Source organism: Cornus florida, unplaced genomic scaffold (genome assembly GCF_030987335.1).
Source record: "Cornus florida cultivar Cherokee Brave unplaced genomic scaffold, ASM3098733v1 CherokeeBrave_3.0.0_Hap2_Chr07, whole genome shotgun sequence".
Lineage (NCBI taxonomy): Eukaryota > Viridiplantae > Streptophyta > Magnoliopsida > Cornales > Cornaceae > Cornus > Cornus florida.
The window spans coordinates 7,115,360-7,186,074 of NW_026775577.1; the positions used below are offsets into that span (position 1 = coordinate 7,115,360).

General features: G+C 34.1%; 8 protein-coding genes and 1 non-coding gene across 14 annotated transcripts in view; 6 read left to right on the forward strand and 3 right to left on the reverse strand.

Annotated features, from left to right (window-relative positions):
- Positions 1–5,665: 5,665 nt before the first annotated feature.
- LOC132315934 (transmembrane emp24 domain-containing protein p24delta9-like) lies at positions 5,666–10,596 on the forward strand. The gene is made up of 4 exons (XM_059814382.1): positions 5,666–5,982; positions 7,449–7,658; positions 9,943–10,019; positions 10,150–10,596. The coding sequence occupies exons 1-4, from the start codon at positions 5,779–5,781 to the stop codon at positions 10,292–10,294; spliced, it is 636 nt and encodes a 211-aa protein (XP_059670365.1). The 5' UTR covers positions 5,666–5,778; the 3' UTR covers positions 10,295–10,596.
- A 3,389-nt stretch (positions 10,597–13,985) lies between these two features.
- LOC132315932 (uncharacterized protein At5g39570) lies at positions 13,986–18,096 on the reverse strand. The gene is made up of 2 exons (XM_059814381.1): positions 16,653–18,096; positions 13,986–14,263 (listed from the first exon to the last, which is right to left on the reverse strand). Exons 1-2 carry the CDS (start codon positions 18,030–18,032, stop codon positions 14,180–14,182), a joined length of 1,464 nt encoding a protein of 487 aa, XP_059670364.1. The 5' UTR covers positions 18,033–18,096; the 3' UTR covers positions 13,986–14,179.
- Positions 18,097–22,710: 4,614 nt separating this feature from the next.
- On the forward strand, positions 22,711–28,881 carry LOC132315936 (pectinesterase 31). The gene is made up of 6 exons (XM_059814384.1): positions 22,711–23,125; positions 23,218–23,322; positions 24,324–24,401; positions 24,973–25,160; positions 27,679–27,852; positions 28,353–28,881. The coding sequence occupies exons 1-6, from the start codon at positions 22,883–22,885 to the stop codon at positions 28,513–28,515; spliced, it is 951 nt and encodes a 316-aa protein (XP_059670367.1). The 5' UTR covers positions 22,711–22,882; the 3' UTR covers positions 28,516–28,881.
- Positions 28,882–29,318: 437 nt separating this feature from the next.
- Positions 29,319–32,365, forward strand: LOC132315937 (uncharacterized). The gene is made up of 5 exons (XM_059814385.1): positions 29,319–29,619; positions 29,913–29,999; positions 31,370–31,519; positions 31,608–31,805; positions 31,950–32,365. The coding sequence occupies exons 1-5, from the start codon at positions 29,383–29,385 to the stop codon at positions 32,049–32,051; spliced, it is 774 nt and encodes a 257-aa protein (XP_059670368.1). The 5' UTR covers positions 29,319–29,382; the 3' UTR covers positions 32,052–32,365.
- Positions 32,366–32,409: 44 nt separating this feature from the next.
- TRNAA-UGC (transfer RNA alanine (anticodon UGC)) lies at positions 32,410–32,482 on the reverse strand. Its single transcript has one exon. It is a non-coding gene; the product is annotated as a tRNA-Ala (tRNA).
- On the forward strand, positions 32,476–34,636 carry LOC132315935 (pentatricopeptide repeat-containing protein At5g15340, mitochondrial). The gene has a single exon (XM_059814383.1). The coding sequence runs from the start codon at positions 32,635–32,637 to the stop codon at positions 34,531–34,533; it is 1,899 nt and encodes a 632-aa protein (XP_059670366.1). The 5' UTR covers positions 32,476–32,634; the 3' UTR covers positions 34,534–34,636.
- A 9,923-nt stretch (positions 34,637–44,559) lies between these two features.
- Positions 44,560–49,911, forward strand: LOC132315938 (uncharacterized). Its single transcript, XM_059814386.1, has 6 exons — positions 44,560–44,715; positions 47,817–47,966; positions 48,747–48,912; positions 49,317–49,380; positions 49,463–49,539; positions 49,631–49,911. The coding sequence occupies exons 2-6, from the start codon at positions 47,821–47,823 to the stop codon at positions 49,781–49,783; spliced, it is 606 nt and encodes a 201-aa protein (XP_059670369.1). The 5' UTR covers positions 44,560–44,715; positions 47,817–47,820; the 3' UTR covers positions 49,784–49,911.
- A 5,934-nt stretch (positions 49,912–55,845) lies between these two features.
- Positions 55,846–59,846, reverse strand: LOC132315939 (vesicle transport v-SNARE 13). Of its 2 annotated transcripts, XM_059814387.1 has the most exons (6): positions 59,661–59,846; positions 59,303–59,419; positions 57,143–57,201; positions 56,850–57,038; positions 56,276–56,446; positions 55,846–56,143 (listed from the first exon to the last, which is right to left on the reverse strand). In XM_059814387.1, exons 2-6 carry the CDS (start codon positions 59,394–59,396, stop codon positions 55,994–55,996), a joined length of 663 nt encoding a protein of 220 aa, XP_059670370.1. In that variant the 5' UTR covers positions 59,397–59,419; positions 59,661–59,846; the 3' UTR covers positions 55,846–55,993. The 2 variants fall into 2 exon arrangements, with proteins under 2 accessions (XP_059670370.1, XP_059670371.1); XM_059814388.1 differs by lacking the exons at positions 59,303–59,419; positions 59,661–59,846 and adding an exon at positions 57,467–57,613.
- A 3,823-nt stretch (positions 59,847–63,669) lies between these two features.
- LOC132315940 (CSC1-like protein HYP1) overlaps positions 63,670–70,715 on the forward strand; it is a 44,045-nt gene continuing 36,999 nt past the window's right edge. For 2 of the 5 annotated variants that reach the window (XM_059814390.1, XM_059814394.1), the window contains exons 1-5: positions 63,670–63,771; positions 65,020–65,420; positions 66,938–67,090; positions 69,185–69,248; positions 69,402–69,611. In XM_059814390.1, coding sequence (XP_059670373.1) covers positions 65,140–65,420; positions 66,938–67,090; positions 69,185–69,248; positions 69,402–69,611 — 708 coding nt within the window. In that variant the 5' untranslated portion in view covers positions 63,670–63,771; positions 65,020–65,139. Of the gene's footprint in view, positions 63,895–65,019; positions 65,421–66,937; positions 67,091–69,184; positions 69,249–69,401; positions 69,612–70,715 lie in introns of all 5 variants that reach the window. The other 3 variants (XM_059814391.1, XM_059814392.1, XM_059814393.1) reach the window with 3 other exon arrangements.

Sequence of the window (70,715 nt, forward strand, 5' to 3'; positions counted from 1 at the left end):
ATTTGGAGATTGTCAAAACATTATGCTTAAAAGAATGCTTTTGTAATTCTCTTGATGGTTCATACTTATCTCTTAATGGATTGTGCCTCTCCCTTAGTTTATTTTCATGCTAGCAGTGTAGTTGTAGTGTAGTGTTAAATGGGAGGACAATCTATGCTTGTTGTTTGATGATCCAAGCTTTTGAATGCAAGTAGCATATGTCTCTATCCTTGTGTTGTATTTGGATGGTGAGCTTAATAAAAGGATTAATGACTTGTTTTGATTTATTGTGCCTTTCACATGTTGTTTAGATAATATATGCTTCATTGCTTAGATATATTGTGCCTTTCACATGATGTTTAAACAATACATGCTTAACTAGTCATCATTGCTTGTTGAATCAACCAAATACACACACACCAATATTGCAACACACCATTTGCCCTCATTAATCACTTGTCAATGATATAGATATGCATTGCTTGGTAGTGATCTCTAAACCCCAAGATCTCTCTCTCTCTCTTATTTACTCTTAATTGCACTCTTTTGCTATTATTTAGTTTAATTTAGTTGCTCTTTAATCAACCAACCAACCAATTGTATGATCACTCGACCTACTAGCCCTAATTGTGATTCCACAACATTGCTCGATGCTCATAATCCCTTGGGACGATCCCTACTCACTCTTGCTACGTTAGTAGTAGTGGTTTTTATAAATTTAAACTTGACCAAAAAGGCTTTTCTTGAACCGCACATTCACTACATCAATTTGGCGTGCAAAGAGCGGCCGTCGTCAGGCGGTAAAATGGATCCTTATATAATTGACGAGTACTACAGAAACATCACTATGTTTTACTGGGAAAGGGTTACATTGCACGGTTATGTTGATTTAGACTTGGCTGGTGATATGGATAATAGGAAGAGTACTACGGGGTATGTGTATACTTTTGGTGGTACAACAATGAGTTGGGTCTTTCAGTTGCAGAAGATTGTGGCTTTATCGACCACAGAAGCTGAATATGTTGCAATTACAGAAACTAGCAAGGAGATGATTTGGTTACAGGGTTTTTTGGAAGAATTGGGTAAAAAGCAAGAGAATAGTATTATTTACAGTGATAGTCAGAGTGTTATTCATCTTGCTAAAAATCCAGTGTTCCATTCTAAAACAAAGCATATACATTTGAGGTACCATTTCATACGCTTACACTTAAAGGATAAAGTTTTATCACTTAAGAAGATCCATGGGAGTAAAATCCAACAGATATGTTAACCAAGGCAGTTATAATTGAGAAACTAAAGCTTTGTTTAGCTTCAGTTGGTGTTCAAGCTTAAGGACAAAGGAATGAGTTGATGTGGTGTGTTGCTATGTATAAAGGCATATGGGAGTTGATAGTTTGATGTTTATCAGTCTCCAAGTGGGAGATTGATGGGTAATGTGGAGCCTGATAGATCCCGAATTTTTTTTTGGAGGGTATTTTGGTTATTTTCGCACTCCCTAGTGCGAGGGTATTTATTCATTTTGAACTCTCTGTATCCGCTGCTATTTTTTATCACCATTGTGAAATCCCTGCAACCCTTGGACATAACCCTAGATTTTGGGTGAACCAAGTAAAATCTGTGTGTTCTTGTTGTATGTGTGTTTGATCTATTTCTCGTGTTTTCTGTTTGATTTCGCAACAGTTTTATCACAATCGTTCTTTGAGGCGTTGCGTTCCATGGTCACCCACGGACGCATCACACATTCAGTATACCCCCAAAATTTGTTGTCGCATATCACCAAACCAATTCAATTGCAATTGCCCAAAAATATATGCTATGTTTTCAATCAATTCCCTTCTAAACATCAAAATCTGCAACAAAATCATATCTATGTTGAATGATTTTCCACCTCTGTGTTGGTTTTGTCGTCGTTGTAGTTAGAGGTCAAAGAGGGAAAAAAACAAAAAGTGAGGGAGGTGGATTACAGAGGTGGCGATTGTGGACGGTGGAGGTAGTTGTGAGGGAAGAAACAACTTTGTGGGGGACGGAGAGCGGTGGTGATGCCTCCATGGACAGATGGTGGAGGTGGTGGCCATAGACGGTGAGTGTGGTTTAGTTGGAAAAAGAGGGCGGCAGGCGTAGGGATATATATATATATATACATACATACATATAATAAAGGGATGTATACAAACGTGTACGTATATAGACGTGTAAAATTATATATAATATTCATTTAATGGGTCACAAGGTTAGTTTTGTCTTTTTAAATTTTGCCTACTCACTCTGTGTGACGTGTCTTTTTTGGACGTTAAATTTCAGACAGCAAAGTAACGTTGTGCAACTGAGCAAATAGTTCAGGGGGTTAAGTGGTTTTTTTATAGTTCAGAGGGGTTTCTTAAGAAAGAGAAGAAAATTGAGGGGGGTTCAATGCACTTAACCCAAAACTTTATTATTTATAATAAAATGTATTATAACCAATCTAACGATTTTTATTGTAAAAAAAAAAAAAAAAAAAATCTTTTTCATACAATATATTGACGAAAAATTAATAAAATACTTTTGAAAAAAATACCTTCTTTTCATGTAATATATTCATTAAAAATTAAAGATAAATTTATGTAAATTTAATGAAAAATAAATTAGTACGAATTTTTTCATAATTTATTTAGATAAGAAAAATATATTAAATATAATTCAATAAGAAGGGGTATTAAGGTCATTTAATGAAATATAGTATAGTCATTGGGGTATGTTGCAACAAAATGATATAATTTAGGGAGTTTTATACATAAAATTTAATTCAAAAAAGTTATTTGTAAATTCAAATATAGGTCAAGGAGGTTTTTTTTTTTTTTTTTTGTTTTTTTTTAACGTTACTCTTATTCTTATTAGTATTAGTATTATTATTATTATTATTATTACTAACTAAATTTAAAGGGGCTTTCTTTGATTGTGATGTGACAGTCATCTTTGGCATCTACCTCCCAACGTAATTATAAAAAGTTTATATGGAGTAGGAAAAGGTTTATATGGAATAGGAAATGTAGATTTTTACGGGCTTAATATATCTATCATCATAAGTTTATATTAATTGGAATCCCTTATATACCATTAATTATTGCAAATGATCATTACACTTTTTTGGCTTTTTGCTCATGTAATCTCCTTTTCAAGTGGACACATTTTATTTTTTTATTTATTTTGGGATAAATATTTTATATATATATATATATATATATATATATATATATATATATATTAATAGTTAAATACTATATAGAGTATGTTTTATGGTCAAAGACAATGGAGGATTGCACATGTTATGCTTTATGAGCATTCCTTATATTTTGTTTTCACACTCATCTCATAAATATTACTCCTATACCATACAACCCCAAGGAAATTGTCCGTGACAAAAAAAAAGTTTGATATTAAGATTGGGTGTTCGAATTTCAATGAAACTTTTTTAGTAATTATTTGCTTAAGGTGAAATTGCATGTGCCAAATGATGGTTGCATGTGATTTGGTGGGACTACAAGTGCCAAGTGGTGGACTTCTGAAGCAGACACCACCATCAACCAGAAAATAATAATTATAAAGTAAATTAAATTACCCCACAACTAATCAGGTACAAACATAAAACTCTAGCCTATACATGTTTAGTCCCCTTTTTTCACAAGGATATTACCATATACCCCAAAAAAAAAAAAAAAAAAAAAAACTCTTAACTTATATATGTTCAGTTCAAGGCCACTAAATAATTGTCACAAGCCTCTGCTTTCACATCACATATAGATAGGAAATATCTTACACTTTAAAGAGCATGTAGAAACTTAAATTTTGGATTAGATAGCAAGCGTTTTACTTCTTGTAGTTAATATCAAATCCATTATGTGATGTTACCTTAAACCTCCATCGTAGGCGTAAGGTGTTTGGGTTTAAGTTTGGATCATATCTGAGTCCTCCAATTGTGCTCCACAAGGTGTTTGGGTTTAAGTTCGGATCATATCTGAGTCCTCCAATTGTGCTCCACATATGTGGTTGTGAATCCGGTTATTATTAGGTCCTCTCTCGCCAATAAAATGAACTATATGTGAGATATATCTTATAATTGACTAATTTCGTTGTCAAATAAGTCCATTCGAGTTGTAATTTTTTTGTTCAAAATTTCAAAGATTGAAGATCGGATGCGGATTTGAAGAAGTTCAAGTGTTCATGGGTTGCTACACTCCGAACAGTGCTTTAGGAAAATATGTGAGTGAGTAAGAACACTTAGGGAGTTTAGAAGGTTGAAGGAAACGGACAATACCTTTCTGTCCATTGGGAACCGGTAGGATGATCTTTGAACCGGTAGGAAATCTTGATCCACAATAGGTTTGTTCACTGCCAATCTTGAACCGGTACCTCAGTTAGGAACCGGTAGCCAAAGTGTGTCGAAAAGGCTTCTGACCTTCTTGAACCGATACCAAGTTTGGGAACCGTTACCAAGAATCCTGACAGCATTAGAACTTTCAGTTTCTTCTTCTGATTGTTTCCTTTTGATCCCAACTTCTTTCCAAGTCCTATGCACGAAATTTTTCATATTTTCAGAGGGACTAGGACATTCTAAACTCTATATAAACATTGGTAGTCATCTAAGTTTATTCGGGACTTTAGGGAAAATCAATTCTATATTTTAAGAAAGCCTTTAGAGAGAGAGAAATTCAGAAAATCAAATCAGATTATTCTGAATTTATTTTTGAGAGCACACACATATATTCATGAGTGATTTAGTTATGTTGTTCTCTATCTCATCGGAATTGGAACTATATTGAAGATTCAGAGATTCCGAATGAAGAGCATGATTTAATTCTCCTACATCAAATTCAAATCTAGAAGAATAGAAGTAAAAGCGATCACACTTTGAAAGGATTGGAGCATTCGAGGAGTGTTGTCTGATCTACCTGTTACTCTTCTACAAATATCAAGCATAAGTCTGAGGTCAAGTTAATGTTGGATAGAGAGTCGCAAAAGCAGAGGATTGTCAGCAATTGGTGTTTGGTAGAACGATAGGGTATGAGTTAGAGTCAAAGTTCGGTATACTTTGTTTCAAATATAGTGGATCAGTTTACTTTGGACTGAATAGTCCATGAGGTTTTTCCCATGCAAACAGTTGACGTATTTTATCTATTGGAGTTTTCTCACTAAAATCCTGGTGCAATCTCTCTAAACTTCTACTTGCTTTACTTTACGGTATTTATATTTGTGATTGTGGATATTTAAATTGATCATATAATTTAATCAATCCTAAATTAAGCAAATTGACCTAATAATCATATCTAAATCATTAAAGAAGTTAATCACAATTAAAATTAACTAACTATTTTCGTACCCTGCATAACTCTATTTTTTACACTATAACCCAATGAGTGCTTGATAGTAGTGTGGATATGATAACCATATTACAATTTATACCATATTTCATTTTTCTTTTTTTCTTTTTCTTTTTTTCACCATTTTTCTTTTTCCAATCTTCTTCTTTTCTTCGTCCTTTTTTTTTTTATTTTTGTATGAAAGAATCTTTCTAGGTTGGAGAAAACTATTGCTCCAAAACTTCCCTTAGAAACCTCTTATGTGGATTAAGACATGTGGCGACCAATTATAGGTGACAACTCAGCTACCAATAGCAACTGAACCCGCGTAATACTAGGTAGTGACTCGGTCGTTATTTCACTCGCTACCTCAGACGAACAGAAAATATGAATGAACCATATGATATACTGGATTTGCTAACAATCACAAACCCTAATTCACCAATCTTACATTTCTACACACACAATGTGGAGATTCAAAACCCTAATTCTAATCCTCTGGTCATTATTCACACCCATCGTTCAATCAATGCGATTTGAACTCCACTCGGGGAACACCAAATGTATAACAGAGGATATCAAGAACAATGCCATGACCGTTGGCAAGTACAGCGTCGTAAACCCTATTGAGGGCCATCCTATGCCCGACACGCACAAGATCACAGTCAGGGTGAGCCATTTGATCTAATTGTGAAACTGTGATTTGTTCACTATGATTGATATTCAATTTTGGGGTTTGTTGTTTTGATCATTATGTTGTTGTGGTATGTATTTTGAAATGTGAATGAAACCCTACCTTTTCTTTATAATTAGAGAATTGATTGACTTGGTCATATTGGCCCTGCTAGTTTACAATTTTTAATTTTAAAACCCTAACTGTTCTGTACGTTCTGGAATTCTCAATGTGTTGGTGGGATGTCGTTTTTCGAGGAATCAAGTCGGTATAAATGGGGGCCATTTCAATGAACCACTTTAACTGTAAATTTATATTTTGCTCCTTGTCATCTTCAAAGGGACTAATTTGGTAATAATGTGGTTGGTACAATTAAAAGATCCGAATTTTTTAAACCAAATTTTTTTAATATATAGTGTGATTGTTGTACTATTTAGGCACTTGTTTATGGGAAATTTATTTGATATTGTAGATCTCAGATTCTATGATGATGAGGTACCGAGAAATAGAGGCCTAGGTGGAGTGCCGAGCTGCCACACAGTGTCCTCGCGTGGAGGAGAGAGGAAGAGGTGGTGGGGTTAAGCTTTTTTGGTGGTAGAGTCAGTCCCTTTTGGTATTAAGTCTCTCTTGTTTTTCAACTGCCATTCTTCACATCATTCACTCCTTTTAAGCAAGCAATTCAGAGCTGCTCGAAAAATCAGATCGGGAGCTTTTCTCGTAATGACCAAGTGCTGCACAAATAAAAGGCCAGCGGGGACTCTTGGTTGATATCCATAAAAGGAGTGATACTGTATAAGCAACATCTTAATTAATGTATATCTCAAATTTTCTTAGCTTTCATAGTGGTAGTTCTAGCACCTTCATCTCGTAAATTACATGCGAACAATAACTAATGCAAAAACAACTGTACTCTGAAAGAGTAGTTGTGGTATTTGAGAAAAATCATTTACTTATGAAGTAGGGTTAGAAGTGTCATTTCCTTTTAAGATTGGAGTGTAATTGTAGAAAATGGGAGTACGAATTTGGCCTCCATATATGTTATATATAATATTTACACTTACTAAGTGTCGTTATTTTTTATTACCAAATATGAAAATCTATGTACGAACCAAAGGGGCATACTCCCCTAGACAAACAACTCCAAACAACCTACCAAAAGACATAAAACAGGCATGAATTATGAAAGAATTCTAATACTTACTGTTGATGATTTGAGGGGTATTTTTCTTTGATACTTGTTTTGGGAGGTTAACTTGGTATTATATGATTGTTACAGTGCCAAAGTTGTTTGTTCTCCTTATAATCTTCAACTTTGGTGATTTTAGGAATCTGCTACGGGTGATTTGTTTGGTAATGTAGTTGCAGTAGAATTTTTGAATTTAAAATTTGTGTTTTTTATCATCCATGTTTTTGGAAGAAAGTTAGGCTTTCAAAGTGATTTGGCATATTGTGAGTATGTACAGGTCACATCACCACACGGAAACAATTATCACTATGGGGATCATGTGGATTCTGGTACCTTTGCATTTACCGCGGCTGAGGCTGGTGATTATATGACTTGTTTTTGGACGCCTGATCACAAGCCGATGATTATTGTCTCGGTTGATTTTGAATGGAAATCAGGTGTTGCTGCGAAGGATTGGTCAAAGGTTGCTAAGAAAGGACAGATCGAAGTAAGGAATTTAGCCCCTTTTTTTCAAGCTTATTTGGCTATTTAGGCAGTTAAATACCTTTGTATGAAGTTATTTTTGTCTGACAACCATATTATAGAGCTTTGGTTGTTCTCAGATTCTAGAATTTCTCTGCTTATTTGATTTTCTTACAGTTCATATCAATAGATAAGTCTGAATATTCATCTATTAGAGACGTTGATGGTTCATCGAATTCAAAATGTGAAATTTAAGTAGACTAGCTCCTTGTGAATATCTTTTGTTTCATGAATAAGTCAGCCATTTTGATTTAATGCTGTGAGATTTCTGAAGTTATGACTTGTTTGGCTGTCTTATAGTGTCTTCTTGCTTCACTATCTAGACTTCAACTGGGATATATATACACACACATATATGGTAAGAAAGATAAACTTACAAATTCACAATTGTCCATTATGGGGACTTGAACCCTCAACCTTTCATTGGAAAATAGAGATGTCACTAAAGCTAAACTTTTGTTATCTGAAAGTTTATATATAGATACTTGAAATACTAGGCACAATTTTCATAAGGATTGTAAAATTGAAGATAAATTATGAAGAAACAAAAGTAATACTTATAGATAGAGAAGGTAAAAAATAAATAAATAAATAAATAAAAGGGAGAAGGATATTAATTAAACATATAAAGTTTGCTAGATGGTTAACTATGTACATATGATTACAATTTACCTTTTGTTTATTTACTAGGGCAATTCCCATCATTGTAGGAGGTAGCTAGGATAGATGGTTATTATGCTATTGTCATATGCAATCTATTTGTTGCCATTGTAGCTATCCATAAAACTAGCAGTAGCCATCAAGCTATGTACCTTTGGCATAGAGCATCGTGATATTTTTTGATAAGTGATCTTGTTATATGAAAAAATGAACATTATCTTCGTGATTGTTTCATTTTTTGTACACTGTGAGTACAAAAGTATGATTCATAATATTATAGATTATTCCATTCAATTTCTTATTTAATTGTTTGAATGATGCAAAAGTTTTCGAAAGTGCTTCATCTAGATTATGTAATTCGGGTGGTATGTGACTGGTTGGTCAATCCAAATTTCTGTCTTTGATGCAGAATTTATTCGTATTTGTTATGATTTGCTTTGACTATTTGTCTGTGAGCAATAGTTGTTTTGCAGTTTTGGGTCATAAAAATAAGTGGCGTATGGCATATGTCGTGGCTGTGAGCAATAGTTGTTGTGCAGTTTCGGATTATACCAATAAATGGTGCATGGGATATGTCATGTGAATGAAAAAAAGTAAGGCAACAATGATAAAATAGTATCTCAGGAACCGTAACAAGTCCTTTTTTTTTTTTTTTTGACAGTAAGCAAGGAACTGAAACAAGTCAATCCAAATCTTTGTCTTCGATGCAGAATTTATGTGTTGGTTTTGTGTTGCTGTGGCTATTTGGTTGTGGCAATAGTTGTTGTGCAGTTTCGGTTCACATAAATTAGTGGTGATGGCATAGGTAATGTGAATGAAAAAAGTAGGTCAACAATGATTAAATAGTACATTCAGGAACCAAAACAAGTTTCTTTTTTTTTTTTTCTTTTTTCAGTAAGCAAGGAACTGAAACGAGTCAATCCAATTTTTTTCTTCGATGCAGAATTTATTCGTTATGTTTTACTGTGACTATTTGGCTGTGGGCAATAGTTGTTGTGCAGTTTCGGATCATATAAATAAGTGGTGTATGGCCTATGTCATGTGAATGAAAAATGTAAGGCAACAATGATAAAATTGTATCCTCGGGAATTGGTCAATCCAAATCTGTCTTTAATGTAGAATTTATTTGTGTTGATTATGATTTGCTGTGACTATTTGGCTATGAGCAATAGTTTTTGTGCGGTTTCGGATTATATAAGTAAATGGTGTATAGCATATGTCATGTGAATGAAAAAAAAAGTAAGGTGACAATGAAGAAATAATATCCTTAGGAACCGAACAAGTCCCTTTTTATTCTTTTCTTCTGGTTTTTTTTTTTTTTTTTTTTTTTACCCTAGGCAAGGAACTGAAACGAGTCATGCGTATTGTTGTCTGCAAGTTACTTTGGTAGGAAGATGTAGCCGTTTACTGACTGCCAGTAGCATGCATCTTTTAACGAAATTGTTTCCCATTACTTTTTTATTTTATTTTATAGTATACTGATACATTTTGTTAATGGAACTAATTTATTGACGATCTGATATAATGCTATATAAGGACTGTAAATTCTGAACTTTAATGTTGCTTTTCTTGTTATGTTTCGCTTCTAGGTCATGGAACTTGAGTTACAGAAATTGTATTACACTGTGTCCTCCATTCATGATGAGATGTTCTTTCTTCGTGAAAGGTAAAGATGAAAAGACTTTCCAACTCCCAAATTAATTTTTTTGTAAATAGGTATTTATCTTTGTGCTGGATTTTTTTAATCGAACAGTCCCATTTAATGAGTTTTTTCCCCTTATGTCTGGATGTTGTAGGGAGGAAGAAATGCAACAACTGAATAGAGCAACCAATTCCAAGATGTTCACTTTTACTTTCTTTTCTATTCTGGTTGTCTTGTCAGTGGCCGGTCTGCAACTATGGTATTTGAAGACATTCTTCGAGAGGAAGAAGCTCCTCTAGCTTTGCTAAGTGTTTTTTACATTTCCTTTTCACACCTCGAGTTCTTTTGTTTTGTAGTAACATAATTATATTTTCATTTTCATTTAAAGACTATTTTTTACTGACCCTTGTATCGCTTGGTTTTCGATCAGTAATAGAAAAAGTAGATGCTGAAGATGGTTCTTGAAAATTCGTCCTCCTGTAGAGGTTGTTGCAACCACTGACAATATGAATTACGGCATGAATGAATGTTATATTGATTTCAGAGCTATTATCCTTATGTATGGTAATTGCCAAGTGCCTTGAGAACATCGTAAACGTTTCTCTACTAAGATTCTGTTCTTGGGTTGGCTTGTGTACTCCATGGATTTTGCCAGCAAGCACTCTTGACTCTTATGTTCTTGCTTTTTCTGCTGGCCTTTTCTCCTATACATGGTACTGCAAAGGGGTGTTCAAAAAATCCGGTAAACCGAAAAAACCGGACCGGATCGGACTAAAATGAGCAGTTTGGACTAGTTGCATAGCAATTTGGTCCAATCGTGGATCCAAAATTATGAAACCATAATTTTTTGGTTAGTTCGGTCCTAGTTTAGGGTCACCAGCCCGGACCGAACCATTATATATCTTTTATATATATATATATATATATTCTTTTCAACTTCATAGTGATTAGTGAACTAAGTCTATATGTTTTTAGCCATGGCAAGAAATAATTATGATAGCTGGAGACTTCAAACATTAGTCATTCTATACTTATCTCTCTTGTTTTTTGAAATTTTGAGTTAATTTTTTTTTTTCTTTTCCCAATAAAATGGTAAATAGGGAATGCTGTATTTTTTTCCTTATGGTCATCTGGACACTGTCTGTTTGTTTCTTTTACAGTGCCTCATATTATTAACAATGCATGTGTAATTGTCATCTGATCACTGTCGGTTCTCAAATATATTATATACAAGGAAAAATAAGAGATTTTGTTCAGTCTGATTTCAAAAATAGTGAAACTGTTATAAATGGTTTGGTTCCAAAAAAAACTCGCAATCCGATCAATCCGAACCGTGTGCACCCCTAGTACTGCATTTGTAACATAGATACAGAGAATTTGATTCCAACCCATCAATGCTCGGTTGTGTGGAATTGGTGCTTTGAAATTGAAATTGGAAAAAATTTAGTTCCAAAGTACCAATTTTTATACAACCGAACATAGCATTTGTTTTGTGCCAGAGTGAATCCAACCTATCTTCCGACTTCTGTAGCTTTCTCAAACACACCACATTTCTCGTTCGTATTTCCCGAGCTACGAAAGCAACAAGGAGCTCAGCCAGAATCAAGACTTGACAGCGTAACTATGTTCTTGAAGATATGTTGCTGCTTTCTGTTATGATACATCATCCACGGAAACCTCTAAGGCTCTTACACATGACTTTCAAAATTCAAACTTTTGATAACAAATCCCTGGAAACCTCTTACATGCCTCGTAAGCTTTCAAACTCATTGATAACAAAATCGGTTATGGATTCATTCAGAAAATATTTGTGGGATTATCCGATCAGATCGGATTGAGTAATTGCTTATCGAATTTGGATCGGGTGACCCGTTTACAGGTGTAGTTGTTATGCTTGTATAACTCTTTATGGTTAATGCTATCTTTCATAGTCTTTTCAAAACACTGGGAAACTTAAAATAGGAATGTAATGGTTCTGTCATTCGCAAAATTTAGTTTCAAGGAACTCATTTTCACTTTTGGTTATATACCATGGAAAAAAGAAAAAAAATATGAGTGGAGAAACTTTTTATTTTTAGTGTTGCTATTGCTTTATTATTATTATTATTATTATTATTATTATTCTAAAGTTTGACTCCTCTTGGGGCTATTGCTAATGGTAAACAAGTTCAAATACTATCATCACACTGAGTTCGCTCCCCTTACTACATTGTGTTCTCTTCCTCTTTCTACCAGTCCCTTCATTACCGCACAAACCAAGACCCCAAGCGACAAATCCATCACTTCGTATCCCTGAATTATTACCACAACTCCTTGTAGTCTACGAACAGACATGGCAAAACAAAAAATTTGTATATGTCCATGAATCAGTACGACGACTCCTTGCTGCTTCTGGTACATGATTTGGGAATAGGGCCGATTATATGTTGTATATTTACAGACCTCTTCAGACAAATTAACAAAACACATAGAATTATATTGAACCTCTGTGTAATTATTCTTGTGAATTTTGCGTTAAGCTTTTTCCCATGTAGGGAGACCAGGCGAGTTTCAGGTTTGTATAGTCAAAGTAAGGCTCAAAGTAAGGTTAAATGGTAATTTTGTTTTCCGTTAACGCCTCCTTAACTGTTTGTCACTAAATGCAACAAAATAATAGTTTAGGGAGTTTACTTACTTCAGGAATATCTTGCAATCCGGTCATAATTTGCAATCTGATCATAATTTAGGGAGGTTTAATGCAGTTAACCCTATGATTTAGAAACATGTGATGAAGTCTGTACGAGGTCATGCAGACTGTAGTGATTGAATCGCTTCAATCTCCAAACTGAATCATGATTCATTTTTTTCCTTTTGTAATAAACCTTTAAAAGAGTGTACATTAAGATTTATTATTCTAATTTTGGGGGGTTCAACCTCCAAAGAAACCCGAGTAAAGGACCACCTACAAATTTGTCGCAAAAACCTCCAAAATGTAAATATTTATATTGTCTTATTTATTCCCCCAAGTGTCATATTCGCAAAATAAATCTTATACGAAATTTACAATACTTTGATTTGTGAATAAAATTCAAGTGGAAGTAATTTTTTAAATAGTCAAAACTTGGGAAGGTTTGGTGGTTGCTTAATATTTAATTGCGATGATTTTTTGTTTTTCTCGTGTTACCAAATGGGCAGCTTAGATTTAAAATTGGAGAAAAGAAAAAAAAAAATAATTAAAATTAAAAAAAAATTAATTAATTAAAACTTGAAACTAAACTTCCTCAAGTATCAAATTCAAGTCAGCCTCAAATATCAAATTCAAGTCAGCCACCCAGTACTCCAAACCCACAATTTTTTATTTTTTATTTGTTTCTCGGGTGGAATATCTTATAAATGTCACCTACACATCAGATGATGAGTTATTCAAACGTTGGAAATACACACAACATACTTCTTCACCATTGCCACTTTCCGGACATCCTTTTTGGTAAAAACCATTGAAGCAGAACTTGACGGTCCATCCCACAGTGGCCCCTCTTCAATCTCTACTACCTTGAAGAGTACAATGAGAAACGGAAAACCCAGATTTGAGGAATCCGACTCCGCGCTCATCTCCACGGAGCACTGGTTTTCCCGTGAAAGCATGTACCACGAGAAGCTCCGCCTAGTAGGTTGCCGTCTCGTGGACATCACTGACCTTCCAATGTACTTGTAGATCAACAGCTTGAAAAACTACTAGGGGCACGACATTTCTCACAAACTTTTGCACCATCCCATTTGAAAATGGGAAATGGAATGAGGGTGGAAACTTTCCGAAGACAAGACCAGGAAATTTCTTCTCAAAAACACAAATGATGGAGAAAGAGCACTTCACAACACATCCATACAATTTATTTTGAGAGAAAGACAGAGAGAGAGAGTTCCCAACAATTCTGAACCATATCAAACCAATGTACATTGTGTGATAAATTACCAGCTAACACCAACCAAAAACAATATTTAGCATATGCATTAAAGACACAAAAAGCCAGATATTTTAGAATATTATTATAACAATCCAATAAAGTTTCAACACATACCACACATGCTATGGTTTTATGTGTTTTTAGCGCACACCATAAAAATCCAAGCCAAAGGAGAAAACATGCCTTTATTTAGTAGCTTAATATGGCACGAATCCATTCAGAAAGCATCCAGCAATCCACTTAATCATCATAGGTTTCACGGTGGTGGTGATGGTGCTTATGGCGGTGCTTCTTCTTCTCATCGTCATCAGAATCGTTATCTCCCTGCAAAATTTAATAAATAAGATGAGGCAATGTAAATATATATTATAAAAAGATAAATAACAAGTAAAACACGACGTTGCAGTCTATCTTTTTTTACCATAAACAGAGTGACAATGGTTCTATAGGTCCATTGGCCATGCTGAAATAATTAGTTCCATAAAATGAAGGCAATTACATATGTAATGTTTTAAATCAACACGGAAATTGACAGCTTACATTAAACACACAAGATTTGGAGGAAAAAGAATCATATCCGTAGCAAGTGAAATAATTATAGGTTTTCGCAAGACATCTCAAAAATATGTGGGCAATATATATGTATACATTATACATACATATATATATATATATATATATATATATATATATGTGTGTGTGTGTGTATATATAATGGAACCTTTTAAATCAACACGGAAATTGACAGCTTACATTAAACACTCAAGATTTGGAGGAAAAACAATCATATCCGTAGCAAGTGAAATGAATATAGGTTTTCGCAAGACATCTCAAATACGTGGGCAATATATATATATATATATATATATATATATATTTGCCTAATTGGTACTCAAACATATGCCTCATTGAGTCTTGAACCCCTGACCTCTCTTTTAGAAGTAAGGGCCTGATGATACCACTAGGCCACTAGCCCATTGGTTGATTTATATGTCGATACATACTGTGCTCCAACAAAGAAGCTCAAAGCCCATGCCATGAATTAAGAATTGCTTGGGGATGCAGAATTGAGGCAGAAAGGCTCTGAACTAGACATTATTATTGTGACGTCCCACATCGCCTGCATAAGTTCTTGGCACTTATAAGGGGATGCATCCTACCTATATAGCCGCATTTTCAAAAAATGCGAAGGTCAAGAGGGCGCAAAGAGAACAGACTCTACTTGGCGTGGGTCGGGTCCAGACAACTATGCTCTAAAGAGGCATGTTGTTGATACAATGCTATCTACTCTAGAGCTATAACAGAGTTAACAAGTCCCATCTCATATTGAAGGAATTATTAAGATGTGCATGGGTTGAGCTTTGCACCCAGAAAACTTATGTTCCCATCTCTCTCATTTAAACTCAAAGAAGTATGTATATCCCCATTAAATGTTAGTTGAAATGTGCAGCATAGGGATTCTAGAGTTCCATCCTAGATTTTTTTTTTTTGAAAAGTAAGATTGTATTAGAAAGCGTTCAAGAGGGGAACGCATCCTACAAAGCTACACAAAAGTCAAATAGGGCCTCTAAAGACTTCTATACGAGTTTTAATCATATAGATTCTCCATTCCTCAGCAAGATGACACACGTGCATGCTCCCCGTTATACCATTTTATATACATTTCCACACACAGGCAAAAGAAAATTGACCATAATTAATTCATCAATGCTTTAATTAAACTTCCTACTAAAATAAAAATGCTAAAGAATCAGCCAAGTTTGAGTTAACTCAGTCAAGTTGAATTCGAATCAAAGGGGAACCATCTGATTGCCAGGACACGGTATAAAAACTTGAGTCTCATCTTGATCCTGTTGATCATATTGACCACGCATTGCGATCATAAATTCAAATTGCACTATTTGTTTACCTAACAATAATTGTTCAGAAGTACCAATTGAGATATAACAGTAATCAGGGTTGTTGATTTTTTTTCCCGATTACCATTGAACCACTCAAAACTCAAGGACAAACATATTTTGATCCACTATGAATGTTTCTGGATCTGGCAGGTACATGGTTTATCAACAGTATATGGAAGATTTCAACAAGGTCTTCTTCAATTGTCTAGAACCCATCTAATCCATAGGACTGTTTTCTAAACTTCCAATTGGGCGCTAACATGAGGTTCATCTATAATATACTCTTGAATTCATTTTGTTTTAAGGCCACAGTCACACTAAAACTACTGTCGTGACTTTGGCGACCAGCTTCACTCCAGCCACATCAGTCTTAGGCAGCAAAAATGCTAGACTCAAGGCTATGGCTTCTTCCATCACATCAAAGATAATCAGTAGTTCTTTTCGCAATCCAATCCCATATGTAGGCTTCAACTTAAACAAGACATGTGCAGTCTCTCTTCGGAGTAGACGAATGAACTTTATATAATTCTATCAATGGTACTGCAATTTCTTATAATCTAGCTAATTTTTTTTCAAAATTATCAACCAACTAGAGGTGCAATGGTAACGAAGCTCGTTCAACTTATGGATTCAGTAATTCACAATATAAAATGATCACTACGAAACGAAGCTACATTATACTGTGCCAAACTATAAAAATTATATTAACATAATATTTGCAACAATCAAAGCAGGAAACTAGTAAGATCATAAAACTTATATAATTTGCAATAAATTTGATCAATCAAATGAATAAAAAGGGTTGTGCTCACATATTTCTTGCGGCCATAGCTCCCTTCCTCATCGCCGCTGCCACGACTCTCGTAACTAGGCTTGCGGTACCCTTCCTCCTCAGACCGCCCATAACTTGGCCTCTCTTCCTCAGGCTTGCGGTACCCTTCCTCCTCAGACCGCCCATAACTTGGCCTCTCTTCCCTCCCATAAGAGGGTGCCTCATACTCGGTCCTCTCGGGTTTGCCACCATACCCGTACCCACCAACCTGCTGCTCCTCCCCGTAGCTCGGTTTCCGATCATACCCGGTTCCATACTCCGAGCTGGGCACCTCCTCAGGCCTCCTCCCATGACCAGATCCGTATCCAGAACCGGTCTCAAATTCACTCTGCCGACCATGCCCAGATCCGTATTCCGAACTGGGCTTCTCATACTCACTCTTCCGTTCATATCCAGATCCATACACCGAGCTGGGTTCCTCAAACTCAGTCTTCCGTCCATATCCAGATCCATACTCCGAGCTGGGTTCCTCAAACTCAGTCTTCCGTCCATATTCAGAGCTGGGCTCCTCAAACTCAGTCTTCCGTCCATATCCAGATCCATATTCAGAGCTGGGCTCCTCAAACTCAGTCTTCCGTCCATATCCAGACCCGTACTCCGAACTGGGCTTCTCATACCCACCTTTCCGACCATGCCCAGATCCATATTCCGAACTGGGTTCGTCAAACTCACTCTTCCGTCCATACCCAGAGCCATATTCCGAGGTGGGTACGTCCGACTCCGGCCTCCGCCTATGCCCAGATCCAAACTCCGGCCTGGGCTGTTCATACTCGCTCTTCCGACCATACCCAGATCCATACTCCGAACTGGGTTGCTCAAACTCAGGCCTCCGGACATGCCCAGAACCGTATCCCGGTCCCTCCGGTTCCGGCCTCCGGCCATACCCACCCCCAAATTCCGAATCTGGTGTTCCAGATCCGAACCCGGGACCACCAAACTCACCACCCCCACCGGGACCACCAAACTCACCTTCCCCACCAGGCCGGTTCATCCCTGGCTGAAACCCATATGCGGGCTGAGGCTTCTCGTACCCACCGCCACCACCGAACCCTTCCTTCGGTGGCCCGCCGTAGGCTGGACCGGGTCGGTGGGTGGGTCGGGCGTAGCTCTTGTACTCGTTATCCTGAGCATCGTCGCCGTAGGCAGATGGCTCGGCGGAGGAGGTGTACTGTGGGCGATCGTAGTCGAAGTCATCGGAGGTCGATGAGGTGTTGGGGTAACAGATGTCCTCCGTCGGCTCAAGAGGGCGGCCGTAAGTTATGGAAATGTCGTATCCGCCGCCGTAAGGGGTTGGATCGAACTCGTCGAAGTCGGTGACGTCGTCACCGGCGTCGTGGTGACCTTTGGCGAAGTACGACATCGTTTCGACGTTGGCTGGTTAGTATAGATGATCTGTTTGCTTGCTAGATCAGGGATATGAGGACCACTATATAGTGGATTTGAGTGCAAATCTGATACCAGTGAAACGGTGTCGCGTTTTCAGATATTTGTGCTATTGACGAAACGTGTCGACATTGTGTCGGTAGTTTTGAATCTCAAATTTAGACTTACAAAAATGCCCTTGGATCTGTGCAGAATATCGAAGCTGGTACACAGTGAGTGTATGGGCTTTGCACGTCCAATTATTCGACCGACCAAAATTTATGGGCGTTTTTCTTCCACGCACGTTAATATGTGTGCCGTGGACCCGGACACTTAAATGAATTGGAAGTAGACTTTTTTTTTTTCTTTTTTTTTTTTGTTAGAAGGTTAGCTTTTTGGTTTTTTTTTTAATTTTATTTGCGAAAAACTTAGACGCATTTTGCTCCTTCTCATGTTCATACTTTTAACATCTATTTTAAAATTTAGAAGGTAAATGAGATACAACTCCTATACAAAGTACTTAATTTTTTTCTTTTTGGGAAGATAAGTGGGAGGAAATTTGTTAATATAAAATTGTGGAAGGAAATGAAAGAAAATGAAAAGTAAAAGAAGGATCTACTAAAAGAAAATGAACAGTTCCATGGACACCAACCCCTGGTTCGTGCCTTTATAATGTATGTGATAATTTTTTTATTATATGAAAAAAAATTATACAATATTTCCTAAATTTTGTTTTTTCTAAAATTATTTCTTTATTTTTTCTTTTACTCTTCAAAATTTTTAAATTTTTTTAAAAGAAAAGTTAAATTTTCTTTCCTCAATTGAAATCTCAACTTTTTCCTTTTAAAGTTCTTTCATTTTTTTTCTTTATCTTTTTTTAGTTCTACTTATTAAAATTCTCTTTTTAACGTGCATATTTGAATAATTTTCTTCTTCTTCTTCTTCTTATTTTATATTTTATATTTGTTATGTTATATATATATTGCACAGTTCTTTTTAGCGAGTAATTTTATTTTTACTAATTGGACAATAGTTTAATTGGTACAAGTCCTTATATCTAAATAAAAAATTAGGTGCTCGAACATCAATGAAGCAATTTAATGAATTTGTCTAGACTGAAATCAACTATTAAAGAGAAACTATCAATATTCATCTATTATGCTATCATTTTGGCTATGAATAAACTAATAACAACGATGGCAACCAACTATGACGGTTGCTTCTCTCTTATTTTTTGGTTTTGTTTGACAATTATTATCTTATACGGATGATAAGGCCGGCTGTGAGCATAGGCAATCCATCCAATTTAGAATGGCCTCAAATTTAGGCTATTATTAAGGCCCAATCAATAAAAAGACTTCAAAATTTTAAATTTTCTTATATAAGTTATATTATAATTGTTTCTAAATTTAGATTTGTGATTTTATATTGAATTATGTGATTGCTTATTTGTCACTTTATTTAGCTGATTTGATTTGTGTATTTTAGTATAGGAAAAAAGAAAAAATGCTAAAACTTATTATTATAGAATCCAAACCCAAATTTAACTCAATAACTTCCAAACCCAATTTTAACTCAATAATTTGAATTCAATTCTACCTATATATATGTTCTATTAAATCTTCAAATAATTAAAACTAGAAGTTAATTTTTTTTACAATGTATGATTGATCTTTTTCTCATAAATAAGAATCCTAATTTACATAATTTACTTAAAAAATTTTATAATTATACTTTGATCTGATATTTTATGATTCTCCGGTGAATTTTTGGAGTACTAGGCTTCAACTCTTTGCACCTACTAATCTAACTTCTAACTCTTATATATATATATATATATATATATATATATGTAAAGTAAATATTAATAGAGAAAGAAACCAGTGTATTGTTTGTTCTTACCTTTTCATTCAATTCTCAATTTGTTTAGCTTGTTTAAAATAATAAATACAAATTTATAAAAGAATAAAGTGTAATATGTATTAAAAAATAAATAAAAGAGCATTCATGTCTTTTTGGTATCACCACGGTTTTAATTAGACATGTGTAGTGGGAAATGTTGGGGTGAGTCAGAAAAGTTTGGGTAGAACCGGATAGGTAAGCATCCTATAGTAAGAGGAGTAGTTATGAACCCCAATCTTCACGGGGGTGATGAAGGGAGGGCCCCAATTCGTAGAAAAAAACCCACAACCCCTTGGGGTTATTCCGCACTTGGAAGAAGGAGTAGAAAAAGGAATAATTATATTGATAATTTTCTACTCTTTCCTAATATCATTAAAAACTAATCAATATAGAAATTTAATAATATGCCAAAAAAAATTATATTCTAAAATAATTTTTTTATTCTCTATCTTTTTCTCTCTCTTCCTCATTCACGTTTTTTTAATTAAACTCTTAACTAATACGTATGTATTGCCCCCAAAGATTTATATCTCTTATATATATATATATATATATAGACACTTGATCTCTGTCTGCTTATAGGGCAAGAAAACTAATCTACATTTTCTATATATACCGTTAGATTAAATCTAACGGTCATTTTTTTAAACCCGCCTATGGTATTTCTTTTTAACACAAAATCACTCCGACCCTATTTTTTGTTTCTATATTTAATTTTACCATTATCACCTACTATAACAATAAAAGGTAATTATCAAAATAAAAATAGAAACTTTTGAAAAAAAATAATACCAGTATATTTTACTAAAAAATTGTTTTATTTAGATATTTTTTGAAAGAAAAACAATACACGTATCTTTCAATTTTGCAACAACAGTATGATATTATAGCATTTTCCTAAAAAGCATCTTATTGTTCTCAGTATAAGTAAATTAATATACTTTTCTAGTATAAGTAAATTTACCACTTTTGGAATATCGAATTGATTAATTGGAATTGAAATTGAAGAAAAATTTATTTAAATTTTGAATAAAATTTTTTTCTATTTCAATTTGAAGTTGGGCATTTGGTGAAATTCATTATTTAATCTGTGACTTTGTGAGTTTGATTATTGGATGATGATGATGTACTGATTATGGTGGGACTGTAGAATCCACGTAAGAAACAACAAGGTAATAAAAAAAAAATAGGTGAAGCTCTTCTCACAACCTTATCCACGGAGAGTAATCATTTGTCCACACTTTTGTCCATAGATACAAATTGAACGCGTGAAGAAATGGAGAAAGAGTTGATGCGTAAGTGGTAATGGTAAAATAAAATATATAAATTAAAAACAGGATGACAGAGGTTTTGTGTTAAAAGGAAAGGACAAAGGTGAGGTTTGAAAAATGACCGTTAGATTAATTTAATGATCTATATAAAAAGTGTGGATTAATTTTCTTACTTCAGACATCAGAACTCTCCCTCTCCCTCTCTCTCTCTCTCTCTCTCTCTCTCTCTCTCTCTCTATATATATATATATATATATATATATATATCTTCCTTTTTCTCACATTCTCTTGCATCTTATTAATATTGGGCCCAAAGATTTATTGTATTCTTAAATAAATTTTTTTTTTCTCTCTCATTTGCATTTTTTACAACACTAAATATTAAATATGTACTTAATCATTGTTTGAGAAAGTAGTGAAACTTTCTATATTCTTTTTCTAGTTTTTATCTTTTGTTTATTTATATATTTATTCTTATTCTTCACATACTTTCTCTCATTTCTCAACGAATTGTCTCCCTTCTCCTCATTGCAAGTCTTATAGTTTTCTTTCTCCTCCACTCAATACTCTTAATTCGAACCCATTTTTATTTTATTGAAGAATTTGTAAGAATATTAGATTGGGATATTCTAAATCAAGTTATATTAACTTTTATTATTATAAATTTATGTGTGTATATATATATATATATATATATTTTAACCAAACTTAAATATAAGAATCTAATTAGTAATCTCGAATTTTATAAAGTAAAAAAGATGATTTTTAAATAAATATTATTTAATATTAATATATTATTAAAAAATTACTTTTTATTTTTCATCTAAGACCCTATATTATTTTAAGACTCCACTTATCATTTCATTCTAATAAAAATTTAACATTCTTACAAATTTGTTTCCCGTGTGTAATCTTAAGTACAAAAGTCTTACATTTAAAAATTTCTTATTTTGAGACTGCTATCCGTTTCAAGCACAAGCTCATTTTTCTTTACTACGTCCTATTTGATAAAGTGACTCATTGGCAAATATCTCTGTCTCTCCTTTTAAGATTTTTTGTATTGCAAAATTTTTGCGCAAGTTTATTAGAAAGTTTGATTTGAGTGAAAAGAATTTTGAGGTATCGATTTGACACTTTTTTTTTTTTTTGAAAAATGTTTTTAAGATCAAAGCAAACACCAAAAAAATGTTATTGAAATTTTGTTTAGAAGTAAATAATTTTATGTAAAAAAGTGTTGTGCAAAATATATATATATATCGTTGTATTTTATTACACTAATTTTTTTACTTTACTTTTAAATTTACAAGTTTGGGGAATACAATTGATGTTATAAAAGTTTCATTAGATTGGTTTTTTTTTTTTTTTTTCCTTCAACATATATATATATATATGTATTCCCCAAACTTGTAAATTTAAAAGTAAAGTAAAAAAATTAGTGTAATAAAATACAACGATATGTTAACAAGTATTGTCCCTTTTTATATTTTATTTCTAAGAGGCCACTCGGGTCGCGCATTAGATGTTCATTAACATTAAAAAACGATTCTTTTGGCCTTTGATGTTTACTCACCTTCGTGTCGTCTCTAGTATCAATCTCATCGCCATCTTTATCTTTTCCAAAACACAACTAATTTTCCTCACAGAGAAAGAGAAACAGTTCTAGAGAGAGAAAGTGATGTCGGCTCGTGTAATCACGGTCGCAAAGGACGGGACGGGAGACTACGCCGCGGTGCAGGAGGCAATCGATTCCGTCCCACTCTGCAACACTTGCCGGACGGTGATCCGGGTCTCGCCGGGAATATACCAGCAACCCGTTTACGTTCCCAAGACCAAGAACCACATAACCCTCGCCGGTCTGCGACCCGAAGACACCGTCCTCACCTGCAACAACACCGCCTCCAAAATCGATCACCACCAGGTCACATTCATTTACCTATTTGACTCTATTTCATTACCCATTTAGCTCTATTGAGTGACAGAGCATATAAATCAATCTGTTTTTTTCTTCAGGCGTCGCGTGTGATTGGGACTGGGACATTTGGGTGTGGTAGTACAATTGTTGAAGGAGAGGACTTCATTGCTGAGAATATCACTTTTGAGAACTCTGCTCCTGAGGTAAATTATCTCATGATCTGCTGAAAATCTGTGCTTTTAGGTTGTGGGTATGCTTGTTTATGATTTTGGGTTGCATTACCTATCACTCAAAGTGTCATTTTTACACTATATAAATTATCTTATGGACTGCTGAAAAATTGTACTTTTAGGTTGTGGGTATGCTGTAAATCATGTTTTTGTGACGTTTGTGATTTTGGGTTGCATTCCCTGTCACTCAAATTTCATTTTTTACACTGACACTTTTGAGAACTCTGCTCCCGAGGTAAATTATTTCATGGATTGCTCAAAAATTGTAATTATTTCATGGATTACTCAAAAATTGTACTTTTAAGTTGTGGGTCTGTTATGAATCGTTTTATTTTTTATTTATTTTGTTTATGGTTTTGGGCTGCATTCCCAATCACTCGAAGTTTCATTTTTTACAGTATCACTTTTGAGAACTCTGCTCCTGAGGTAAATTATGTCATGAACTGCTGAAAATTTGTACTTTTAGGTTGTTGGTATGCTATGAATCATGTTTTTATTTTTTATATGATTTTGGGTTGGAATTTCTATCACTCAAAGTTCCATTTTTTTAGACTATATCACTAATGAGAACTCTGCTCCCGAGGTAAATTATGTCATGGACTGCTGAAAATTTGTACTTTTAGGTTGTGGGTATGCTATAAATCTTATTTTTATTTTGTTTATGATTTTGGGTTGCATTTTCTATCACTTAAGTTTCAGTTTTTACACTATACCAGTACTCTTTTTTAGTTTCAAGACATGTATAACTTTGATATGCATTGATTACTTGATGACTTGATGTGTATTTTTTTTTAATGAGTATTGGAATTGAGTTTTGGCTTTTTTTTTTGGGTACTGGTTCTATTGGGTGTGTTGAAATTTGTGGTTTCTGGTTTTTTGTATTACTCATTATGTCATTTTTGTATTGTTTATCATGAGTGTTTTGGAGTTGCAACATTACTTAGTATATCTTTTCATGTGATTTTTTGTTATAGGGTTCAGGCCAGGCTGTGGCAATTAGAGTCACAGCCGATCGTTGCGCATTCTATAATTGCAGATTTCTGGGATGGCAGGTATTGTCACTTTCTTACTGTTATTAGTTAATAATATATTTTTTTTCCACTTTTTTAAAGGAGGACTTGGGACTTATATTAAATCTGCAATCAATCATTTTTAGATTTGCAAGCTGATGAAGAATGAATCAGAGTACATCACATTATTTTAAATTGTATAAATGGTACTGCCATATATCTCTTGTATGACATAAATAAATAAAATGCTTTTTCAGTGCTAGACATGTAGATTTATTGTTGCTGATGCGAAGATGTATTGTCACTGATGAAATATGCAGAAGCATGTCTAATTTAAGTGATTAAATGAAGCCATATATCTCGTTAGGAAAATTAATGATGGGTCTTCCTTATGCTTATATATCATATAACGAAGATAGTTGTTTGTCTCTATTAAGTGATATAGCATCTCAAAATAACCAAGGATGAAAGTTTCAAAGGTGGTTTCTCAATTGCAGTTTGATTGATTAACCAAAGCATTGCTATTAGTAGGACAAAGAAAAAAATGATAACTGTAGAGTTAAGGTGTTTTAATTTGAGCTAAAGAATTTTTTCTCCAATAATTTCTATGCAGGACACTCTATATTTGCATTATGGAAAACAATATATAAAAGATTGCTATATTGAAGGAAGTGTGGACTTCATTTTTGGGAATAGCACTGCTCTCTTGGAGCATTGTCATATTCACTGCAAGTCGGCTGGTTTCATAACTGCACAAAGTAGGAAATCTTCTCAAGAGACAACTGGCTATGTGTTCTTGAGGTGTGTGATTAACCACTTTTAGCTTGAAATTTAAATTTACTTGGTAATTGACTTGCTTATGAGGCACTTTATTGTGTGATCTTTTCCTTTTGATAGGGATTTTTTTAAAATTTTTTATATTTAAATTTAGGCTCTGTTTGTTTGGATGTAAATATTTTTCAGAAAATATTTTTTCATTTTCTGGTGTTTGGTTGTCGTAAAATATTTACGAAGAAAAAGAATACTAAAATCTAGCAAAAATAACTTACCCATCAATTTTCGGCAAGTTATTTTACACGCCCCGCCTTATGGACTCGATCTCAACCTTAACCTAGACCTCCGCTAAACGCCAAAAAATGAAAATAAAAATAAAGTTTTTTTTATCTAAAAAAGGAAAATTACGCCGAAACAAATGGAGCCTTAATATATATGTGTGTGTGTATATATATATATATAGATGTTCCATCATTTCTCAGAATCGAACACAACATTTATGCTAGCGCGATGTTATTTGTGCTTGCCTATTGCCACCAAGCAAATGCATTCAGTTTAAAGTCTTGATCTTACTTTGTATAGTGTTGTCTATTGGATATTTTGGATTCAAGATACTCTCTCAATTATATCCCCTGTACCAAATATTTTCACTATTATAATTACCTTTATGAACTATATACATCTAACAGCTATATAAAACACATTGTCTAAAGTTCATTCGTGCTGGTTGTGAACTGCAAAGTTGAAAATGTTTTGACCTGTGGATGCTAATCTCGGCTGTGCTTGCAGAATTAAGTTTTTGGGCAACCTTTTTCTATTTTGACGATGCTTCATGTTTGAAAGCATGTCACCTGGCAACTCCAAGACCATGTTATTAATAAATGATTTTTTGAAGGATCAGTAGTTTATTTATCAATACGTGTTTTCTTTTAGGCAGAGCTCATTTCCTTCTATTTCAATTTGGCGACGATTTTCCATTATCAACAAGGTAGAATTGTTACTTCAGTTAAATCTACTGATGTATGGCATCAATGATTTGATGTTGTAATAGACTTACGCTTTACATCGATTATATTTCAGGTAGGCTTCCTTAGTGTTCTCTGTATTCACTTTCTTTCCTTTTTTTTTTTTTTTTAATTTCTTTTTCCTTAGGAAATCACATGAAGGTAAGAGTCTCTACAATTCTGTAGCATTTATACAAAGCATATGTAGAGCTTCAGTAAAGTAGATGGCAAAAGAACAGAGATTTTTTTAAAATTTTTTTTTATTGTTACAGAGAGAAGCTTCTTCTTCTTACTTTGACCTTGGGGTGGTTGTGACCTCTGTTACATGGACTCTTCAAAAGTAGTGCAGTACCCGTGTCGGACACATATCCCTCGGACATAGGTATGGGATGTGTGTCAGACACTTTTGGTTGAACATGTACTTAAAAAACATATCCAATCATTCAATTACATTATATAATTACTTTAAAATGAGTTAAGTGCATATATTGAACATTATATTAGATAAAAACGTTACTTTACTCTAGAAAATAAATTAAAAAAATAATTAATAAAATGAATATTTAGCCGTGTCCGTGTGTCCTTCTATTTGGAGATTTGACACGTCCGACACATGGATACATATCCGTATTCGACACCCGTACCCGAGTCCATGTAAAATAGGTTGTGACTCCGTATTTGAGGTAGTAACTATTGCCAATGCTGACATGTTATTACCTCTCACAGTCGAGACCACTTTGACATAAATATATTGTTAGGGAAAACCTTGCTTTAATCTCAACAACATGTTCGACTTATTCTGTCCATTGTTGGTAAGTGAGTAGATTTACACACATACACATACACAAAAGGAATGAGAAGGAAATTTTGAACAAATGAGTTACTAATATTGTCAGTTATGTTAAATTGGAAACATTTTTTGGCCCTAATTATTCTTGTTTCTTTGATTAATCTTGGGGTTTTCAATACTAAGTCCACATGGAATTTAAAATGTATTATTTTAGATTAAAACACAAATGGATTTTATGTTCTTTGTTTTCTACTGCTGAGGGGCCGTTGCTTGGTGTGGTATTAAGAGCGCAGGATGCCAATCTTGAGAATGTGAGTTTTGATTCTGAGAACTGTCATCTTGTACAAATAATGTCAAAATATTAGGTTTGTACCTAGTCTACCCCTCCTACCAACCTCGAATAACGAGGACCATGTTGATTAATGGTCTTTTTTTACCCTCAATGGCATAGTTGTTCTTCTAGATTTGGATTTATGCGCTCTATGCATATTCTGTTTATGTGCTGAAGTATTTGTATTCTTCTCCTTTAAATGTGCTTCGGGTTGATATGAATGGGACAACAGTCCATTTGAAATAGTGAGGAATTTGAACACTCAATCTTTTTAAAAGGATTGTTTGATTTGTTGGGAATTCATCTATAGGTTATGTTGTTGTTGCAGTTTTCTCGTTATTTACATTTTATTCCTCTTATCGTGCCAAATATTTTTCTTCTATGTTTTCCTCCTGAGACCTATTTGTGGAATCGATGCAGATGTGTGATCACCGGCAATGGAGGGACAGCATACACGCATCTTGGACGACCATGGGGACCTTTTGGAAGAGTGGTTTTTGCATACACGTGGATGGATGCATGTGTCAAACATGTTGGTTGGAATAACTGGGGCAAAACAGAGAATGAGAGAAGTGCTTGCTTTTACGAGTACAGGTACTCCATTTCAGTCCTTTCTCTAAAATGTTCTGGAGTGGATGGCTTTTGAAGTATACAGTTCTAAAACTGCAGATTTCACTCATATTCCTACACAAAATCATTTAACTGTTCAAAATCTCTCTAAATTTAAAAACTTTGTAATTTGACTCCCACAGGCTTGGTGAACGCCCTATGTACTATTTAAGCTACACGTGAACTGGGAATGTCGAATTATGCAGTTTTTAGTTCTTGAAAAATTGGTCACATTGATATTCTTGTTTCCTTTTGCCTCTCCATTGGATGAATTCTTGAAATTTTGGTGACCCTATTTACATGTGAGCTTCAATACCTTCTCCTGGTTATACCAAAATCACTATAAAAGAAGTGACAAAAAATCCTGTTGGATATGTAAACCCCTATTGTTTCGGTGGAGGATATTGTTTTGGAGTACCCCCTCTTGTGCATTTTCTATAATTTTGCAGTTTAATTAGTTTGGGTTGTTTCAATAAATAATGCAGGTGCTTTGGGCCTGGTAGTTGCCCATCAAAACGGGTAACATGGGCTCGAGAACTGGTAGATGAAGAAGCAGATCAGTTCCTTATGCACGGTTTCATCGACCCAGATCCTGAGAGGCCTTGGCTAGCGCAGAGAATGGCCGTGAGGATACCATATGCCGCTTAGGAATTACAATGTTGCAGCATGCAGGACACTCAGCAGCGGATAATAAGAGTGACGGGTTCTATTGAAATATCTCATGTAAGGTGACTTAATTTCTTAGATGGATGCTTCAAGCCTGGGTTCATGTGAGACTGAGATATGAAACGTATCGCTTGACACCAGCCTATGTAACTCTGCAGATGAGTCGCATTTGTATGCCATAAATCTGTATTTTACAAAGTGTCAAGTTCTGCACATGTTTATGCTGAAACACTTTCAGGCATTTTTGATTTGGTGTTACTGAAAAAGATGTCTTTTGAAGTTGTATGTATCTAAGATTGAGTTTTGGTTTTGAGCAATATATAAACGTGTGGTGAGTTTCGGTTTTAAGGCCATTTTCATTATTTGAGCAATTAGGGGTTGCATTTTATATTTAATGATATTTTAGAGTTGCATTTTGACGGAATATGATGCATTCTTGAAGTAATTGTGTTTAATCGGTATCGTTATTACATGATGTTGTGTCTGCTTGTTACATTTTTAATTTATAAATTGCACTTAATCACAGCTGAGTAATCACATCATCACAATCATGAATTTTGGAATTCTACACTAAATTTTTTTTTTTAACCGAACACATTCATGTGCATCGCTATTGGCAACAGAGATAATGTCACGTGCCAATAAGGACAACACCACGTGCTTGCTGGCTCCCCATTTCAGTTTGTGATGGGCCCACACTTTTAACTTTTAGTCGTTAGTGCTAGCCAATAGCACAGTGCCACGTCAGATAATCAATCGCAAAACTGATATGGTTGTCTTTTCCTATCTCTTTCCTCATATCTCAGTTTCCTCTAAAATCTCAGACAGGAGAAAGAGAAAGAGAGAGAGATGGGAGAGGTTACCATAGGTTCAATAGTTCAGTCATGCCCCAAGAGGAGGTTACTACGCACAGTGGCGCAACCTAGCGGAGGAGCATGGAAGTGGAAGCTGAGTCCAAAATGGCAATATTGCCATGTGTTGATGGAACCAAAACCACGGACACTGGTCGTAAAGAACCAGACAACGAAGCCCGCCACCTATACTTCCAGAATTGCCACTGATATCCCGCTCTACGAGTCCCCTGCGGTACCACCCAACTCTCTCTCTCTCTCTGTATATATATATTTACAAATATATATATATATATATATATATATATATATATATATATATATATAGCCGGAATCGTCTGCTGTAGTGGTGTTGCCAGTACATCTGTTTTAATAAGTAGATGTGAAAACAGATGTATCGATGTTGAAAAACCCTACAGCACCGAAAATTAGAGCAGAGGATCCGGGCTCTGCAACGAAAATTATATATATATGGAGTTGAATTGAAGTGAAGTGAAATTTGGGTTGATGTTTTATTTTCTTGGGCAGGCTTCTTTCGATCAATATTTGGAGGATAAGCCCAGAGTATTCAAAGCAATCTTTCCGGACAAACAAAGAAGCCAACGACTTAATCAGGTTTTTTTTTTTTTTTTTTTCACTTTTCTTTTAACAACCCCTCTTTTTCTTTCTTTAAAAATTGTTAGTAGTATTCATGCTCATTGATTTTGACCTAATTAGCCCATGAACTCAGCTGGTTTTAATTGCATTTCTCTCTTTACAATGGCATGTTTAGATTTTCAATGATAGTGGAGAGAGGGCAATTAGATTCTTTTAAGTTGAAAAGTTTTTCTACTTGGGGTATCTTGAGGTGCATGTTGCAGATTGAAGTTCTGACCTTTTAACATTTTAAAAATTAGAAAATGGAACGTCATGACCCGACCCAATGTGTAGATATTATCCATTTTGCACACTAAAAATTATTTATCACTTGTATTCTCTTTTTTGTTATTATTGATTATTTTATAGGAACAATATTTCACTCTTTTCTTTTCCGGAGTCTAAAGATTCAGTTCATCATTCCATAATTTAAGTGTATATTATTGTACTCTAGAGGCGTAACATTGTGAAACGTTATTGAAGGCAATACTCAATAATTGAAGAACAAGGCATTATGGTGACGATTTACAATGCACTCCATTCTTCTTTGTCTTATTCTTGGATACAGACTCACTACAAATTATATTATTATTTAAAATGGTATACAATTTTAGGCCAGAGGGTTTACTATAAATGATGTTGGTCGGTGAACAATTAGATGCAGTGGTATAATCAGACGTCTAGAGCAGCCATAGTGAAAATCTTTGATATTAGAAATGAATTTAAAATAGCGTGGGATGAAGTTATTAGAAATGACTTTAAAAAGTTAAACATAGTAGGCTATATGACGGGTAATAGAAAGGAATGGAAACAGAGAATTTATGTGGCGGACTTTATTCATATGAGTATAAGGCAAGGATGACGACGATGATGATCTGAAGGCCCTAGCTCGAAAGGAATTGAGTGAGGCAGAGACTACAGGGCATATTTGAGCTCAGAGTTCTAACAGATACCTCTTGTTAGAATCTGACAATTTCGCATATCTTCATATAAGAAGTTATTTATTTATTTTCAGAAAGTAGAAGTTATTTTATTTTGCCAAACTAAATCAGTTGGGGTTTCTGAAAGATTACAAGAATGTCATCCTAATTAGTGATTGTGGACTATTACAACCAGGCTTCCAGGGTCAGTATTTTTTGTGTAAAATAGGCTTTCTTAAGCTAGGGAGAAGGACCACCAAGGCTCTAGCCGAGTGGTACGTCCTCACATTCTCAAGTAGAAGGTCGATGGTTGAAGTCCCGAAGGGGCACGTGCGTGTGTGCGTTTCTTACCAAGAAAAAAAAAAAAAAAAAAAATTAGGGAGAAGGAACTCTCTCATTCTCTGATGTCTGTGCACTAAATCCATGCAGGAAGAATGGAGAATCCAGATGTTACCTATCAATTTTCTATTCCTGACCGTCCGTCCAGTAATAGACATGAGGCTGCGGTGTAAATCTAAAGGGATAGATTACCCACCTGGAGTTCCTCCCAATATCACTAAGGTTCTTGAGCTTGACATTGTAAGTCATTAATCCAAAACAAATCTTGCATTACTGAACTTTCCGCGTTTAACATCTGTAACACACATCTTAAGGTATTTTTATGCAGATAAGATGGGAGCTTCAAGGGCTAGATGATATGCTCAAGCCATCTCACTTCACCCTTGGTGTAGAAGGAGCCTTGTACTCCGATAGACGAGGAAGGAGCAGCCGCCTTAAAGGTCTATTAGAGATGAGCATAAGCTTTGTTCTCCCTCCCGTGCTTGCTTTGGTCCCAGATGATGTTCGTCGAGATGTAGCAGAATCGGTTAGATCTTCAAAACCATCTATTTCAGAAAAATCACTCTCTCATTGATTTTAAGAATGTTACTTAATGATAACGAAGAAATGAGAATTAAATGGTCTAAAAAATATTCTAACGAACCTATCTTGTGTATGCATGTCTCAATAGGTGCTATCAAGATTGGTGGAGAACATGAAGCATAAAGTTAATGGTAGCTTGCTTTCTGATTATAGTAGGTTCAAGAGGGAGAAACAGAAGAACTTAGTTTGAGCTCTTAGTTTGATCTGCCGAGAAACGAAAGCAGGATAGAAGCAGACCGAATTGGAGATATGAGGACAAATTGCAAAAACTCGCAAAGAGGCGAAGAAGGAGAAAGTCGGGGATTCAAGTTGTTAAGAGAAACCAATCTTAAGCAGAATTTGAAATTTGTTGAGAGATATCTTGTGTTGGGAGGCAATTTTGAAACTTTTGGGACTTAGTAATCTGAATTTCTGAATTGTAGAGACATGAAGACAGTTGTTTTTATTTTGGAAAAAAAAAAAACGAAATGTAAAAATGCAAAATGCAGATGTTTTTCAATTTAACATGGTTGACTGGAAGAATAAAAAGAGAAACTGATTTGTAATGATGGAGATGCGGGGGATCGAACCCCGTGCCTCTCGCATGCAAAGCGAGCGGTCTACCATTTGAGCTACATCCCCAATATGTGATATAAATTATGAATAAAATTATACTTAAATAATTATTAAACAATTTCTAACTAAAAATGATGAGTTTAAAGAATACGCTACGCACGCTACATACGTATATTTGGAAATTTCTAAAACCAGTGGCACGTTTTGTTTTATGACACATGATATGGCCGATTGAGTGTACCATCACATCACTTGCTCGCCATTATCGATCCCTCCTGCGAACGTGTGCTCGACACTCGGCTCTCGACGTCGGCGAGAAGCTCCACGCCGCCACCATCACCACCGGCCTTTTGGTCCCCCCCAACTCATTCCTCCACAACGCCATCCTCCACTTGTATTCTGTGTGCGACCGCGTGTGGTCTGCGCGCAAGGTGTTCGACGAAATTCCCTACTCGCACAAAGATACCGTTGATTGGACAATCTTAATGGGTTGTTACACCCGCAATGGATTGCCCATGGAGGCACTCAGTTTATTCGTCGATATGCAGAAACAATGTGTGGTGTCTGATGAAGTTACGTTCGTCTGTGTATTTAATGCTTGCGCCAAATTGTCTGACAATGTGTTTGGGGTTCAAGCGCAAGTTTGTATGATCAAAATGGGTTTGTGTTCTGGTGTTAAGGCATGTAATGCGGTGATGGATATGTATGTAAAGTGTGGTCTTTTGACTGATACAAGGCGGGTTTTTGAGGAAATGAGGGAGCGGAGTGTTGTTACTTGGACTGTGCTTTTGGAGGGTGTGATTAAAGAGGAGGGATTGGAAAGTGGAAGGTTGTTCTTTGATGAAATGACTGAGAGAAATGAGGTTGCTTGGACTATGATGATTGTGGGTTATGTTGGGAGTGGCTTCACTATGGAAGCTTTTTCGCTTCTTAGGGAAATGGTATTTGGCTTGGGCTTAGGGCTAAATTATGTTACGCTTTGTTCATTTTTATCGGCTTGCACACAGTCGGGGGATTTGGTGATGGGCAGGTGGGTTCATGTGTATGCTTTGAAGATGATGGTGAATGAGATGGATATCATGGTGGGTACAGCATTGCTTGACATGTATGCAAAATGTGGTAGGATAAACGCTGCATTTCAAGTTTTTAAGACAGTGACTAGTAGGAATGTTGTGGCATGGAATGCCATGCTAAGTGGTCTAGCAATGCACGGACAGGGTAATGTTGTGGTTGACATCTTTCATCAGATGGTAAAAGAAGTCGAACCAGATGATGTAACCTTTACAGCTGTGTTAAGTGCTTGTAGTCATTCTGGTCTTGTTGAACAGGGTCGCCATTATTTTTATAACCTCAAATCAGTATATGGTCTAACACCTTCAATGGAACACTATGCTTGTATGGTAGATCTGTTGGGTCGTGCTGGTCATTTAGAAGAAGCTGCGATTTTAATAAGGCAAATGCCAATTCTCCCAAATGAGGTTGTCTTGGGATCTCTTATTGGTTCTTGCAGTGTCCACAGAAAGTTGCAGTTGGGGGAACACCTTCTTCAAGAGCTGGTTGAATTGCATCCCCTTAACACTGAATATCATATCTTGCTTTCTAACATGTATGCTCTAGCAGGAAAGCAGGACAAGGCTAATTCTCTTCGCAGGGTTCTTATAGAAAGGGGTATTAGGAAGGTGCCCGGAATGAGTTCTATTCATGTTGGTGGCAGAACTCATCAATTCAGTGCCGGGGATAAGTCACACCCACAAACTCAGGAAATTTACTTCATGTTGGATGAGATGATCCGTAGGTTGAGATTGGCTGGCTATGTCCCCAACACGTCGGCCCAAATTTTATCTGGCTGTGATAGTGTTGAGGATAATGCAGATGATTGGGAGGAGAAGGAGCAGGCATTGTTCTCTCACAGCGAGAAGCTGGCAGTTTGTTTTGGGCTTATAAGTACAAGAGCTGGTGCGCCTCTCTACATTTTCAAGAATATACGAATTTGCCAAGACTGTCATTCTGCTATGAAAATTGTGTCCGCCATATATGACAGGGAAATTCTTATTAGAGACCGCAACCGTTTTCATAGTTTTAAGCAAGGTTCATGTTCTTGTTGTGATTATTGGTGATCTGAACTGAATTATGCTGATAAATGCAGAGAGAAATAATCCATGTAATTTGTCATTAGTGTATATTACTAGTATTATATATCTACTACGCATTCTCGGTAAAGCCAATGATGAAGATCGAGCTTGAATGCATAATAAAATAATGGGGAAACTGAGCTTCATTTTGATGGCCTGTACATGTTGGATTCTTGCATGACAGTTGAGATGGGAAATTAAAATTTGTTAGAAAAAGTTGGGTGTGACTGAAGAGATTGGCAAACGTTGGGGTTTCATTGTAATAAAGGCAAAGCCGAGGGGATCTAAATAAATTTTACTCGAAATAAGTGTTTGCAAGAGAGCAATGATAAACAATATTATTATACACTACATTCAAAATCGAGTTGACTGATTAAAAAAAGATAAAAATTAAGGAGAGATCAGCCCGGCAAAATAAAAAGAAAAAAAATTGTAATGTCTTAAAATTACAAAGGACAATATTAAATTATATTCAAAACACAATCAAAAAATAGAGTGCAGATAATTTCGAATATAATACTTTTTTCTTTTTCTTTTTTTTTTTTAAAAAAGGCTTGTCGATAAAAATTTGACCACACACGCTATTTTTCTTCTCTTTTATGTCTATATTTTTATTTCAATAATACAAAATACTAGAAATAATAAGAAAGTATGGAATGTTATAAAGTGATGGAGAATTTCAAAACATTGAAGAATTTGTATTAAATTAATAAATTGGAGAAGATTTTATAAAAGTTGAGAATTTGTAAATACCTAATTATTTAGTTAGATAGTTTTAGAAACTAAATCCATGGTAATGCATTGTAGTCGTGAAGGAGATACTTATATATAGGCAAGTGTCTATTAGAACCAGCTAACGGTAAAATAGAATAAAACCTAAACGATTACCCCAGACAAAAAAATAAATAATAATAATAAATAATAATAGGATGACAAAGAAAATCAAAACATTCTAAAATTACGAGATAAATATATAATAAATATTATACACGACTAATTCAGTTTTTTAGTATTTGAAAAAAAGTAATTCACGTTGTTAATACACTTGACAATTTGGAAGAGTTATCCATATTGTTATGAAAATATGTAATGATAACTAATTAAATGTCTAATTAAATGTCGGTACCCTTCTCACCAATAAAAAAAATTATATAAAAAAAAGGTCATCCAAATTGTTAAGACGCATTTACTCACACCTTGGACCAGTGCATTATAACAAGTCATTCAAAAATTCTAAAATAAATAAATTGTACAAACAAAAAAAATGAAAGAATTCTAAAATTATGAGTTAAACATATAAATAGACACGTGTAATGATACTATAGATGACTAATTAAAAAAATATAAAAATAAAAAAATTATTGACGCTTGAACCACTGATTATAAAAAATTATAATACATTGGACCACTAATTATAAAAAATTAACGTGTAATAATGACTAATTAAATGTCAATACCCTTTTTGAAAAAAAATAAAAATAAAAATAAAGTCATCCACATTGTTAAAACACGTATAATGGGACGACTGGTTATAAAAAGTCATCCACGTTGTTACGACACATGTAATAACACCTTAGACAACATATTAAAAACAGATGCTTACATGCATGCCCTCGAGAGATGTAGAAAATATACGAGTAATTGATAACAAATCACTTATAAAAAGAGTCATCGAAGTTAATCGTTTTATGCAAGTAGGACGTGTGATAAAAGAAAATTTTAATCAACATTGCTGCTATTGTTTTCCTCGGCTAAGAGAGAAAAAAAAGAAAGGTATTGCATTCTTCTTCTTTGTAAGGAATTTTAAAAATTTGCTTTTATTTTATTAAAATTGATTATTGGGGTGTTTGTAGTGAATGATCGACTATAAAAATATATATGCATTTGTATATCTAAACTGACAGTCTGATTTTGAAACTTGAATCATGTATCATTGCTTTATTTTTTTTGTTTTTTCAAAGTGTTGGCAAATTTGGTGACATTATCGAGTAGAATGTCATTTGCCACCTCTAGAGTTCAAGATCTTATAAATTCATTGTCAACCATTAACTTTATTTGTTTACTGTGAAACCAGAAGGAAAAAAATTAAAAAGATAAAATTTAAATGCCAGTTTTTTTTTTTGGCTTTGGAAAACAATTCACACAGGGCCGTTTGGTAACAGGATGTGATTAGCAAAATGGTGGTTTTGATTTCTGGCGTTGCAACAGAAATTAAAATTATGTTTAGCAAAACCTCCCCTTTTTCTAATTTTAAAAGTAAAATAACATAATGTAAATTCAATACACTGATATGCAAATTTCTTATGTAGATACGTCCCCACTCCGGTTAAGGACAAGTTTGTTAAGGGTTTTAGAAATCTGAACCCGCTCCAGTTAGTAATTACAAAAATACATAAATATATGTTATAAAATTAGCTAAAATATTTTTCTTTTTTCTGTTTTTCATCATAATTTAAAATTATAGCTTCAAAGTTACGAAAATTCGTCATTTTGACTTATAAAATATAAGTTCATAAAGAAAATTTTCTAGAAATATAGTACTTTTTTCCCTTTAGTAACTAATAAAGTATTTTGTGAATTCTTGCTCCAGTTTTTCTCTGGGATTGACATTATTTTTTCTCATCAGTTCGTTCTTTATCATATCATTTCAAATCAATTATATTTTATCTTGCAGAATTATGGAGCAGAAGCAGACAGATATAACTGATTTGAACTCTGATCTATTGAAGCAAATCATAACTTATGTGGTGAATTCTTCAAATGGAGCAACTAATTTTGCAAGGACGAGATCAGTGTAAGACTTTCGCGTAAAGTGCAAAAAACCCCCCCTTGAATCATATTTGAATTTGCAAATAACCCTCTTGAATTATATTTTATGAATAAAACCCGCTAAACTATCTAATTTTGTTGTAACATGCCCCACGGACTATACTATGTTTCATTAAATGATCATAATACCCATTCTTATTGAGTTACATTTATTATATTTTCTTATCTAAATAAATTATGAAAGAATTCATACTAATTTGATGAGATATTTTCTATTAAATTTGCATAAATTTACCTTTAATTTTTAAATTAATTATTTAAATAAAAAAATTTATTACAAAATTAATTATTTTTTAATGAATGTATTACATGAAAAGAAGGTTTTTTTTTTTTCAAAAGTATTTTATTAATTTTTCATCAATATATTATATGAAAAAGATGATATTTTTTTACGATAAATTTTTTTAAATTGGTTATAATACATTTTATTATAAATAATAAAGTTTTAATAATAAGTTAATCAATTTAGAAAATGGTAGTTACAAATCTATTTATCTAATTTTTTTTTCATTTTTATGATAAATTGATACTAATAATAAAATTAAGGTAAATGGTATAATTAATATTTACATAAGAGAAAATATAATAAAAATAATTTAATAAGAAATGAAAATTTTATTGAGAGAGTGTAAAATAATCTTTTATGATGAATTTGTCCTTAATTGTAACAAATGTTCAAGGGACAGTTTTTAATTTAGGGGTTATTTGCAAAAGGATAATAGTATTGGAGGGTTTTTTTACACTTAACCCAAGACTTTATGATAAATGTATTTGTGGTGACATGTCATTAAGTTGATTACCATCTCAATGTTTTTGTTATAATTTTTAAATTTGTGTTTGAGATTCAAAGCCGTAAGCTGTTCCGGTTTAAATTCGTCCAAAATAACTGAAATTTTTTTATGTCCATCCAAAAAACCAATGTATTATAAATTTTTATCTGAAACACTCACTTCCCTTGTTCTCTGTTGCAGTAGGAGAACATGAAATAGATAATAAGGTCAATTAACATATGGCATCTTTTTTTTAAGGTTCAAGGCACAACAATTTAATGGCCCATACTGTAGAGCTCAGGTAGCTCAAATTGCTGACTTGTAGTCATAAAGAATCATTTAATCGTTTCATATGTATACTCTATTTTTTCAAAACTTAGAACTCCCTTAAGCAAGCCTCTTTGGACTCACCCCAGTTTACAAACTGAGAGTACAGCGCCCGGCCTTATGGGATGCACATCGGAAGTGATAAAGGGGCTGGCAAGGCTCTTTGGACTCACTCGGTTTTTTTTTTTTTTTTTAAATGAAACTCAGGACTCTCCTAGGCAAAGGCCCTTTAGACCTACCCCAGACTACAAACTGAGGGTGCAACGCCTGGCCCATAATATGCACACGTAGTTCGGGAGTGATAAAGAGGGCTAATGTTTAAAATTATTTTATTTTTTGTTTTTTTTATTGAAAATAATTCATAAAAATTGAATGACTGGAATCGCTCAGTTACAACATAATTGATCTCCTTCATGGGGGTTGGTGGAGTGATGGACTTCAAGCTTGATATCTAAATAGTGGTTGACACCATATATGCCACTTGGAGTTGGTTAGTGACAATACCAAAGAACAAAACTATGGTTTTAGAGTGTGATATACTAAGGTATTTGTAGAGTATACACGGTCAAATACACACACATACCCGTTCTTTTTTGCTCTTTTCTTATTTTATTTCTATTAACGTTCTAATTGCAGCTGCAAATCATTTATGGAGCTTGCTGAGGATGAAAACATCCTGAAAAAAGTTGTTTTTGATAATACAAATGTGCCTAGCTCTGATGAATCATTCTGGGACTTGTTAAACAAATGTGCAAATGCTGGAAATTCGACTGCGTTTAACTTAGTAGTAAAGGTACACGTACCATTCTTCCTTTTTTCTTTTTTCTTTTTTAATTTAATTTATTAATCTAGGTTCCAATAGATTTATGTATTCTTTAGGAAAGTGATGAACTTGCATTAGTCAGCAATACATTTGCTACTTTTCTTGAACTTCACACCTCGAACTGCACAAGTTTGCATTCTTAATCACTATATTTGGTTTCTAGTTGCATAATATTATATGTACTTGCTAATTGTTATACATGTTCAGGATCTTAAGAAAAGAAAGGAATCTCTAAAGGCGAAGATGAGGGCTATTGTGGCAGCCAAAGAAGGTAATTATTTTGTCCTCTTGGAGTATAGATAATGAATTAATGATCCAAATTCTCGCTAATTAATACATACATGCAGATTTTCTGGAAAAGATGGTGGCTGTGAGAGTCCAACGTACAAGGGTGAGAGTTAGAGCTGCTGAATCAGCCGAGAAGGTAACTACAGTTTCAATTCTTGTTCACGTTCTCTCTTTTATTTTGCTCGACTTCATATCATCCGCGCATTAATGGATCATGTCAAGCAGGAGATGTTGGAGATGATTCTCGATGCTAAGACTGACGCGGTTCAGATTTGCAAGGAGATCACCGAGAGGCTGGAGAGAATTGTACATGCTGCGATTCCTCATGAATTGCAGTCTTGGTGGTATCAGGAGTTGCGTTACTTGCTATCACCAGAGTGACTCCTCTTGAAGCTATACTCAAGAATTATGTCAAGCTTCTTGTTATTGCTCGGGTGTTGCCTCTAGATACAGCTGATTTGGCATACTACGGAGGAGGGGGACTTGAACATGGGCACAAATGGTCATTTACCTTCCATCTGTATACATGTCTCGTTCTTATTGGTGGGAATTTTTTCCTCTGCACCTAAATTGAATCATTACTGTCTCTAAACGGCTAATTAGTACAGCTTTTTGCAACATAACAAGAATGAATCATGACCAAATATGAACACCAAAGCTTTTTCACTGCATTCCCTCTTGCAGGTGGGTCCAGGAGATCAAATCCCATGCGGTTTGGCACAGAGAGGTTTTGCAACAAGCCTTCTCTGGAATAAGGAAATTGATTGTGTTGTATGGCACAGAAAACATCAACAAATTTGCAATAAAAAAATAATAATAATAATTACACCATTTCAAATCTCATGCAACAATCTCACGTGTATTAGGACTGATAACGCAACGGATCGATTCAGTTGAAGGGTAAAGTTCAATCCAATTGGTCCCTACAAATTGGTGAAATTTAAAACCGAACCGATTCATGGGGACTTCAATCCGAACCGAACTGATTCGTGAAATACGGATCGAATCAGTTCGGTTTCTACGAATTGAACTTTTCAAACAGCCCAATATAATTACACTTTATGGTCTATTAAAATGTAAAATTAGTAATTAAAAACCTGTAATGACTAATAACTTTGGTGACCTATGGTTAACTTAAAGTCTTAAATAATGAATAAAAATAAAAATAAAAATACAATAAGTATATATATAGTTATATATATATATAATATATAATTAAGGTAGCGGATCGGATCGATTTTTCCAGGATTCAGTTAACCAACGGATTGCTATTTTTCTAAACCATCACCCAACCAAGAGATTTGAAAACCAAACTAAACCACACAGATCAAATTGGTTCAGACGGGATTGACGGATTATTTACTCACCCCAACATGTACAGAACATCCATATGAAGCTCAGTTTCACCATTATTTTATTATGCCTTCAAGCTCAATCTCTCATCATTTGCTTAACTGAGAATATGTAAATATATAAAAATATACACTAAATAAGATTAGTTCAGTTCTGACTATCTTTGATTCGGTTAAAAAGATTAGTATTAAACAAACAGTCAAGGACAAATTACAAGGGGCACCATCCCCACGCATATACAATAGAACACAAGCAAGGCCAGAAACACCCATCCTTGAGCCGCACTAGTAACAAAAAATGAACAAACACATTCAGCCAGAAAACAGACATACAAGCAACAGAAGAACAAAAACACTCATACACGAAAGTGGCCATCCGTCAGGTTGAAAATTGAGCGAGGCAACCCCCATTCCATTTGGATCCACATATCCTCTCGGGACTTAGTCATTTAGGAAAACCCCCCCAAGGTACCACCCTTTAAACTTGACCGGCTCCATTATCTCAGTTTGTATGGTAACAATATTCCTATATGAGTTAGAGTACCGCCTGTCATTTTTTTCCCTCCAGATAATATACACAGTTGCAGCTACAGTGAGCAAAGAGGAAGAAGACTTCTCAAGTGATTTCTCAAGGTAATGTTCAAGCTTCTGCTCAGGAAAATACTATGGCTCCTGTTACTCCAGAGAATCCAATAAAGACGGGATTTTGAAAAAAAACTATAGTACCTAAGGGATGGATTATGATTGATAACTATAATCGTTCCGCTCTAGGTAGAAGAATTTGGCTCTGTTGGAATCACAAGAAGAACATGAACCTGGCTTGAAACTATGAGATCGATTGCAATCCCTAATAACAATTTCTGTCATATATGATAGACACAATCTTCATAGCACAATGACAATCTTGACAAATTTGTATATTCATCAAAATGTAGAGAGCCACACATGTTAGAAACTGCCTACTGCTCGCTGTGAGAGAACAATAGCTGCTGCTGCTCCTCCCGCTCATCTACAATATTCTCAATACTATCACAACCAGATAAAATTTGGGAGGAAGCGTTGGGGACATAACCAGCCAATCTCAACCTATGGTCATCCCATCCAACATGAAGTAAATTTCCTGAGTTTGTGGCTGTGAATTATCCCCCCACTGAATTGATGAGTTTTGCCACCAACATGAATATAACTCATTCCGGGCACCTTCCTAATAGCCCCTTTTTTAAGAACCCTGTGGCGGAGAGAATTAGCCTTGTCATGCTTTCCTGCTAGAGCATACATGTTAGAAAGCAAAATAAGATACTCAACGTCAAGGGGATGCAATTCAACCAGCTCTTGAAGAAGGCGTTTGCCCAGCTGCAGCTATCTGTGGACTCTGCAAGAACCAAGAGGGATCACAAGACAACCTCATTTGGGAGAATTGGCATTTGCCTAAAAAAAATCGCAGCTTCTTCTAAATGACCAGCACGGCCCAATAGATCTACCATACAAGCTAAGTGTTCCATTGAAGGTGTTAAGACTTAGACCATATACTGAATTGAGGTTATAGAAAAAATGGCGATCCCGTTCAACTAGACCAGAGCGACTACAAGCACTTAACACAGCCATAAAGGTTATATCATCTGGCTCGACTTCTTTTACCATCTGATGAAAGACGTTCACGGTTCAGCACAACATTACCCCGTCCGTGCATTGCTTGAAAACTTGAAACACAGTGTTTATCCTACCACATTTAGCATACATGTCAAGCAATGCTGTACCCACCATGATATCTATCTCATTCACCACCATCTTCAAAGAAGAGACATGGACCCACCAGCCCATCACCAAATCCCCCTATAAAAATGAATCAATTGTCATATAAGTAAATCCCAAATCCCAATCCAATTACCATTTTCCCAAGAAGCGAAAATGCTTCCATAATAAAGCCACTCTCAACATAACCCACAATCATCATAGTCAAGTAACCTCATTTCTCACTGGCATTTCGTCAAACACCAAACTTCTACTTTCCAATCCCTCCCCTTTAATCACACTCTCCAAAAGTACAGTCCAAGTAACAATACTTCGCTCCCTCATCAAATTAATCAGAAACCCGCCTCGACCGTGTCAGTCAAAAGACCACATTTTACATACATGTCCATCACCGCATTACATGCCTTGACAGCAAAACACAAACCCATTTTAATCATACAAACTTGAGCTTGAAACCCAAACACATTATCAGCCAGTTTTCGCATATCGACCAATAAACTGAGTGCCTCTATGAGCAATCCATTGCGAGTGGGGAATTTCGTCGAACACCTTGCGACACGCATCATTCAAGTGGAGGAATGGGTTGGGAAAGACTAAAAGGCCGGTGGTGATGGTGGCGGCGTGAAGCTTCTTGCCGACGTTGAGAGCGGAGTGTCGAGAACAATGCATATGTTCTCAATTGGCCACGAGGAATTTTGTCGAACACTTTGCGAGCCGAACGCACGCGGCATACAAGGGGAGGATGGTGGCATGGAGGAATGAGTTCGGGAAGACTTAAAGGCCGGTGGTGATGGTGGTGGCGTGAAGCTTCTCGCCGACGTCGAGAGCGGATTGTCGAGCACATGTTCTCAAGAGGGGACAACACTCGATTGGGCATATCATTAGCCATAAAAATAAAAAATAAAAAAATAAAAAAGAAGAAAAGAATAAGGTTTTAGTTTTCTTAAATAATAATAATAATAATAATAATAGTAAGGTTTTAGAAATTTTTAATTGCATCAAATATCTGTAGCATACTGCTAAAGTTTTTTTTTATGACAGTGAGGGAAAGAAAACTAAGAAGCAGAAAGGACCATAAAGTCCAAAATACGAAGGAAAATTGGAAATAAGTACAACATGTGATTTTTATTTTTATTTTTTTCTCTTTTCTTTTTCTTTTTCATTAACATGAGTTGATTATTTATAGAATTGACACAATTATTAACCGTGTTGCATAATTAAACGTGTCAAATATATATGTCAATTTCATGTTAGAAATTATAGGTGTCGGTAAATTTATATATTAGTGTCAAAAATGACATAAATATATATTATCGTATCCATCGAGACACTAATCTACTGAATTATTGAGGCATCTACATATTTGATTATATTTCAAATGGAATTACTGAAGAAAAAAATTTGTATAGTAAAATAAAATTATCAATAGATAAATGAAATGGAGAAAAAAACAATTGATAAACTTATAAAATTACTGAGGGGCAAATATATACCATTCAATTTGGTCAATTAATAGTCTTGCATGCAAGAAATAAATAACTTTGTATTTACTGAAGAAAAAAAAAAAAAAAAAACATATACATATATATATAAATATGTAGATATTTAGTTCACTATTTTTAAAAAATTAATCTTTTCTTTGTATTATAAATAGGAATGGTAAGAGTGTCGTTTGTAATACGGTAATAAATGACAACTTTTAGGATGAAATGTTTTTTCATGGTAAGTGTAATGTGTTAGCAACCAATATGAATTTTCATTACCTCCCCTATTTACATAAATACGTAAATTACCCATGATAAATAAATAATTTTAAATATACTATAAATTGTAAGGGACTAAAATTTAACGTCTAATCCATAAACCGAACAACCGAAACAGATTAAAAACCTATCGACACTGTCGCCTCTGACAATAAAAAATACTGTACATTTAGGTTTTCTCATTGAAACAAGCTATTAAACATCCCTTGCCGTTCAAGCGCAACCCAAGTTTATCGCGATCGATCACTATCGACAACTGAAAGGTACTTACATCACTACCCATCGATTCTTTTTTCTTCTCTTTCTTTCTTTCTTCTTGTCTCAATTAGCATTGCAAAAGGGATCGACTAGTTCAAATGTATATTCAGAATTACATAATCTGAAACGTGAATCATGCCAATCATAAAAAACCAGAGAAAGAAAAAATAGAATTAAAATTTTTTTAAAACAATTTACTTAAAAGACTGTTTACTACATGTTTGGTTTTGATATCTTGGGGTTGCGGCAGAAAGTAGAATCTAATTGCAAGTTCAATAATAATGTTTTACTACAAAGTTTTTTCATCCTAGAATACCCATTTCTAACAGCAGTATATCCTTGGAAATCAAATCACCTCTTATATAAACTTAAAATTTTATTTCAGTTTTGTTTAATTGTTCTTAGAATATATGACCAAGTTAAAACCACATTTTGTTATTCCCACTGGAATCTTTTCTACCCCTAATGCAGTTGACATCCAGAATACATCATTACACCAAACTCCCTATGTAAATACCGCTGTTGTCCACAAAAACCATAACAAATAAATGCCCCCTAAAATCTTTATTCTTATAGAGAACAAGTAGTAGCATGTTTTGCATTTAGAGATGGTACCCCAAAATTTGATTCGTCAATTCAGTTGTTAGCTTCTGGTTTGTGTTTATAATCAATATTGAGGTCTATAATCAATATTGAGCTCATGTTCTCATATGAGTAACGGCAAACTATCAATATTCTATTTTTTCTTGTAATTGTTGTTAGCTTGCAATGAGGAAGTGCATCGAATTTATGTGTTTGATTGTATTATAAGAGGGTTAAGTGCAAAAATTCCCCCTCAACTATCGATATAGTGCATATCAATCCCTGTGTGGTAAAAAAAACCCCTATACTATCAATTTGGTGCGAATAGGTCCCTGGGTGATGTAAAATGACGATAATACCCTCACTTCAGTTGAATAAATTAGTGATTATAAATACAGGCTATGTAAAATGACCCTTTTGTCCAAATTTGTATAAAATGGGGTTTGTTTGGCAGAAAGATAAAATAAACCTCAAATTGTATAAAATAGGGATAACCTAAACCTGAATATAATTAAATCTAAAACTAAACATGCCCTTTTATATTTTAAAATATAAATAAATTTGTCATTTATATATACATATATATATATATATGCACACCATATATCATTAGGGCAAATCTATAGGCCCATGGATGATGGGTTGTAGCGCAAATCATTTCAACCTCCACCTCCATCGCTATTCTCGTTCTCAACTCTGAACTTGTCCCCTCTCTCTCTCTCTGCAACTGCAAACTACAAGAATCAGAAGTTCAAAACCCATATATTTTAGTTTATCTATCTGTCTGCAAGAATCAAAAGTTCAAAACCCATATCGGCATATCATTTCAGATTGTTCAAAAAATCAAAACCCATATCTTTCAGTTTCCATCGCCCGCTATTCCAGTTCGGGTTCACCATTCGCAAGCTTCAGCCGCTGTTCTAGTTTGGGTTCGCCGTTACTAATCAATTTGGGCAATGTTGGTAGTTACAAAATTTTAGTATAATATGTTGCATTTTCCTTCCGTTTCTTTATTATAATAGGTCATGTTCATTAACAAGATCTCAATGGTGTAAAGCTGCATATATCCCAAAATGATTTTTAAAAAGTAATGAGACAAACAGGGAAAACAAAAGTGCTTTGCTCCCATCAGTTCAATCTTCAAACCCTAACTCAAATAATTGGATGGAGCATAAACGAAGTGTCCCCACCTATATATATATATATATATATACTTTCTTAATTGATAATATCCAACCTTTCAGCCAAAAATATATATCAGACTCATCAGCAATCTTTACATAATATCAGTGGATTGATAATTTGTTGGCTTCTAATCCATTACTATGTCACAATCAATAAAAGAAACCATGCCAATCTCATGTTTATCACATGGCTTCAACCTTCATGCCTTACTGCTCCTAAATAGCAGACAGGGGAGGCCACAGAAGAGTTCATTAGTTAAATACACACACAATGGGGATGCACCATTTTATACTTATATATATATATGTATGTATATCTATCTCACATCGAGGAACTATTCTTACTGCTCATAAATTGAACAAAATATCAGCCCATATATACTTGCATTGCGTAGATATTATCCATTTTGCACACTTTTCTTTTGATATTACGGTTGTCCTCAAAACAAGTATGCATAGTTAAGGAGTGCCAAAAAAATTTCTAAGACAATTAATAATATAAATAGTGTGCAATTATGGATAAAGAAAGAAATGAAGAAATGGAGAAATAAAAAAATTAACAGAGGAAAAAAAGAATTGAAGCAGACATGGAGAAATTAACATAGGAAAAAAAGAATTGAAGCAGACATGGAGAGAGAGAGAGAGAGAGACACGAATTGGGTCTAGGGGTGGGGGATCCTTATATGCACAATTGGTGAGGGCCTTATATGCACAAATGGATGAGGGGCAAAATGGGAAACAAAAGGGTAAAATGGGATTTTCAGTTTTACTTTTTGTAAAAAGGTGGTCAGAGGGACTAGTTCTGCACCTTTTTTGAATTTTGTGGACTTGCATGCACATTTTCAAAAAGTAGGGACTAGTTTTGCACAAAGTCTATATATCAGGGGGGTTTTTTGCACTTAACCCATTATAAAAAGATTGGTATAAGTTTCCCCAAGTAACATAGTACTTTTTTCTCTTTAATAACTAAAAAAGTACTTCATTACTAACTGATCCTTTTTACCGGAGGATGTTTTCTAAAAGGAAAATATTGTGATGGGGTTGCTCCAAGTGAGCTCGCGTCCTCATCATTGTTGCATCACATGCCTGACAAAAATTTCTTTTTAGAAATGAGTATGTTTGTCACATGGTAGGTTCAGATGCACGATCATGAATTTTGTAGCTACTCCTTATTGATTTGTTCTCTCATTGCTTAGTTGGTTATCAATTGACAGAAGGTTTAGTAATCTTTTATGCATAGCAGGTTTCTTTGGAGGACCAAAGACAATTAATGTATAATATCCCAAGTTTTATTTCCTATATTATTTATAACATTTGGAAGATAATATTTTATGTTGCAGAATTATGGACCAAAAGCACTTAACAAAAAAAATGATGTACCAAAAGAAGACAAATGTTACTGATTTGAATTATGATGTATTGAAGCTTATCATAAGTTCAGTAGCAAATTCTCCCAATGGAGCAGTTAATTTTGCAAGGACGATATCAGTGTAAGCCATTTTGAGGAATGTATTTGTGTTAGCCTGTCATTATATTGATTACCATGCAAAGGTTTCTGATATAATTTCTAAATTTTTGTTTCGAGATCCAAAGCCTCGAGCTATTTGGGATTCAAATTATTTGGATTTAAAAATTTTGATTGAACTTTATGTCCATCCAAGAAACCTATGTATTAGTAGAATTTTTGAGTTAGAGAACATGAAATAGCTAAGGTCAAGTATCATATGGCATGCATGTTTATTTTAAGGTTGAAGGCAACACCATTTAATGGGCCATACTATAGAGCTCAGGTACCTGAAATTGCTGAATTACATTGTAAAAATTGTCCTAATGTTTTCATATGCGTACTTTATTATTATTTTTATGTTCTTTTGAACTTTTCAACCATTCCAGAAATTGAATAATTGATCTCCTTCTTGGGGCTTTGGTGAATGATGAACTTCAATCTTGAACATAAGCATATGACAGGAGGCATGATTGGTGTCTGCTTAAGAAAAAAAGTGATGCATGAATTAAGCCATTCAATAGGAATTTGATGGTTGTTAGGAAAATTGGTTTTCTGGAATTTTTTGGCTTTTTGGATGGACATATATTTATCCGAGTTGGATTGAAGAATTTTTGTAAGCGTGTGTGTTTTATTTATTTTTTTGGTTTGCTCTGTTAAGAAGTTTTGATTGTGATATCTAAGCTATTTGTAGAGTATACACAGTAAAATACACATATATCCTTTCTTTTTTCTGGTTTTATTTATATTAACGTTCTAATCACAGCTGCAAAGCATTTAGGGAGCTTTCGGAGGATAAAGACATTTTGAAATCTGTAGATTTTGATGATGTGAGAGTTTCTAGACGTGATAGATCATTCTGGTACATAAATGGCTTGTTAAGCAAATGTGCGAATGCTGGAAATTGGACTGCTTATGACTTGGTATTAGAGGTAACATATACCTTTCTTCCCTCCATTTTTGCCCCTAGTTTCCACTTGATTCTTTAGCAATGTGATGAATTGGCATTAGTCAGAAATACATTTCCTACTTATCAAATGAACCTCCTTTGACTAGTTCACTTAGGAGGCCTTTTCGGTGGTGCCTTAAATTTCTTTCCTTTTCAAATTCCTTGAACTTGACTCCTTTAATTGCACAAGTTTGTATCCTTAATCCCTATATTTGCTTTCTAGTAACATTTTGTTTTTCCTAGTTGGTACTCACACACACTTGTCTCCTCTGAGACTTGAACCCCTGACTTCCCTTTGGGAAGTAAGAGGCTGATACCGCTAGGCCACTGACCCGTTGGTCTTTCTAGTAGCATTATACGTTCTTGCTAATTGTTACGCATGTTCAGGATCTCAATGAAAGAATAGAGTCTATGAGGGTGAAGATGAGGGCTATGGAAGCAGCCAAAGAAAGTAATAACAATTGTGATTCGTCCTCCTCTTAGAATCTCGATCATGAACTAATGAATTCTTGCTAATTAATACCTACATGCAGATTTTCTGGAAAAGATGGTGGCTGTAAGTGTCGTACATACAAGGGCAAGAGCGAGAGCTGCTGAGTCAGCCCAAAAGGTAACCACAGCTTTAATTCTTGTTCACATGCATTTTCTCCTTTATTTGCTGGACTTTCATCTCATATGCATTAATGGATCATGTCAAGCAGGAGATTTTGGAGATGTTTCGTGATGTTGAGATTGATCGGATTTGCAAGGAGATCAAGGAGAGTATGGAAAGAATCAAGCATGTTGTGATTCCTCATAAATGGCAGGCTTGGTGGAAACGGGAGTTGAATCAATGGCTATCGTCGTCCCGGTGATTCTCCTATTGAAGTTTGCTTCAATCCTAATCCTGTGTAGCTAAGTTTCATCTCAAATTATGATAATGTTATTTTACTGAATCAATTATTGCTATTTTGCAATCTTATTTAGATTTTATTTTTTTCAATGATCGACTTGTTTCATTACTTTCTCCGATCTAAAAAATCAATATGGCTTTTTGCAACATAACAAAGAAAATATATAGTGTTTTAAAAGACATTTAGTAAGAGATGTTCTTGTATAGGAACTCTCAGAGAGAGTACTCTCACCTATACTGGACCAATTCAGCCTTTTCATGAATTATTACTAATTATTCTTAATTAACTTGACTTCGTATCTTATTGTATGATCCAAATAAATTTATTAATAAAACGAAAACAACACAAATTGAATCAATAAATAGGCTTAGCAAGTTCAATGTGAATAATGAGATTCTTCAAATTTTTTTTATTTTTTAATCATGACCAAATATGAACACCACAAAACTTATTCCCTGTTTTCCCTCTTAAATGCACTATTACACCATTTCTAATGCCATGCAAGAATTCAACATGTACAAACCATCAGAATGAAGCTCAGTTTCCTAACCGAGAATACGTAGATATATGTAGATATATAATAATATACGCTGATGACAAATTACACAGATTATTTCTCTCTGCATTTTTTTTTTTTTTTTTTTCACAGGCAAAAATATTTCTCTCAGCATTTATCAGCATAGTTCACTTCTGATCACCAGTAATCACAAGAAGAACATGAACCTTGCTTAAAACAATGAAAACGATTATGATCTCTAATAACAATTTCCCTTTCATATGGTAGATACAAACTTCATAGCAGAATTACAATCTTGACAAATATAGAAACGCACCATCTCTTGTTCCATTGAAGGTGTCACAACTTACACTGATTTGAGGTTACAGAAATATTGGCAACCCTATTCAACTTGAACAGAGTGACTAAAAGCACTTAACACGGCCGTGAAGGTTACATCATATGGCTCGACTTGTTTTACCATCTAATGAAAGATGTCCACCACAACATTCCCTCGTCCGTGCTTCGCTAGACCACTTAGCATAGCACTCCATGCCACAACATTCCTTCTGGTCATTGCTTTAAAGACTTGACATGCAACATTTATCCTACCACATTTTGCATACATATGGAGCAATGTTGTACCCACCATTATATCCATCTCAATCATACTTTTGATAAATATTTTATTTTAGTTATAAATCTATCAAATTTTCAATTTCATCCTCAACAATTTGTGATTACAAATTTTTTTCGTTTGCTCATAATTAGTCCTTTTTTTTTTAGTGAATTAATTATATAACATGTTGAATTTAAAATATAATTAATTTAATTTAAATTCAATTCAAAAGTTCCTATGTAGAATTCAAGTTACAATTTTAAACCCAAAAGTAAATACTATAGAGAAGTCAATAAATTCAACAATATTTTTAATTAAAATAATTAAATAATTTTATAGTTTATAAAAATACAACATTTATTTGGTGGGTAAAATTTATAAATGAAATAACAAAATTCAATTGCTAAAAAGAAATTTTAAACATAAATAGCTTAATAAGAAAAAAAAATAATTGAATTACATATCATTTTTTGAATAAAAGTTATAACTGTGAAGTTTTAGTTCTGGTTTAGTAAAACTATAAACGAAAAATTGAGGGGTTTAGATTTTATATAGAAAAACGTTTCAAATTAATTTAAGACTTAGTTTATTTATTGAAATTTGATAGGATTTAATTATCTTCTTTTTTTCTTTTTCTTTTTTTTAAAAAAAATTGTATGTGGGGGAAAAGTACTTAAATGAAATTGAAGGGCAAATTGGACATTAAAGGCATCTCTAACCATCTTTGACCCGAGAGGAAACTAAAGTAGGGGATTTGATTGAAAATTTGCAAAGTAGGGATCTAAATGAATTTAATCCAAAACAGTTGCATAAGTTCCAAAATATAGATGAAACAAGTGTTTGCACGGTGATTGATAAATATTGTGACAGCCAACTTGTCGCCTACATCAATTTAAATATGTTAGGATGGATTAACTTTTTTTTTATTGGATTAACTTTTTTTTTTTTTGAACTGAACTAAAATTTACTATAAAAAAATATATATATATTTGGGATGGGCATGAGCCCCACCAAAGCCCCCTAAATCCGCCAGTGGTAATGGCCTAAAACTGCAAGAGTCAAATACATAATTTTAAATCTCGTAAAATTATGTGTCAAAAAATATATAACTTTGAGACAGGTGTGTAGTGTAATTTATATACTACGTAATTAATAACTAATATAAACAATATATATTACACTATATTCAAAAAGGAGTTGACTAATGATAAGGTTATTAACAAAGTAAAGAAGATAAAAAGTAAGGAGAGATCGAGCAAAAAAAATGATAATGTCTTTAAATTACGAAGCACAATTTATATTCAAAATGCAACGGTAAACTAGGAATGCAGATATTTTCGGATATAATACTTTTGTTTAAAAATAATAAGAAAGTATGGAATGTAATAAAGAGATGGAGAATTCTAGAATATTGAAGGATTTGTATAAATGGATGAATTCAAAAAGATTTTAGAGAAGTAGAGAATTTATAAATAACTAGATAATTAGTTGGTTAGTTCTAGAAATTAAATTGATAATGATATCGATATATATATATATATATAGGTAGGCAAGAGCCTATTAGAACAAATTACAACATACAAAAGGCTGTGTGGAAAAAATAATAATAAATAAATAAAATAAACGAGGCAAATATATAACACATGATGCTTTAGACGACTGATTATTTAAGACAAAAAAAAGTCATCCACCTTGTTAAGACAACATGTAATGACACAAACGTGTAATGATAACAACTAATTAAATGTAGATAATCTTTAAATATATATATAAATATTAACGTAATATATATATATATATATATATATATATATATATATATATAAAAGAGACGTACAATTTGATGATAACTAATTAATATCGATACCAATACTAATAAAAAGTCATTATGTTATAAAAAGTCATTTACGTTGTTATGACACGTGGCGTCACTTTAAACAATCGATTAAAAAAAGACAACCACTTGACTGATAACTAATAAATATGGATAATCTTAATATTTATATATATATATATATATAATAGAGACGTACGTCTAATGACTATTAATTAAATATCCATACCAATAATAATAAAAAAGTCATCAAGTTATAAAAAGTCATTTACGTTGTTATGACACGTAGCGACACTTTACTACTTATTAAAAACGTCATCCACTTGACTGATTAAAAAAACAAGTCATCCTATTCGTTACGGCATGACACCTTAAACCAGTGTAAATGACTAATTAAATATTGATGCCATGTCAAAATGACTTATAAATAGGGTAATCGAGGGTTGACACTCTACACACCGAAACGAGTGACAATTTTTTGTTATAAAAGAAGTTCTACTTTTCTTAGCTAAAGAGAAGAAAGGAAAGGTAGCGCACTTCTTTGTACAGAATTTTGAAAATGAACTTCTACTTTGTCAAAATCGATTATTGGACGCTTGTAGTGAATGATCGACTACAAATACATGTGCATATATGTATTTAGACTAACACTTTGATTCTAAAACTTGGATTATAACATCATAATGCATCCTTATTTTTTTAAATTCTCAAAATGTTGGCAAATTTGCTGACAATGTCGAGTAGAATGTCCTTTGGTACTTCTGGAGTTTCTTATATTATTTATGTCATTTGGAAGATTATTTTTATGTTGCAGAATTATGGAGCAGAAGCACACAGAAATAATTACGGAACAGAAGCACACGAATATAACGGATTTAAACTTTGATATATTAAAGCAAATAATCCGTCCTGTAGTGAGTTCTTCAAATGGCGCACTCCATTTTGCAAGGACGATATCAGTGTAAGACTCTATGAGTACATTACCATCTAAATATTTCATATATAATTTCAATTTTGGCTTGTGAAACAAAGTCTGAAATTTTTCAGGATTTTTTTTTTTTTTTTTTTTTTTTTTTTTCCCCGGTAAGTAAAGGATTAAAATTCTTTCCATCCAAAAACCCAATGTATTGGAATTCTCTAGCTAAGGTCAAGTATCATTCAGGGCATTTTATTTTAAGGTTGAAAGCACCACCATTTAAAGGCCAATATTGTAGAGCTCAGCTAGCTGAAATTGCTGAATTACACCACAAAACATGTTCTAATCATTTCATATGCATACTTTATTATTGCTTTTAGGTCTTTTTTTAAATTATTTAAAAGGATGTGTATTTTAGATGCCCCCTGCCCCAAATGATAATCAGAGGGGGGGAAAAATACATATATATATACCCATTCTTTTTCTTTTTCTTTTTTATTTTATTTCTATTAACGTTCTAATTACAGTTGCAAAACATTTATGGAGCTTGTCAAGGATGAAGATATCTTGAAAGCAGTAGTTTTTGATGATATGAGTGTGCTCCGATCTGATAGATCATTCTGGCACATAAATAGCTTGTTGAGCAAATGTGCGAATGCCGGAAATTGGACTGCATGTGTTTTATTATTAGAGGTAACACATAACTTTCGTCCCTCCTTTTTTTTCCTCTAGGTTCCAATTGATTTCTTGTTTTGCTCTCTGTATCCAAAATCAAATATGTTTTCTTTAGCAATATGATGAATTGGCATTAGTCTGCAATACATTTGCTAATGATTAAATGATCCTCCTTTGAACTGGACAAGTTAATATCCTTAATCACTATACAGTATTTGCTAATTGTCATGTATGTTCAGGATCTTAAGGAAACAATGGACTCTGCAAGGGCGAAGATGATGGATATTGCATCAGACAGAGGAAGTAATAACGATCCCGCTAATTCTTTTGTTCTCTTGGAATATCTATATATATATATATATATATATATATATATGTATGTGTATATGTATATGTATATACAAATTCTTGCTAACATATATGCAGATTTTCTGGAAAAGATGGAGGCCGCCCAGGTAGTGCATACAAGGGCAAGAGCCAAAGCAGCTGAATTAGCCAAGGAGGTAAATACAGTTTCAATTTTTGTTCACATTCTGTGTGTTATTTGCTGGACTTATCTCATGCATTAATGGATCGTGTCAAGCAGGAGCTCACGGAGATGATTCATCATGTTCTGATTTACATCAAGGAGATCAGGGAGAAGCTGGAGGGAATCAACCATGCTGTGATTCCTCAGCAATGGCAGCCTTGGTGGAATCAGCAGTTGCAGTACTGGCTATCACCGGTGTGATTCCAAGAACCATCCGGCGAAACCAAAGTCCCCATTCCTTCTTGTGTTAAATTTTGGGGCACCTGTACCTCTTGCTGTGGTGGACCTGGTGGTGGTAGTGGTGGTGGTGGTTGAGATCTCAGATTATCGCCGCCACCACTACTTGAGGAGGAGGCTCCTTTGGCCTGCTTCCCTTTCCAACATCCACCTCCGATGGGTACATTCCTTAGGGTTCCTCCTTGAGTCCAGTACCTCCTACAAGTCAAAAAGTAGCGAGGCTGAGAGAGGAGTTGGTCACAACGAGGGCACTTGTGAGTCTCCTGCTGATGATGCAGTGGTTGTCTCGGAAGAAAGAAATAGAGTTCCAATTCTTGTTCACATGCATTAATGGATCATGTCAAGCAAGAGCTTTTGAATACTTAGATTCTTCAATATTTTTTAATCATGACCAAACACAAACCACCACAAAGCTTTTTCTGAATTCTAACTATATAAATTCCAACAAAATTTCCAGATAATCCTACTTAAAATACCTGTGAAATAGTCGTTCTCCCGCAGGTGAGACATGAAATAATGGACATGATTAATGATGAAAAATAATGAAAGTGAATCGAATTGCAACAAAAAAAAAAAAAATGAACAGTTAGTGGTGACAACCGAGCCAATCAAAAACCAGACCAGTCTCACGGGTAGTGCCTAAGTAATTATTTATATGATCCTCCAAATTCACAAGAGTCCCGAAATCTGAGGCATTTCACAGATGGGGCAGAAAGATGGGGCAGAATGGGTTTTCATTAATCAAGCAAATGAATGTTAAAACTCACACGCAAACTTTTCAAAACAAACAGCATATAAAAGAGTGCAAAGATCTTCATGTATCTTTAAAAACACCGGCAAAAAAATCCAACAACCGTGTTTTGGCTTATTTGAGCTTAAAGTATAATATCAAAATGACGGCGAGAATAAGTACTGCAATGACGGCGCCAATCATCCACTTGTTCTTGCTCATCCTTCTTGAGATGGAAGTCAAAATTTTCTTACTCCTGCTAATGTTGTCATCCACTCCATGAAGCTGAAATTAGAAAAGCAAACCGTAAGATATATATAAAGGTAGATAGTGAGAGACTGATAGTGTGTGTTTGGGGCGGAAAAAATCATCACTGTGAAATGTAAATAAAATAAAGAAATATTCGTCGAGTAATACCGTATCATGAGCATGCAAGAGAGACTGTCGCTGTTGATGCAAATCTTGGAGAATCGAAACGCCAAGGTCTTCTGTCTCTAGCATGGTCTTCCTACTTTCCCTAACTCTGTCACTGGACTTGTTTAATCTTTCAGTTGACATTAACAATCTCGATCTTTGGTCAGCTGATACCTATTTCATTCATCGCCAGTTTCTCCACAAGTTCAGAACAAGAATGAGAATCCCAAGATTCAAATGGGAGAGAATCACATATGAGAGCCCGTGGATATTTGAAACTTGAAATTGTCAAGCAAACACAAACTTTTAGATATGGAAAAATCAGACACTAAGGATTGCTTCATATTATTTTTAAAAAAACTTGTTTTAAATGATTATCATTGGCATTTTTGGATTATTTTTTAACGTATTGCTTGAAAATGTGGAAAAATGGCCATAAACAAATTCCTAAAGACTCAGCCTTCCCTGAATATTTTTTGAAAATCAATCTTAAAAGCACACCGGCAAATGATACAAACTGGACCTAAATTTGTCACAATGAGAAAATAAAATAAGTCCATAACAACCCCATACATACCGTTAGTGTATCAGCCATTCCCGACTCCAGTAATGCATCTCGTGCACTATAGTTCAAGTTACCTGATGAAATTCGTTTAACTTCACTTTTTAAATTGTTCAGATCAGATTTGTATTCCCTTAACTTAGCAAGAAGCACAGCTTTTACATTTGGCTGCAGACTTCTCGCCTCAAGGTCCATTTTTCGTATCTGAAAAAATAATCAGCAAAGATCACATTCAACTCCAAGAATATGTAAAAAAGAAAAAGAAAAAGAAAAAGAAAATTGTAGGCAACAATAAGTCAATACAGTACCAAGGATTCCGCTTCATCCAGACCAGTTTTTATTTCAGAAACTTTTTGCTTCTTTTGCTCTGCAATTAGTGAGATATTGCAAGTCCATGAGATCGACCTCCATAACCAACATGAAAAAAAATGTATGGACAAAAAAAAAATATATATATATATATATATATGGTAAAGAAAAACAAAACATAAAACTAGCAAACAAGAAACAATGATTAAACATTCCGTATGGTATAAGAATGTGTGCAAAAACCCAAACCACCGTTTACAGAAAAATCTGTTTTTGTAACCCATAACATTAGATGAATGTATATCTTTACAGCCAACTATTACCTTGAGTGGTATTGTATCCACTGCCGAATGTGATGTGCAGAGTTCATTCAAGTAACTGCAGAAAGCTGCAAAGTGAGCCGAGCAGCTCATAAATTACCTGGACTCGACTCCTTGAAATCTCATCCAAGCTCTCCATCGTGACGCCAGCTGAACCAAGCTCAAACACATGATGCAAGCTCCTCTAATAATTGAGCCGAGCATGACAAAGAGTATACTTGGCTCACTTGGGCTCAAACATGCACCAGTAGCACTATTTACTTTCATCTACTTTGATGAACAACATGAACTCATGAATCCCAACCGGGAATACTCTTTAGAGAATTCTAAGATTACTGGAATAAGGAGACTCCCAGCACAGTTGTTTGATTGGGTAAGTTACCAAGCAACAATGGAGTCTAGCAACTCCAATTTGACTTCATTTGTATTTGTTCCATACACAAGGTGTGCTCTTAGTGATGCATGGATCATGAAATATCTTGGGATACTATTTATTTTCAAAATTTTAAATATCATGTCACATCATAAAATTTAAATCTGATTCTTCAGCTTTACTGTAAAAATGATAAGTTTATGTTCAGGCCAATACTTGGTTCAGCTCCGTCATTTATATCCTATACGTGTGTATAAATATATTGTAAATATATTTCTACTGTACTACATGGGCACTTTAAATGCAGATTATCAAAGTAAATACCCCACTTCGAAAATAAAAATAGCAAAAAATTTCATTCTATATACATACTACCTTTGTCTCCCAATGAATATATAAATAAGATACTGGCCCCCTTTTCTTTTGTAGCTGTACATAATGTTTGTGTATTGCATGCATGGAGGCACAAAGGCTTCTATCCATTTCACAGACCCCTTCCCAATCTTTTCCTTCTCACGTTTATTTCTACATCTCTCTAAATACCATTCAAAAACAATGAGGGAACAGATTTGGAAAACAGATTTTAAATGGGAAAGTTTGCTACAGTATTAAATATAATGAATTATTTTTAGCCAAAAAAAAAATGTCTTTGAAAGATCAATTATCACCAGATGCAAACAGTGTGTGCACATGTGCGTTTGTTTGCATTGGCGGGTGTTAGAAAGGATTTGTGCGTGCATAAGAGAACACTAGTATTTAGTTAGATCATCTCGAAACAAATCTAAAAATAACATTAAATTTATTAAATAGAGCAGGTTCCAATACAAAAACACCATTCGTTGCAATATACATTACAAAACAAATCAAAAACATCCTTTCCCACCCTTTATTCCCTTCAAAGTTGCATGGTTCCTTCAGCATAAAAAGAGCTTCCTCTTTTCTATTTGTATGATTTTGAACCTTAACCTTTTCTGTATTGAACCCACTCCGATGAAGAAATAAAAACAAAAGGATGTCATAACCCAGTAAAGTTTTCTTATTTCTATACCCAAATTCTTTGTTCTTCCTCCTCCAACCCGGTAAAGTTTTCTTATTTCTATATCCAAATTCTTTGTTCTTCCTCCTCCAACAAATTTACCCAACATATTGAATTAAAGCAATACATATTTTGAAGGGAAGAAAGGTTGAGAGGAGCCCGATATCAAAGATTAAGTCAAAAAAATAATGTGTTTTATGCATTACTCCTTTCTTCTTCTTCTTGTTCTTTTTTATTTGGTGTGGGTGTCCAAAGTAAATAAAACACCTCATGAAAATAATGTGAAATGGATAACCAGTTACCTAAACTAGTGAATATAGAATCCTGTGCTGTGTGTTTATATGCCTACATAACATATACACATATATGTATACAAATAAGATGAATTGAATCAAGCAGGTAGCGAAATTGAAGTAGGGTTTTGTCTCACCTCCATCAAGCAAACTAGCCGAAGTGCACTTCTTCGACAAATTTGCTGAAACCTCGCAGTATTGACGTTCGTATCCTTCAAATACATCACTCATCGTGCCCAGATCTCCACCAAACCCTGTCCAACAAGATATTCACATAAATCCATTCCCATCAGGCCATAAGAAACATGAAACAATTCGATTAACAACATCTTTGGATTGTTATTATAAACGGATCGCAATATAATCATTTAATCGGACTTAAATGATAAAAATGTAAACAAATTGGAAGAGACAGATCAAATCAAAATAAAAAACTTTACTATTGTTTGAAAATAATATGATCTTGATTATTTTAATCAGATAAATTGAACAAACCTTGACTGATCGGTGAATCGGAACCTCGCCGGACGCTGAAGAGATAGCCGGGAAAATAGCCGTAGTCCGGTGGTAATTGATGTGATGTTGTTGGCAACTGTTTTGCTGTTTCAAACGACAGAACTTCGTGATATGGGTCTAAAGTGGTTTATAAAGGGAAGATTTTGAATGATGAACGAAACGCAGGGCTGGTGTTCGGACAAAGGGTCTTCATTCAATCTTTTGTGACAGCTGAGCTGGCAGGGTATAAAAGCATATTCGGGCCACGGATGGGAAGGATTAAAATTACAATTATTTATTTATTTTTTCTCTTCCAAGTATGATTAGCATTTTAATAGGTAGTGTGGATTAAATGTTCCAAATAGTTTTATTTTTTCTCTTCCAAGTATGATTAGCATTTTAATAGGTAGTGTGAAATGTTCCAAATAGTTTTATTTTTTCTCTTCCAAGTATGATTAGCATTTTAATAAGTAGTGTGGATTAAATGTTCCAACAAGTAGTGTTTAGAAATTATTTTCATTTAGTAAAAAGATTTTTGAGTTGAAAGTTAGGTCTAAAACACAAGTAAAATATGCATATTTATTGCGTACATAATAATACGTATCTAATCATTTATTACTTAACACAATGTTCGGAACTTCTCACAAATTGATCATATTGGGTGCGTGTGTTATGTTGTTAGTATACATATTTAATGAAATATAACATATTATTTTGTTATTAGTAATTTTATATATACATATTTAATGAAATATGACATATTATTTTGTTATTAGTAATTTTATAAATAATTAGGTCAATTTTTTTTAAGTAGTACTTTTGTCATTGGATGAGTGCACTAATGACATGGCACACTTAGTGCATTCAATATCTACTCCAAATGAAGAATATACTAATGACATGACACTCTTGTGGAGCCATTATCTTAATTCAAAAGTCTGTATTTAATTAATCCACTAAGTATTAATGGTCTTGGACCATTTAATAATTTATCTCAAATGAGGGCAATAAATAACTTTATTACAAGTGTTTGTACAATAAGCATATTTATCTACTTAAAAAGCATAATTACATGCCGATTTTTATTTTTCTTTTAATATTTATTTTACGATATCAGATGGTTCACGAGCCTTGATAACATAGACTATTTTGCCTATATTTGTTGGTTATTTAGACTATTTTGCTTATATTTGTGGTAGGGCTGCAAGTTGGGTTGGCCCAACCCAACTCAGCCCAGTCCCAACCCAATCTCAACTCGAATCGGATTGAGTTAGGTCAGCCCGAATTGTACTCAATATGGGTTATGGTCAAAACCTAGCCCGAATATTTTCTGGCCGGCCGAGTCGGGTTAACGGATTGAGTTTTTTTATAAAATAAAAAATAAAAAAAAAATTCGCCGAAAATTTATATATATATATATATATATATATATATTTGATTATATTATTATAAAAAAACCAAAAAAAAATTAGGGCAAATCATTTCAACCTCCCTAATCGCCTCCCGGTCTCATTCTCAACTCTCTCTTTTTCTCTGCAACTGCAAACTACAAAATCATTGTATGGACATGTATACATATATTTTTTTTTTTTTCCCTTGATTCACGAAAAGTGAGTACTGATGAGGCATCTATTTTTTTTAACCTTTAAAATTTTTTTTTTTGTTCAAAAGTTCAAAACCCATATATTTCAGATCTCTGCGTATTTATTTTGTTGTTGATAACTAGAGTTTTGTGTGAGATATATCATATATATATATATATGATATACTTTGTTGTTGAGGGCGAGGGACGACGGCGGATCAGTGGCGGCGGTGGTGAGGGCGGAGGAGCTGAGGGCGAGGGACGACGGTGGTTGCGGCGGTGGCGGGGACGGCGGCTGAGAAAGAAAGAAAAAAGAGAGAAATGAGAGAGAGGAGAGAGAAAAGAGAATTTATTTTTTATTTTGGGTTTTGGTTGGGTTCGGGTTGAGCCCGACCCCAACTCAAATATGTTTGGGTTTTGACAAAACCCAACCCGAGCATGAGTCTGATTTGTGAATTGTATGCCTAAATTTCAAATTTTCTGGGTTAGGGTTGGGCTGGGCTGGGTTAGCGCGCCCAATTTGCCGCCCTAATTTGTGAGTTACTTAAATTTATGCACTACCCTTCAAGGCTAAATAACTTTAAGAAATTAACGATTTGTTTAGAATCAAATTCTTTAGAATTTGAAATTGGAATGAAAAAAGGAATTGGATTCTGCCTAAAATGGATTTGTTTGGAATCAAATTCCTTTAAATTTGAAATTGGAATGGAAAAAGGAATTGGATTCCACCTAAAATGGAGTTCTGCTTTTTATGTTTGGAATAAATAGGAGTTCAAATGAACTAAATAACTATTGAAGGTAATTTTCAAGTGGGTGAATAATAGTTAAACGTAAATTTTACATAGGTGAGGTAATTTTGGTAATTTCAAAAATTAACACGACACGAGATAAATGAGTTTGGGTTTGGGTTTGAGTTTAGTTTAATTGTGTTCGTATCGTAATCGTGTCAAACCGAATTGATACGATAAATAAACATATGGTGTTCATGTTTAACATGTCAATCCGTTTATAACTCAATTAACCTGTTTAACTAAACATGTCGTGTTCGTATTAAAAATGACCTGTTTAACTAAATATGTTGAATAAACATGTCGTGTTCATGTCAGAAATTATTTAAACATGTATTGTCGTGTTATTTTGTGTCGTGTTAAGTCTTGGTCCATTATTAAACGGGTTACACGTGTTGTGCTATATTACTCGTATAATAATCGTGTTGTATTCGTGTCGACTTATTTAACAGAATATCCATACTTTAACATGACACGAACACGACCTATTAACACGAATTGCCACCCCTTTATGCGTAAGGTTCACGTTCCCACAGCAATAATAACACGAGGGTTAGTTTCTTGTCAATTTCTTGTCCTTTTCCAAAGTGAAAATTTTAAAATGTCCGTCCGCATTAAAAAATCCTTCAACATTAAACGGACTAAGTTATTTTTTATTCTTCAATTCCTTTAAAAGCACACAATCATTCACACAAAGACGAATTTAATAATTATCAATGGAATGAACTAATATTTATTTGAGTGAGTTAATACTAATAATATATATATTGCTAGGCTAAAATTAGTTATAATAATAGAATTTTTTTTCGTTTTTTTGGGTGGACTTGAGCCAACCTGAATCCGCCCTTGATTCAGCACCATCTGCGATGGACAACTCACGAAAAATTCTTCTTCTTGGCTTTCTTTTAGAAGTACACAATCGCTCAACAATATGGACTCATAAGAAATTTGACCTCGCAATATTTAATTATTTAATAATCAACTAATTTATTATCAAACTAGAAAGTTGAGGGTTTGAGAGCCTCTGCCTCGTCGATTGGAACCACCGGATGCAGAGGTTGACTGAGACAACATTAGTCTAGGGTTCATGTCTTCCTTAGCCTATAATTGTCTTAGAGCAGCTGGTACATTGGGTTGGGCCATGTGCTTTGCCTTGTTAAATTGGATTCACCAATCTGGATTGTAATTGGGCTAAATGTGTGGCCTTTGTTTTGTCTGGGCTTTGGCCTTGTGTATTTTGTCTTTTATAACACACCTTCCGAAAAAAAAAAAAAACACGAAGGTAGAGGGTGTGAGAATTTTTTTTCAAAATAAGAATCATCTTAAGCCTCGTGCATTGTGTATTAGCTCACGTGAGATGTTTAGTGATTGAGACAAGCAATCAATCTACCCACCAGTCTAAACTCCAAAGGGCCCCTTTCAAAGTTGTTACTGTAATAAAAAAACATTTTTGTTAGTAGAACTGCTAAACTTCGCTTTAAACAAAAGGTTGGTTACAATCAACAAATGGTACAATAATAGACGCAGGTATAATTTACCTTTAAAAATAAAAAACTGATCGATCAGGGTTATACCATGGGCAATTCGGACAAGCCGCTTATGTGTGTATAAAACTGTATATTAAATTACTATATATAGACATTTGTATCTCAGTTTTGTTCACTGATTATCCACTTCGAAAATATCCTAAATATCCTACTAGCTTTACCGACACACCAGGTTCTCTCTCCGATAGCATAAGGTATGATCTCTCGCTCGCGCCGTCTATTTCTCACTTTCATAAGCATTTTCTCGCATCGAACAATCGTACGTTTCTTAATTAGGGTTTTCGGTTCATCCACGTCTGAAGCAATTCACCAAGCTGGTAAATCTCTTACTGAAGCAATTGTTTCATTATGATCTGAAACTGAAATATAAATAGTTTCGATTCAGATTTGAGATATTATACACTACTGGTCTGTTGGATTTCAAAATTCATGAACTAGGCTTTACAGCTGATGTTGTACTTCGAGGGTTGGATCATTGATTTTGTAGCTGGTTATCATAGTTCATAGATAGGCAGGGATCTTACTCAGTGGGGGCATTCGCAACCACTGAATTTTTTTATTGTTGTATTTTATATTCCAAAATTTATACTTTTTTTACATTTATACCCATAGAATTTTAAAATTGCTTCCACTGAAATTATGAAAAAACCCCTCTATATAATTTTGTCTCCCCTCATATGAATTCCTAGATCTGTCCCTCTTCATAGATCATTAATTGTTTTAGCTGTGATAGATGTTCATTTAGAAATTTGGAAGAGTAGGGTTTTCAAGGGGTGCTCTCGCGGTGAGCTACCCATTGATCATCATCTTGCCTTTATTCTATATGGATGGAGTCGATCAAATGAATTCTCCTTTTTATATATTTTTTTCTATTATGCACCATGTCTTCTCTTAAATTTTAGTTTCGTAAGTTATTTTTTATTACTTCAGTGAGCTACCCATTGATAGTTTTTTCAATTCCAAAATCTGCTATTGCCACTTGTTTCAACCAAGGATGTATGGGTAATGGTTTGATGTGTGTTAACACAAAATAGAATGCCATATTTCTGTTGAGAATTGTGGTTACCAAGGCACTCCTTACATGCCAACCACTCATACCCAAGTCCGTGTAACATGGAATATTTGATTAGCACTTGTTTAGGTAGTACTACAAATTGCCCACTACGAGACTCAAACCCTCACCTCTCCTTTGAGGGAGGAGAGAGCATAGCATTGGGCGAATGGTCCATTGGTTTGTGTAAGAAAATTGATCAATTCAGGGCAAAAAGAAAAGGAGAAAGATTAAAAAAGAAAAATATTGGCCTTTTCCCCTCTTGCTACTTATTCTATTGAAATGTTTTCTTTTTCCTTAAAATCATTCGTTTAAAAGTTATAAATGTAAGTACACACATTGCTAAAACAATAATTGTACTTCTAATACTAGTCTTTACACTTTCATGCAGCTCTTTCCATTAGGTGACCTACATAAGCTGTTGTTGAATTTCGCTTCTGCTAATGCAGTTGAGTTTATGAGGGTGAGGAATTGTTACCGTGAATAATTGGCCTAATAAGCACTCAAAGGAATGATTCTTTCTGCTCTTTTAACATCTGTTGGAATCAATCTCGGCCTCTGCCTTTTGTTTTGCACTCTATATTCTATATTGAGGAAGCAGCCAGGTAACATCAGTGTTTATGCACCACGCTTGATTGCTGAGAGAAATGCTCAAGAGAGAACTGATTTCAACTTGGAAAGGTTATTACCTTCTCCCGGCTGGGTGAGAGAGGCTTGGCGGCCCTCAGAAGCAGAACTATTGTCAATCTCAGGATTGGATGCTGTAGTATTCATGCGTATTTTCACATTTGGGTAACTTAGACCTTTTCCTGTGAAACTGACGTTTAAATTTATGATGTGACATGCTATTGTAAGCATACAAAAGTGTTCTTTTTACTAAATTTGTTCTCATAAAATGACAATAAGTTGCAGAATCATCTAAAATTAAGAAGATATCAAACTAAATCAACGAAAAAATTAAAGAAAATGGACTGCTATAACTTTGTATGAAGGAAGGAAAAGAAGAAAGAAATAGAATTATCGTGAACTGAAGAAGTAAATGCATCCATCCTGCAAAACAAAGTGTGTCGAGCAGAATTGCCCTAAATTCTTCTTCTTTGTGTTCTCATTCATTATTATATGAGCTTTTGTTCAATTGAATGATTGGAAACATCTTGCATAAGCTCAGGATTATGTTACATGGACTTAGGTACATCTGTGAAGCATACCTCCTTGAATCCTTACTCCCAAGATACGGAAAAATGTGTAAAGTATGGTACTGTAGTTTGACACGTCCTATCTTTTTTTTACATACTCTGCCAATACTATTGTATGGTGTATGATGTTATTATTCTTTAAGGATATATTCAGTTAGAACTTAAATTAAATGGAATGTGGGGAAAGGGGGGGATTCCTATCTATCTCATAAGCAGAAAACTCTTCATTGGTATCAAATTTGAGCTTTTTTTGTCACATGTGGCGGATTGGTGTGACCTAATTTAATCATTGTATCAAGCACATAATAACCCATAACCGTATCCACGTTATTTTGCTTTGACATGGGTACGTACCATGTAACAAAGCTTGGGAACTGATACTTCTTGCATCTCGTTCACAATTTGGCCAGTATGCCTTGTGCACAAGTCAACTGAATCTAAAATTTTTTTGAGATTATCCTCTGTCTGTGTATTGAAGATAGGAATTTGGGTGGGAGGTTTGTGGGGTAAGAGGGCTGGCGTGGTGGCAAATATGTAGGTGATGGATAGTTGGATAGTTATAGAAAAATTAAAAAAAGAAAAAAAATTTGTTTGTGTATTGAAGATTGAAATTTGGGGTGGGAGGTGGAGAAAGGGCCGGCACGGTGGCAAATTGTATAGTTGGATTGTTATAAAAAAAAAAACTAAAAGAAGAAACAAAATTTTTGAATGATGGATACTGGTAGTAACTGTGTTTGTATTAACATTTGTGCTTTTCGTCCAATTGTTTTAGGTACAGTTAAGAAATCTAAATTTGGTCTTCATGCACGAATGTAAGGTAAACTGGTTAAGGATGCAATACAATTATTTGTAATGGTATTGAACTCGTGTTTAAAGTATCAACTATATGTTTCTTTATTGGATCTTTCTTGATTTGCACATGTTAATGAACTAGAGAGTTCAATTTTGTTGCAGATCGTGCTATGACACTTTCTTATTTCCCTGTTTCAAAATTTATTAGTATTTTAACTAGGTCTGCATCATGCTATTGCTCATCTTTTTTTTTTTTTTTTTTTTTTGGTGATCCTTTTTTTGTATATATCATTAACTAATTTTTTCTTTTCTTTTTTGCAGTTTCAAAGTATTTAGTTTTGCTGGAATTATTGGGGTTTTCATTCTTCTTCCTATTAATTATTTGGGGAATCAGCTAAGTGCTGATTTTTCTGATTTGGCAAACAAGTCTTTGGACTCATTCACTATTTCAAATGTCGACAATGGATCAAACTGGTAATTACTATAATTAATATGTACTGGTGCAACTTCATGCTAATGAGATCGAATGATGGCTAAGGATTAACATGGATATATATATATATTTAAAAAGGAAGTTATGGCAGTTATTTTCCCCCCATTTTTATTAATAGCACTGTTCTCTATGAATTTATGTTTCTAGTGGTCTGATAAAGATCTTACATGGTTGTCAACTATCTAATGCTACCCCATCCCCTCCCCCTCTTCTCTTTCTCGAAGCTTGGGACAGGATGATAACTGGGCATGATACAAGTGAAGTTACTTTTGCTACCCCATGGGGTAACTGAGTTAGCATAATGCTTTTGGACATGCAGAGGTCTTGTGTTCAATTCCTTGGATGTCAAGTCTTTGTCCTGAGCATACCCAATACCTAAGAAGCACGGAAATGGATATAGGACGTGGATACGACACAACATGGATATAGTGACACGGCAAATAAGAAATATATTTTCTATATATATGATGTTGTACTTCAAGAAATTAAGAGTAATATCATTTTTTAGAATCTCATAATGAAAAAAAAAGGTGTTTTGCTGGAAAAAAGAAAGAATAATAGAAAGAGGGTTAAGAAAGAGGGGGGGAAAAAAAACAATGAGACAAAGAGGATTAGTGTTTTGTTAGAAAAAGAATTAGGCCTTAGTTAAAAATATAGGTAAGAATCCATAGAAGAGAAAAAATTTCATGGGGAATAGAGGAAAAAGGAAAAAGAGACAAAAAGAAATTTATTGTGTGAGGAAAAAAAGAAGTATTTAGGGTTTGTGAAAATCAAGAAGAAGAAAGAAAAGAGGAGCACGAAGAATAAGATAGAAAGAGGAGAAAGGGGGGAGAGAGATAGACTGATAGGGAGACCATTCCCCGGTAGTGAAGCTTGGTTGGTGGGACTACAAGAGTGTCAAAATGATCGTGCAAGGGTTCGAACCTTTGAACTAAAATATAAGAATAAATATCTAAATGTTTTATGAAACAAGTTTTTAAGTAATTATGTAATTAAATAACTCCTAAAATTTACACTTCAACTCAACATTGTTTTTAAAACTTTCTTAAAAATTCTTATAAAAAAAAAAAAAAAAAAAAAATCTTAAAAATCCCCAAAGAGTGGGACGCATGTGTCGGGCACGTATCCATGGCGTGTCAGAAGCATGTCCACAACGTGGCTGGATATTCGATAAAATATAAAATATTCGGACATGTATTTTGGCGTGTCGGGGCATGTCCTTTTAGGTGTGTCCATGCTTCCTAGCCCAATACTGTTGCTTGGATTGCAGGTATCAGAAAGATTGGTGCTACCCCCAAAAGGGTTTGAAACACCCTTTGTTGCCAAAAGAGAGAGAAAAAAAGAAGTTATGTTCGATTATGAAGGGACGAAGTACTATATAATCCCAAAATAGATGTAGAGGGGTTAATAAGTCTCGGAAACCTCTTAAACCAACTTATTGAGAATTTAAAATTCTTTAATGTGTAAGCAGAAACATATAAATTGCACTAATTCAGAATTTTATAAATTTTTGTCTTTAATTTACTAGAAATTTTAATCTTTAATTTGAAATAGTCCCCCTTAAGCAGTTATATAGAAACATATAAATTGCAATATCATGTGTTTACCAAAATACAGTTTGTACTTTTTGGGGGTAAGTCTGTTATATACTTAATGACTCAGTTTCTGTATCCAACTTGAAAATAATTTTGTTGTTATTTGCTATATCATTTTGCTCAGATAAGTATTCACTATCTCCAACTGGAAAATCATTTTGTTGTTCCGTGCTGGATAGTGCTCATATTTCTCTCAACTTTACTGGATTTTATTTTTGAAAACCTAATTTGGTCTTCATGATGCTTTTTAACGTTTTTTCTACTGTTCTTAGGTGATTTTTCTAGTTCTAATTTTGTAGAATGGGAATTTTCTGTTTCAATTGCATATTTTATTTGTGTAAATATCTTATTAGAGTTTCTAATGGAGTCGTATGCAGTCTCCGCGCCTTTTTTTTTTTATTTAATTTGATTCACATTCTATTAGGAGTTTAGCTAAATTTGGTGAAGAGACCCTGACTATAAGTTTTGGCCTCTTTGAAGGTTATGGATTCACTTCTCTGCTGCGTATGTTTTCACAGCAATTGTCTGCTATCTTCTTTATTTTGTAAGTGATACGTTGTGTGTGATTAATTTCCGAAAAAAAAAGAAAAAAAAAGAAAAGATATGTTGTGTGTGATTACACTTTGTTGGTTCATTTGGAGGGGGAGAAAGTATCCATGGAATTTCAACTGGGTGCTGAATGCTATATGATCTGCAGGAGTACAACTATATTTCGTCAAAAAGGATTGCTTATTTCTACTCATCTAAACCTCAGCCACATCAGTTCACTATTTTAGTTCGAAGTATCCCTGCCTCATCTAGCAGCAGTTTCAGTGAAAGTGTCGAGAGCTTCTTCATGGAGAATTATCCTTCTACATACCTCTCAAATTCTGTGGTTCGTCGAACAAGCAAAATTCAAGGGCTCATTGTAAGAATTTTGAGTAATTCTTCATGGATTTATTCCCTTTTCTTATGAGATGCTATAGATTCATTCCTTTTTTTTTTGTTCTTATTTTTTTTATCTTTCCAAAATTGTCCATATAATTATATTCTTTTGAACCTTTAAGTCTTCAGTTCTTCATGAGTAATATTTATGTGACCTGATATTTTTAATTCTAATACTTGGCAATCTAAATGATGTTCAACTAATTTTTTTTTATCCGGTATAGTCCCCGTTAATCAATGCTATTGGGAGTCGTGGACTGGGTCACACCTTAACCTTTGACATTATTTGCACAAAGCGACAATGTAGATGATGTTCAAGTGACTCGAAAAAATGATGTCCGATTTGTGTAATATTGTTGTCTCACATAATTCATTGAGAAGTGGGAACTAATTTTTCATACACCTAACACAATTGACCGATTTTTATTTCTAATATTGTTGTCTCACATATTGTCGCATTTGATAAAAGTTTTTAAAGCTGTTTATTTATCATCTTCTTTTCTTCTTCTTCTTCTTTTATTTTTTTTTATTTTTATTTTTTAACTTATTTTATTTTAGGTATTTTTTTTTTTTTTTTGATAAGTAAAATTTATTGAAAATGCTCAAAAAAAGGGGAGCGGAACCCATGATAACAAAAAGGCCACAAAGCGCCTTAAATCTTCAACGAGGCCAAAAATACAATAATCTCCTCAATGGATTTATAATCTCTCCCTGACACCCAACAAAAAAGAGTGAAAATTGTTGGAAAGTAGAAGATTTATTCCCTCCATAGGTGGATTCGTAAGGAATGTATTTTATGTGTATCATTGACTTTCCTAGAATCATGGGATAATAAGTTAGAGAATCCCACTAATATAGACTTTCCTAGAATCATGGGATAATAAGTTAGAGAATCCCACTAATATAGAAATTCATTCTAATTCATTTTTTTGGAAGGTTAGTTTCCTATTTTATCTTCCTGTGATTAGCTTTGTACAGGCTGTAATTTGTGTAAATAAGCCGTGTATTGGCTTTCTCAATTACAATACAATTTTAATCTTTTCTCCTAAATTTGTCATGGTATCAGAGCACTAGGCTCTTTTCTGGG

Excerpts from the sequence above, each read along its gene's own strand:
- LOC132315934 (XM_059814382.1), top strand. The coding sequence starts at position 5,779 with ATGTGGAGATTCAAAACCCTAATTCTAATCCTCTGGTCATTATTCACA. Across the intron at positions 7,659-9,942 it reads CTAAGAAAGGACAGATCGAA|GTCATGGAACTTGAGTTACA; the intron begins GTAAGGAATTTA and ends TTTCGCTTCTAG. Across the intron at positions 10,020-10,149 it reads ATGTTCTTTCTTCGTGAAAG|GGAGGAAGAAATGCAACAAC; the intron begins GTAAAGATGAAA and ends TGGATGTTGTAG.
- LOC132315935 (XM_059814383.1), top strand. The coding sequence starts at position 32,635 with ATGATATGGCCGATTGAGTGTACCATCACATCACTTGCTCGCCATTAT.
- LOC132315932 (XM_059814381.1), bottom strand. The coding sequence starts at position 18,032 with ATGTCGTACTTCGCCAAAGGTCACCACGACGCCGGTGACGACGTCACC. Across the intron at positions 14,264-16,652 it reads GCTATGGCCGCAAGAAATAT|GGAGATAACGATTCTGATGA; the intron begins GTGAGCACAACC and ends TAAATTTTGCAG.
- LOC132315939 (XM_059814387.1), bottom strand. The coding sequence starts at position 59,396 with ATGAGTGATGTATTTGAAGGATACGAACGTCAATACTGCGAGGTTTCA. Across the intron at positions 57,202-59,302 it reads GGCTAGTTTGCTTGATGGAG|AGCAAAAGAAGCAAAAAGTT; the intron begins GTGAGACAAAAC and ends CACTAATTGCAG. Across the intron at positions 57,039-57,142 it reads TGGATGAAGCGGAATCCTTG|ATACGAAAAATGGACCTTGA; the intron begins GTACTGTATTGA and ends TTATTTTTTCAG.
- LOC132315936 (XM_059814384.1), top strand. The coding sequence starts at position 22,883 with ATGTCGGCTCGTGTAATCACGGTCGCAAAGGACGGGACGGGAGACTAC. Across the intron at positions 23,323-24,323 it reads TTGAGAACTCTGCTCCTGAG|GGTTCAGGCCAGGCTGTGGC; the intron begins GTAAATTATCTC and ends TTTTTGTTATAG. Across the intron at positions 24,402-24,972 it reads GCAGATTTCTGGGATGGCAG|GACACTCTATATTTGCATTA; the intron begins GTATTGTCACTT and ends ATTTCTATGCAG.
- LOC132315938 (XM_059814386.1), top strand. The coding sequence starts at position 47,821 with ATGGACCAAAAGCACTTAACAAAAAAAATGATGTACCAAAAGAAGACA. Across the intron at positions 48,913-49,316 it reads CTTATGACTTGGTATTAGAG|GATCTCAATGAAAGAATAGA; the intron begins GTAACATATACC and ends ACGCATGTTCAG. Across the intron at positions 49,540-49,630 it reads CTGCTGAGTCAGCCCAAAAG|GAGATTTTGGAGATGTTTCG; the intron begins GTAACCACAGCT and ends CATGTCAAGCAG.
- LOC132315937 (XM_059814385.1), top strand. The coding sequence starts at position 29,383 with ATGGGAGAGGTTACCATAGGTTCAATAGTTCAGTCATGCCCCAAGAGG. Across the intron at positions 31,520-31,607 it reads AGGTTCTTGAGCTTGACATT|ATAAGATGGGAGCTTCAAGG; the intron begins GTAAGTCATTAA and ends ATTTTTATGCAG. Across the intron at positions 31,806-31,949 it reads GTCGAGATGTAGCAGAATCG|GTGCTATCAAGATTGGTGGA; the intron begins GTTAGATCTTCA and ends ATGTCTCAATAG.